Genomic DNA, 72,089 nt, shown 5'->3' on the forward strand with positions numbered 1-72,089 from the left:
TGAGCTGACACGATAAGCCGCCATGACTAAAGGTATTCAAAAGTTGCCAGTGACAAAAAATTGGCTAAGTACTGAGATAAACAAGTTTCACAGGCTGTTGCTATTATTTTGGATCAAGATTGGTAAAAAAAGGAAAAATAAATCTAGACCTAAAAACCAGTACAGAGGAGTTCATCAGTTCCAAGGAGGCCTTTGTACAAGAAAAGGGAATCTACTAGCATCTAAAATGGATGCAAAACAGCTACCACATGAGTTCCATACTTCTTTTAGATCAAAAGAGGATGCGATGGAGATACTACGAAGAATCTGTGATGAACAGCGAAGAACACAGAAGAACATGCAAACCCTAATGCAGATCTAAGGTGCGGAAAAGAAAAACTTACGGATGCAGATCTACTAGGGTGTTCGCTGCCGTTCTCGGGACAAGCTCAGGTTGATGCAGCGGCCAAGGCTAAGGACGACAGTGAGCGCTGCGGCGGTGGCGGAGTTCGAGCGACAGAGGGGTTGCGAGAGAAGGAAGAAGAAGAATGAGGAAGACCAGCCGTGCCTATTTATAAGGAGATAGGCGAACAGGCAGGCGCGGAAAATAAGGAAGGCAAATGAAAGTTATCCAGCTAGATGAACGCCTTGATTTTTGGAAAGACATTAAGATAATGATCCGTTAAGGTGACGACGCAGTGGGATTCCAAAAATTCCGGAGATGACGTCATGGCGGGTTACGAGGTTTTCACAATAGTGGTAGATGGATTTTTTTTTCTAAGTGTTAAAGATTGACATGAACAAAGTTCAAATCAACCTGGGGCCTAATGTTGGGGATATGATTACCAGGTATGACCCGCCCAGGAGGGGCCGGGTGATGGGGTCATGTACCTAGGGTAGGGTCATGGACCTGATCTAAGTACCTTACCCAAGGACACCCTTAGAAGAGGTCGCCTTCCAGTCGACCTACGAAGGACTCACTCGACTGCATTGAAGGACTCGACCACGAAGACTCACTCGACCACCAGGAGGTCAAGAGGCACTCTGCACTGCAACGGCCTGTAATTAAGTAGGCTTTATGATAGTAAAGACACTTTATGTGAGGCATTTCCAGTAACGCCCCAGACTTAACTCACCTTAAACCCTCTCCTACGTGGGCTGGCTGGGGTCCTGGTGCACTCTATATAAGCCACCCCCCTCCACAGGTAGAGGGGTTCGGCACCTTGTAACTCATATACTCATAATCCACTCGACCGCCTCCGGGCTCCGAGACGTAGGGCTATTACTTCTTCCGAGAAGGGCCTGAACTCGTACATCCCTTGTGTTTACAACCTCTCCATAGCTAGGACCTTGCCTCTCCATACCTACCCCCCACTCTACTGTCAGGCTTAGAACCACGACAGTTGGCGCCCACCGTGGGGCCGGTGTTTTAGCGATTTTGTGGAGAAGTTGCGATTCTTCCGAGTACTTTCATCATGGTGTCTGCTGGAGTTTGGTCGAGGGTCGAGAGATCCGTCTCGGCACTCTCACCTTCATCGCCGACGACTCCGCGTGGCTCCAGGAGGCTCCACTCGACGTTGATGCGCTCCCCGTCCGCGGTGCGACGCATTTTCGCGCATGTGTCCGCGGCGTTCTGCTGCGGCAACCGTCGACCCCGTATCGGTCGACTCCTCCATCGTCCACCCTCCCGGTCTCCCGCCAGCGCAAGCGCTCGGGGCGGTCGAGGCTTCAGCGATGGGTGAGACACGCGGTGGCTCGCCAATCGGCCACCACCCAAGTTGCGGCAATCGAGCCCGACGAATCTCTCTACGGCTTGTTCGATCTGTCGACTGGCTCCGTAGAGACTGCATCCGAGTGCGGTAGCAGTGATCCAGCGGCGGAAATCTTGATGGTCAACGGGCCCCGCAGTCCCCCTGGCTTCGCCCGTGATGGTGGAGCAGGTGACGGAGGCGACCCCGCACGAGGCCACGAAGAGTACCAGCCCGAGCGACTCGACTCTCTGCAAAGAGAGGAACTTCGCCGCAGGAACGTGGATGCCTTGCGTACTCCCATCGCAGGAGAAACCCCCGAGGCTCGTGCCTTGGAGGAGGCACGTCTGGCCAATTTGGCCGAACGCACTCGACTGGAGAATCTTCAGCTCCAATCAGCAAAGAGCCTCTGTTGCTCTATATCGCAGCCACAGGACAAGTCGTCAGTATTGTGCTTACGGTCGAGCGGGAAGAAGCGCTCATCCAGTTCCTCCGTGAGAACTGGGACATTTTTGCATGGAAGCCCGCTGACATGCCAGGTGTTCCCAGGGGACTGGCTGAGCATCGCCTAAGAGTCGACTCATCTGCAAAACCAGTCAAAGAACATCTTCGGCGGTCCGCCGTCCAGAAGAGAAAAGCCATTGGTGAAGAAGTGGCTCGACTGTTGGCGGCAGGATTTATCCGAGAGATATACCACTCCGAGTGGCTCGCTAATGTCGTCATGGTTCCTAAGAAGGACAAGTCGCTCCGAATGTGCATTGATTTCAAGCACATCAACCGGGCCTGCCCGAAAGATCATTTTCCTCTCCCTCGCATAGATCAAATTGTTGACTCGACCGCGGGATGCGAGAGGCTGTCTTTTTTAGATGCCTACTCCGGGTACCACCAGATCCGTCTGTACGGACCCGACGAGGTAAAAACAGCTTTCATCACTCCATTCGGGTGCTTCTGCTATATCACCATGCCATTCGGCCTCAAGAATGCCGGAGCCACATTTATGCGAATGATTCAGAAGTGCCTACTCACTCAAATCAGTCGGAATGTGGAAGCATATATGGATGATATTGTTGTCAAGTCACGAAAAGGTTCCAACCTGCTCGCTGATCTCGCCGAAACATTTGCCAACCTCAGAAGATATGATATCAAGCTCAATCCATCAAAGTGCACATTTGGAGTTCCTGGTGGCAAGTTACTTGGTTTCCTCGTTTCCGAACGGGGAATCGACGCTAACCCAGAGAAGATTGGCACTATTCTCCGAATGAAACGCCCTGTGCGAGTGCACGATGTCCAGAAGCTTACTGGATGCTTGGCCGCATTAAGTCGATTCATTTCACGACTCGGTGAAAAGGCATTGCCTCTTTACCGACTGATGAAGAAGACAGACAAGTTCGAGTGGACTCCAGAAGCTGATGCAGCGTTTGCCGAGCTAAAAGCTCTGCTCTCCACCCAGCCGGTGCTTGTTGCTCCAATCAGCAAAGAGCCTCTGTTGCTCTATATCGCAGCCACAGGACAAGTCGTCAGTACTGTGCTTACGGTCGAGCGGGAAGAAGAAGGAAAAGCTCTCAAAGTTCAGCGCCCAGTGTATTATTTGTCTGAAGTCTTGACTCCATCCAAGCAGAGATATCCTCATTATCAGAAGCTTGTGTATGGAATATACATGACCACAAAGAAGGTTGCTCATTATTTTTCTGATCATTCCATCACAGTCGTCAGCGACGCTCCACTATCAGAGATTTTGCACAACAGAGATGCAACTGGTCGAGTGGCCAAATGGGCGATTGAACTTCTTCCCCTTGATATCAAGTTTGAGGCAAAGAAAGCCATTAAGTCCCAGGCAATAGCAGATTTCCTCGCCGAGTGGATTGAACAACAGCAGCCGACTGAAGTTCACTCGGAGCATTGGACCATGTTCTTTGATGGCTCTAAGATGTTGAATGGTTCCGGTGCTGGGGTTGTCCTGGTTTCCCCCAGAGGAGATAAGCTCAGATATGTGCTCCAGATTCACTTTGATTCCTCCAACAATGAGGCAGAATATGAGGCCCTCTTATATGGGTTGCGCATGGCCATTTCACTCGGCGTCCGTCGCCTGATGGTCTATGGCGACTCGGATTTAGTGGTCAACCAGGTGATGAAAGAGTGGGACGTGAGAAGCCCAGCCATGACTGGATACTGCAGTGCAGTGAGGAAGCTGGAAAAGAAGTTCGAGGGGTTGGAGCTCCATCATATACCCCGACTGAAAAATCAAGCAGCTGATGATCTAGCAAAGATAGGTTCCAAGAGAGAAGCCATTCCGAGTGGTGTGTTCTTGGAGCATATACACACTCCGTCAGTCAAAGAAGATCCTTTCACCGAAGAAACTCCACAGCCCAAGAGTGCCACAGATCCGACTGAAGTTGAAGTCCCAGCGGTGGTCGACTTGATCATGGAGGTCTTGGTGGTCATTCCCGACTGGACAGTTCCATATGTCGCGTATATCCTGAGAAAAGAGCTTCCGGAGGATGAGGAAGAGGCTCGACAGATCGTCCGACGATCTAAGGCCTTTACCGTAATCAAAGGACAATTATACAGAGAAAGCGCGACTGGAGTCGGTCAGAAGTGCATAACACCAGAAGAAGGTCGACTCATCCTCAATGATATCCACTCGGGAACCTGTGGTCATCATGCGTCCTCTCGGACCATCGTGGCCAAAGCATACCGAGCCGGATTTTACTGGCCAAAGGCGAATGAGATGGCAAAAGAGATAGTGGATAAGTGCGAGGGATGTCAGTTCTACTCGAATATGTCGCACAAGCCTGCGTCGGCTCTGAAGACCATCCCACTCGTCTGGCCTTTCGCAGTATGGGGACTGGACATGGTAGGTCCTTTAAGAACAGGACGAAGTGGCTTCACGCATGTACTGGTGGCAGTCGACAAGTTCACCAAGTGGATCGAGGCCAAACCAATCAAGAACCTTGACACCGGTACTGCTGTTAGCTTCATCAGGGAACTAATATTCAGATATGGAGTCCCGCACAGCATCATTACGGATAATGGATCGAACTTTGACTCGGAGGAATTCAGAGATTTCTGCAACTCCCAAGGCACACGGGTCAACTACGCTTCAGTCGCCCATCCGCAGTCGAATGGACAAGCAGAGCGAGCTAATGGACTGATTCTTAAGGGATTGAAGCCCCGACTGATGCGTGATCTCAAACACGCGGCTGGAGCTTGGGTCGACGAACTTCCCTCAGTGCTTTGGGGGCTGCGGACCACACCTAATCGGTCGACCGGAAGAACTCCATTCTTCTTGGTCTACGGAGCTGAAGCAGTCTTACCGAGTGATCTTCTCCACAATGCTCCTCGAGTTGAAATCTACAACGAAGCAGAGGCTAAACAAGCGCGGCAGGACGCAGTCGACCTTTTAGAGGAAGAAAGGGAGATGGCTCTGATCCGCTCGACCATCTACCAACAAGATTTGCGTCGTTTCCACGCCAGAAATGTGAGAGGTCGAGCCTTCCAGGAAGGAGATTTAGTTCTCCGAGTGGATCAGCACAAACCACACAAGCTTGCTCCTTCTTGGGAAGGTCCCTTCATCGTCACCAAGGTTCTCCACAACGGGGCGTACCGTCTTTACAACGTCGAGCATAATATCGACGAGCCCCGAGCTTGGAACACGGAACTACTCCGCCCATTTTATACTTAAGTTTTATCACTCGGATGAGTTGCAATAAAGTACTTCTGTAGTTCATGGACCTCAAAATAATAGTGTCATAGTTCCTCCATAATTTCTGTCACTTTTTATTTTTGTCCAATAAAATTCCCCCTCAGTGGGTGACTTAGCCGCGAATCCGTTTCGCCTAAGTTTGTAAAAATCCTACCGAGTGATGAGCTAGACTCCCACTCGGAGGCTTAGTCGCGAATCCGTTTTGCCTAAGTTTGTAAAAATCCTACCGAGTGGTGAGCCAGACTCCCACTCGGCGGCTTAGCTGTGAATCCGTTTCGCCTAAGTTATCAAAATCCTACCGAGTGGTAAGCCAGACTTTCACTCGGAGGCTTAGCTGCAGCCCTGTGCTCGCCTAAGTTATAAAAATCCTACCGAGTGAAGAGCAACCCTCTCACTCGGGGGCTTAGCTGCAGTCCAAGCACTCGCCTAAGTTATCAAAATCCTACCGAGTGGTAAGCCAGACTTCCACTCGGAGGCTTAGCTGCAGTCCAAGCACTCGCTTAAGTTATCAAAATCCTACCGAGTGGTAAGCCAGACTTTCACTCGGAGGCTTAGCTGCAGCCCTGTGCTCGCCTAAGTTATAAAAATCCTACCGAGTGAAGAGCAACCCTCTCACTCGGGGGCTTAGCTGCAGTCCAAGCACTCGCCTAAGTTATCAAAATCCTACAGAGTGGTAAGCCAGACTTTCACTCGGAGGCTTAGCTGCAGTCCAAGCACTCGCCTAAGTTACAAAAATCCTACCGAGTGAAGAGCAACCCTCTCACTCGGAGGCTTAGCTGCAGTCCACGCACTCGCCTAAGTTACAAAAATCCTACCGAGTGAAGAGCAACCCTCTCACTCGGAGGCTTAGCGGCAGTCCAAGCACTCGCCTAATTTATCAAAATCCTATCGAGTGGTAAGCCAGACTTTCACTCGGAGGCTTAGCTGCAGCCCTGTGCTCGCCTAAGTTATAAAAATCCTACCGAGTGAAGAGCAACCCTCTCACTCGGGGGCTTAGCTGCAGTCCAAGCACTCGCCTAAGTTATCAAAATCCTACCGAGTGGTAAGCCAGACTTTCACTCGGAGGCTTAGCTGCAGTCCAAGCACTCGCCTAAGTTACAAAAATCCTACCGAGTGAAGAGCAACCCTCTCACTCGGAGGCTTAGCTGCAGTCCACGCACTCTCCTAAGTCATAAAAATCCTACCGAGTGAAGAGCAAACCTCTCACTCGGAGGCTTAGCTGCAGCCCAGTGCTAGCCTAAGTTATCAAAATCCTACCGAGTGAAGAGTAAACCTCTCACTCGGGGGCTTAGCTGCAGCCCAGTGCTCGCCTAAGTTATAGACATCCTACCGAGTGGTAAGCCGGGCTTCCACTCGGAGGCTTAGCCACAGCCCAGTGCTCGCCTAAGTGGACTAAAGAATAAGTCGATTGCAGTAAAGGCGCCTTGCTTTGAACCTGCAAAAGACATTTCGAGCCAAAGGCAATCGTATTCAAGCACCAAATTCAAGTTTTTGAATCGATATCTAAAGGAACCGAGAGTGCTCAGGCGTTAAGCCTGTTAAGGTTTATCGGTTACAATTCCACTCGGCATACCGAGGCAAATTTAAAGCGTCGAGCCAGAAGAAGTTTTTTACCCCTCCTGTGGAGGGCTGGAAGGTGCAACGAATTCATCAAGGTCAATTCCGTCGGCGATCCGAGTGGCAGCTGCAAGGAAAGTTTCCATAAAGGACCTGAAGTCGTGTTTCTTGGTGTTGGCCACCCGAAGGGCCGCCAGCTTCTCTTCTCGCGCATCTTTACAGTGGACTCGGGCCAGACACAGAGCAACATCTGCACCACACCGAGCCGAGGACTTCTTCCATTCCTGCACTCGACCAGGGATCGTGTTCAAGCGGGCCATCAGCGACTCAAGGTCATTCTGAAGTGTCTCCTCAGGCCAGAGCGTCGAGTCGATGCGAGATGTGGCGGCCTTCAGCCTTGCGAGATAGTCCACGACAGCTGCAACACGAGACTCCAGTCGGAAAACATCCATGGCAACTTCGTCGTTCACCGGAGAATTGACGGGGTCGAGGTTTGGCTCCAGCCGGCTAGTTTCTTCTTCAAAGTTTTGACAAAATTCTGCAAGGATGATCACTAAGTCAAGGGGATGGTCGAATGGAAAAACCACAATTGGAAATGTTTGCCAAGCATAGAGGTTTACCTTCAAGCATAAGAAACAGCTTCTTGGCAAGACCACTCAGGAAGGCCTCCAGATCAGTTTTCTTCCCAGTCAACTTGCTGACTTGGTCGGTCAGGGCAGCTTTATCAGTTTTTAGTCGACTGACCTCCTTGTTGGCGATCCCAAGAGCAGCTTTCAGATTGGTATTGTCTTGTTCAAGCTTGGTGACTGAAGCTAACTTCTCGTCAGCAAGCTTGATCTTCTCAGCTAGTTCGAGGTCTTTCTTCTGTTGGGCCTCCCTTACCTTACCTGCAAGTTACAGCAAGATCAGATTTTGAAACAAGCAAGGGGAAAAGCAGTCGTCAGGGTCTCACCAAACATACCTTCGGTCTCCTCCTTTGCCTTCGTCAGCTTCTCCTGAACCAGCTTCAAGCTCAGCTCGAGTTGAGTGTGCTTGTTTTCCAGCTCAGAGTAGCGAGCCACAAGATCACAAGAGTTCTGCGAAGAACCAATCGACTAAATGTCAAATATAATTCACTTCCGAGTGAAAAAGGAAAAAACACACGTTTCTAAGACTACAGCCGAATACAAGCATTCGACCGTAGTCTCGGGGACTACACCCAGTGGGTGCACTCAGCGTGCCCCCACTAATCCTGTTGAAGACAAAGTCGACCAGTCGACCTCAAAAAAAAAGAGAGATGTATTCTTTAAGACTGTAATCAACTGCAAGCAGTCGACCACAGTCTCGGGGACTACACCCAGTGGGTGCACTCAGCGTGCCCCCACCGGTTTGTGAAATCCAGTCGACATAGTCGACTGACAGAAAGACTGACATCATAAAGCCTAAGGCCGACTGCCAGCAGTCGACCTTAGCCTTGGGGACTACACCCAGCGGGTGCACTCAGCGTGCCCCCGCTAACACGGAGTTTAATCGACACACCCAGTGGGTGACTACTATAAATTCCGGAAAGGAAAAGTTTTTGGTAGCATATCCAACAGAACAAACAGTGGTCGACTGACCTGAACATTGCTTTGAAGGGCAGAACTGGCGTCATAAGCTGCCTGGCTCGCATCCCGGATGGTCTTCAACTGCTCCATCATGATTCCCGCCTGGCGTATCGCTTCCTTCGCCGCGCCAGCTTGGTCCTCTGGGACGTGGTGCGTCGTGAAGAGGGAGGGCTGCTGAGCACTCGTCAATGGATCTGCGAAGGACACCGTGTGTCGAGTGGTGTTCTCTTCCTCCGCAATCAGAATCTCAGGCGCCGTCACATCCTGGGGCACCTTACTGGCGGACGCTTTCCTACTCCTCCTGCGCTTCAGTGGTTCTTCATCCTCATCATCATCAGGGAGATTGATAACAGTATTGGGTGGAGCTACGGAGAAGAATCAGGATCAGAGATCGCGAGTCAGTCGACTAAGAACGGCGTTAAGAATACAGTACCTGGTTTCGAAGTTGCTGCGTCCTCCATCTCGTGGTCATCAGCCCGGGCTGAGGTTTCAGAAGTAGCAGCACTGCAACTCCAAAGGATCAGTCGACTAACTTCAGCGTCGACCAGAGACAAAGTTCACACAAAATAAGAAGACTTAAGCAGCACGATTACCCTGATATGGTGGGGATGGACACCTTCATCTTCGGCAGGAGCTTGATCGGCTTCGACGAGGCCGCCCTGGGCTGCTTCGGCGCCTTTTCAGTCGGCACCGGAGAGGTGGTCCGAGGGCGCTTGGTCGACTGAACAACGGTCGCAACCCCCTTGCCACGTTCAGTCGAAGGGTCGTGGACAAGCTTCGACCGCCTTTCTGAGCGCGGTGGTACGACCTCCTCCTCCTCTTCTTCCTCGTCCTCAACGTCATCTTCATCACCGTCATCATCATCATCGTCGTCATCATCCTCTGCAACGTCCGAGTCCCATTCCTCCTCTTCCTGGCTCTCGCCCCCACTCGCCTCACCCTCCTCAGTCGGAGCTTGTGCCCCATTGGGCATCGAGTACAGCTCGGTGAGAGCCTAGCAGATATCAAGACAAGGATCAGTCGACCAGTCGGCAGGATAAACAGAAATGAATGCGACAAGAACACAGTGGAGAGCAGAGCAAACGTACCTTGTTTGGATCGCTGTTGTGGTCGAGTGGAGGAATCCTTCTGGCTCCGCGTGGGTTATCCTTGTTTCCGGTAACGGCTACCATCCATCTTTCCAGAGTGACATCGTCGACTGCTTCTGGATGGACTCGAGTCTCGTCTTCAGTCCCACAGTACAACCACATGCAGTGGCTCCGGAACTGAAGGGGCTGGATGCGACGCCTAAGGAAGACCTCCAGGAGGTCCATGCCCGTCACTCCCTCCCGAACCAACTGCACCACGCGCTCCATCAACATCTTCACGTCAGCTTTCTCCTCCGGAATCAACTTCAGAGAGGAGGGCTTGTTCACTCGGTCCATGGTAAACTGAGGGAGTCCACTCGACTGCCCCGGCGTCGACTGGTCCTGGCAGTAGAACCAGGTCGACTGCCAGCCTCTGACTGACTCGGGAAAGGTCATGGGCGGGAAGGTGCTCTTATTCCTCACCTGGATCCCCAGACCCCCACACATTTGGACGACTCGGGTTCTTTCATCGCCTGGGCTCGCCTTCTTCACGGTCTGAGAGCGACACGTGAATATATGCTTGAACAAACCCCAGTGCGGTCGACAGCCCAGGAAACCCTCACACATGGACACGAACGCGGCAAGATAGGCGATAGAATTTGGGGTAAAGTGGTGGAGCTGCGCTCCAAAGAAGTTCAAGAAGCCACGGAAGAAAATACTCGGCGGCAAAGAAAATCCACGATCAACATGGGTGGCCAAGAGCACACACTCACCCTCTTCTGGCTGGGGCTGCCACTCCTTCCCCGGAAGCCTCGCAGCTCCATGAGGGATCAAGCCCTCGTTGGCCATGTCGAGGAGGTCTTTTCTGTGATGGTCGACTGGATCCAGTCTCCTTGGACCCAGCCCTTCGGCAGGCGGGATCTGGACGAAGACCCGCCGCGGCTGGTAGATCTCCCCTTCGCCTTCTCCGACGCCGACGCCTTCTTCGCACGTTCCAGCGCCGCCGTCTTCTCCTTGGCCATGGTTGCCGGCGAGATGCGCGTGGGGAAGTTGTGCGGGGGCGAGAGCGAGCGCGCTGGACGGGGACGAAGGGAGCAGAGAGAGAGAGAGAATGCTGAGGCACAGTACAGAAATCCTCGCCGGGCGCATTTATAAGGTCCCTTCCGAGTGGATGACAGGTGGGCCCGGTCGATCTAATCATATCCAGGAACAGTTATGCAGACGGGATACGTGGCGAAGAAAGCGGCGCGGAGATCGAGGCGTCTATGTCCCGTCCCATCCGAACGCCGCGGTCCGCTCCGCTTCGCGCGCGTCCCCAAATTTCGCATCCCGCGGAATCCGCGAACAGCAGATCAGTCTGTCAGACACGGGGTTTCCCGCGATCCGTCGCTCGGAGATCGTCGAAGCCCGAAAGATCACTCGACGAAAGAAGAGAATGGATCGAGTCGACTGAAGACAAGTTGCTCACTATCGACGAAGAGATTCTTTGGTCCAGAACAACGCACGACCAGAGCGCAAAGGTTAATCGGAAACGACATCAACTCCTTCCTCACTCGAAGCCTCAATCCATTCGGGGGCTAATGATGGGGTCATGTACCTAGGGTAGGGTCATGGACCTGATCTAAGTACCTTACCCAAGGACACCCTTAGAAGAGGTCGCCTTCCAGTCGACCAACGAGGGACTCACTCGACTGACTTGAAGGACTCGACCACGAAGACTCACTCGACCACCAGGAGGTCAAGAGGCACTCTGCACTGCAACGGCCTGTAATTAAGTAGGCTTTATGATAGTAAAGACACTTTATGTGAGGCGTTTCCAATAACGCCCCAGACTTAACTCACCTTAAACCCTCTCCTACGTGGGCTGGCTGGGGTCCTGGCGCACTCTATATAAGCCACCCCCCTCCACAGGTAGAGGGGTTCGGCACCTTGTAACTCATATACTCATAATCCACTCGACCGCCTCCGGGCTCCGAGACGTAGGGCTATTACTTCTTCCGAGAAGGGCCTGAACTCGTACATCCCTTGTGTTTACAACCTCTCCATAGCTAGGACCTTGCCTCTCCATACCTACCCCCCACTCTACTGTCAGGCTTAGAACCACGACACTGGGTCAACCACAATGGCGGGTTATGTAAATGAAGCCCCGAAGAGTATACAAGGTGACGGTTTACAATAAGACTTATAATAGGCCCAAGCCCAGAGACGGCTTAAGGCCCGTAAGTATAAACCGCCATGTATGAATAGACTTGTAATGCAAGGCATGTAAGAGATGTCATCGAGCCGAACACGTTGTATGAGCCGGCCGGGACTCTGCAGGCCGCAGGGCGTCAACCCGTTTATATAAGGGGATGACCTGGCGGCGGCTTAGGGCAAGAAACGACAGATCGAGAGCCAAGCTAGCGTATTTGCTCCTTGGTCATCGAAACCTAGCAATACCACATCAACTGAATTAGGCTTTACCTTTACCACAAGGGGCCGAACCAGTATAAACCTCTCGTGTCCTTTGTCCCGATTTAACCCATTTAAGCTTTCTAGTTGCTATGGCTCCATGACTAAGTCCTTTCACTAGGACATCTGTCGTGACAATTCCACGACATGGTGCCTAATCTTTCGTTGTTTTCTACAAATAATTTGAAGTTCTTTCTTCTAAATTGCATCATTGATAGTACTCAATGATTGCCAATTGTGGTGAGCTAGCTAGTGGCCCCTACGCATAAACATTATAACATCTCAAATGGCTTTTAATAGTTGAATTCGGTCATTTGGTTGAATTCCACATCCAGTCCTTATAGATTTTGAATTTAATTATAGAATGTTCCGGTTCTAATAATTACGTGTTGGATTCGCATGGAATTTGGGATGATCCATTGTAGTATAATTTTTGATGTTTAGAAAATGAAATGTGTTCATCTATAAAAAAAATTAACACCGGCACCACATCTTGAAATTGAAGAAGTCACCACAGGCATCGACGGGAACGTCTTCACCCACTGAACAAACATCGTCGAAAAGTCTGAAATAATTCAGGAAAATGCGAGCACAGTGCCAAGTCTAGGACTTGAATCCTATTGGTTTCACCACAAAGAACCTAGCCACCTGAGATAGGCTCAATTCACCACATTTTTTTATAATACATTACATGTAGCACTGAACTCATTCTGGAGTTAATTTTTTTGTGAAACCCATCAGCCGTAAAATAAAATCCAACTGGCAAATTCTTGGTAAATGACAAATATATAGACTACTTTGCTCTAGGAAAACAAGCAGGAGAACCTAAAAGCCCCAAAATGACCTAGAAATATTACACACGAAAAGCAGCTGGTCCTCACATAGAGAGATGGCGAGTTGTTGGATTAGGACCAGATGGAACTCATGCCGGGCGAACAACCTACTATTCTTTTGGTACGTTTTCCCACAAATAATTTGGAGTCCTTTGCTTTAATCTGCATCAATGGAAGATACTCAATTATTGGCAACTGTGGTCAGCTAGCCAGCGGCAGCGGCCCTACGCATAAATGAGAGCCGACCTACACTGCGTGATTATGGGCGTTTTCTTTGCAAAAGACACGAGCGAAATCCAATGACCCTACCCAAGTTAGCACTGGCTCCCTTCTTCAATCATTAAGCTTTGCCATTTTGGTGCCTCCTGTACGGCTTCATTTCCTCTCAAGCAGCATATGTAGAATCTCTCTTAATATAGTAGGAGTATTTGTTTTCGGCCATGGTGTAGTTGGAAGCAGACACTCAAATAAACACATGGCACAAGCAAACAAATGGTAAAAGATAGTCAAAAAATCCTTCCATCTCCATTAATGTGTTTTCTACGTAGTGTTTAAAATTGATCGAACGATGCATCGCGTTTTCTCCCCACACACAAAAAAAGGTTGAACAATGCTTTCAGCTAACTTGATTCCCAAAAGCCACCGTAGCAAGTACTAATCATAGTTTAGATTACCAAAATATTTATGATGGGCCAGTTTATCTACTACCACAAGAAGCACTATATCGTTCAGTAGACAAAGCGGAAAACTCCATACAGCACAAACTGATGAATACTGATCCGCTAAAAAATACTGATGATGATAATCATGTTGTTCGTCTCATGCATGCATGGATTCGTTGGATTCATCATGATTTTGGTGCAGGAGAAGGCCACAACTTTGTGCTAGCTTAGCTACAGGGGAACAAGCCAAGACATACCTAACCCAACTTGGATTTGAGTTAAACCGGCGCCCGTGTTGTGTTGTGTTGTGCGGCTCGATCACCTTTCGTTTTCTGGTCGCATGAGCCAACCCCACTTTGGCTAGATGGTGTGCCCATAGTGGTAGTGGATTCGGCCATCGTGGTTCTGTTGGTTGTGGCTCTCCATTCGCCTTAATAATTGTATTTCCACCTTCTAAACATATGTGTAGTTAAGTATTTGTTATGATCACATTATACATACATGATTGTTTGGCATTAAGGTAAATTATGATGATCTATTTTTTGACCGACTTTTGGCTAGTTTTCTTGTTTTCCTATAGGTTTGGTGTGTATTTTCCCACGAGTTGTAAAGTAAATTCAGCATAACACGGTTCGACGACAACAAACAAAGACTAAGAGCAACTCTAGCAGACCCCGCATCTCGCCCCGGCCCGTAAAATAACCGCCAAAATGCGGGTCGGGGCGGAAAAACCAGCCCGATTAGACCCCGCATCTCGCCCCGGCTCGCAAAAAAATTTAGGGGCCGCGGCAAAATCCCGACCCCAATCAGGAAAACGCAGATTTCCCCCTCGCGGCTGCGGTGCCCTGCATATAAGCGGAAGCGGTTGGTGGGGGGACATTTCATTCCGCGCTTTCCCCCACCAACCACCTCTTCTCTCCCCCCTTGCAACGCCGCCGGCCGTCGCCCAAGATTCCGGTGAAAGTAGCCGGCAGGAGCACGCCGGAAGGCCTCCACGTGCAGGAGGCCTCCCCTCCCTTCCCCCCTGCGTCGGCGGGCCGCCGGATTTGCGGATCTGCGGCACTTCATCGCGGGCCGCCGGATTTGGCTTTTTCCGGCCGCCGGTTGCTACCCCAAGCGATGGAGTGGTCGGGAAGCCTCTCCCGCAGCCCAGGCAAGGGTGTGACGCCCCAAGACCGGAGCTTCAGATGCCTTCCAGGGTTTCCGGATTTTCGTTGTGCGATTTGTTTGGTTCATTACATCATGTGCATTGCATCATGTCATCATGTCATAAATTTTTTGCATCTCAACTAAATAAATCGTATGGATTTTCGATCCATTTAAATCAAGGAAAGGATGACTTCTCTTTATAATATATCCTCCCGATATTAGTGGAGCTATTATAAAATAATCCATTCTTATGGAATCACCAAAAACACACTTGCAAAATTTCCCCATGCCTTTGTTATCTCGCTTCTTGACCTCGAACCTTGTCCGTAAATTCTTTCGTCATTTTCCGGAGCTCCACCAAAAATCCGAATATTTTTGGACTCTTCATTACCTTGAACTTATTCAAACCATTTGAATTAAATTCAAATGGATTTGAATTTAGATCTTTCAATTTTGGCCTTCTCTATTTTTCGCGGAACAAACACATTTTTTTGCGAGTCCAGGAAGTTTATCCCCATGCCTAATCCTTTCTCCACCCTTCCTTTCCTTTTTTTTCTTTCTTTCTTTCCTTTGTTGTTTTTTTCTCGGCTTTAGAAGAGAGGGAGGGAGAGAGAGCCTGCAGCACAGCCGGCCTCTAAGCCCGCAGCCCAGTTGCACCGAGGCTAAGGCCCTGCGTCGGTGCCAGTTAACCCTAGCCGATCCCCACGCGTACCCCCCTCCTCATCGTATTCCTTCCGCCGCCAGAGGCACGCATCGCACAACCAAGGGCCTCGATCCCATCTCTCCTCTCGCCCGTGACCCATCTCCCTCATCTCCCTCTCCTCTCTCCCACCTCGAGCCAGGGAGGAGCCCCAGCGCCCAATCCTCTCCAAGCCGCCGGTGACGGCAGAGCCTCTCCCAACGCGCCCCTGCATCGATCCCCACCATCGCCAGCGCGCCCTATCGCCCGGTTGCTGGACCTCACCTGGACTTCCTCCACCACCACCGCTGGCCTGCTTCCCCTCCTGCGACCTCGCTTGGCCCGAGAGCCACCAGGAGCCCAAGCCCCGCCGCGTTTCGGCCGCCGCCAGCGAGCACCTCCGCCAAAGCCACGTCCGCTCGCCGCCCCTCCCGCGACTCCGTCTCTACCTCGTCACCCGCCGTTGACCAAGGCCGCCAAGCACGTGGGTACTTCTTCCTCTGCTCGAGCCTCCCCTTGAGCTCCTCTGCCTCTGCGCCCACATGTCGTCGGTGTTCCCAACGGCCTCGCCAGGAGCTTCCCCGAGCTTCAGCAGGACTCGCACCGACACTTGCTCTGCCCGGATCCACCCCGGCCTCACCAGACAGATGCACCTACCACCAGCCTCCTGTCTTGTTTCTTTTGGACCAGCAAGAACATCGCCAAGAACCCTACGCGGACGCACCGTGTCGTGGTTTTGTCATGGCAGATGTCCTAGAGAAAGGACTTAGTCGTGGAGCCATCGCGACGGGTTAGCTTGAAGGGGTTAAAGCACACACAAGGACGCAAGAGAGTTTATACTAGTTCGGCCCCTTCGATGAAGGTAAAAGCCTACGTCTAGTTGTGATGGAATTGATGGGGTTTCGATGACTAGGGAGCAAACAAGCTTCGCCTATGTCTCGAGTTGTTGTCTGTTGTCTTTGAACCGCCGCCGGGTCGTCCCCTTATATACACGGGTGACTCTCGTCGGCTTACGGAGTCCCAATACCGGCTCATAGATGTGTCTGGTTTGGTCTCTTCTTATTCCTAACTTACAATACAGGTTAACTACTAACGCCGGTTTACGGCTGCAGGCCTTGAGCCAACCATGGGCCTTGAGCCCTCCTCTGTCTTCTTGGGCTTTAACTTACTTAACTACTGACGAAGTTAACCCGGCCCAGATAGGCCGGTTTACGCCCAATAGTAATATCCCCAACATTAGGCTCCAGATTGATTTGAACGGGTTCATGTCAATCCTTTAATAAAAGCTTCATCTTCAACATCTTCTTATAAATTGGTAAACCGCCATGATGTCATCTTCTCTGATTGCTGTAAACTGGAGTGACGTCACCTATCATAATGAAGCTATCCATTATGCTTCTTTGTTTAATAGATCGGCGGAAATCGAGGCGATAGCTCCGTTTTGTGGCTCCTTGATTGTCGCGCCTGACTCATGTTCTTTCGCCTTATAAATAGGACCGAATGGTCATTTCTTTTCTCCTTCCGTGCCTTCTTCATCTTCCTCACGTCGCCAGCCTCGGAGCTCCGCCGCCGCCGTCGACCTCTGCCTCATCCTTGGCCGCTGCATCAACCTGAGCGCACCAGAACATCACGGCAACCTTCCGCATCTTCCTCAGCTCCGGTAAATCTTCTATCTTTTCCCCCGCAGATCTGACCTAGGGTTTCGCAGTTCTTCAGTGTTTTCATCGTCTACTTCTTGCTCATACGACAGATCTTTAGCAGAATCCGCAAATCTTTACTCTGTGCAATGATAGTTGTTTGATCTTCGCCTTCACTTATGCATCTCAAAACCATAGATCTATATGAACGTTTTGCTCATTGGTTCGGTATTGCTCCTTTGAACCGCTAAGTATTTATCTCTTTTCTGAACTTGCTTCGGATCCAATGCCATAAGGAAATCTTGTAAAACCTGTTTCTGCGTACTTGTCTATCCGCAATGCTTAGATCAGGCGGTTTAACCTTATAGAAAATTTTTCCAAACCGGTATATGCCATTAGTCCCCTTATTGAACCGCCAGATGCTTGTTGCTTCATAAAACTCCGGTTCTGATAGTTATGTCTCCGGTTTAACAGTGTCTATACCAATGTATCTTGGTCAAATGCATTTTTGAACCTGGATCTTCTACCTTGTAGATTCCATCATGGCCAAGCAAGTGTATGAGTGCAATTGGGTTCCTTCTCGTGTCACAGAGGCTGAACTGGACGATTTAGTCCTGATCGGTGCTTTAGGCAGCAAAGATACCATCCATTGGAGGGCTCCTGGCAAAGAATGCCCTCCCACACCACGAGAAGGAGAGGTTGTTGTTTTCGTAGATCACTTAGCCCGGGGCTTTAAGCCGTCCGGTTCTAAATTTTACCGGGATGTTTTAGCCGATTTCCAGCTCCATCCACAAGATACTGGCCCCAACTCTGTTACAAATATGTGTCACTTCCAAGTGCTCTGTGAAGCATTCTTTCAAGAGGAGCCCACAGTGGAATTGTTCAGAGACCTTTTCCATCTAAACCGTCGTACTGAGTTTACTGACGGCTCCAATATAGAGTTGGGTGGCGTGGCGATTCAGAAAAGGAAAGAGGTCACATACCCTCACGCCAAACTGCATAGCCACCCCAAAGAATGGAATCAGACATGGTTCTACTGCAAAGACACCTCCCCTGCTGGTGAGAATCCCTTGCCTGGCTTTCGACCGGAGCGGCTCAGCAACACACACCCTTTTCCACAAAGATTGATTGCACAGGAGAGAAGTAAATATGCTCCTCAACTGTCAAAGCTCAGAGCCTTTATGGCCAACTGTTTAATAGGGGTTGATCTTGCTCGTTGTTGGATATCATGGAGCATACTGCCCCTTAGTCAGCGCTCCGGTTTGATGTGCGAGTATACTGACAGTGTTGATGACCCACTGCGACATTCAAAACTCCAGCTCTCCGATGAAGAAATCACAGAGGCTGTGCATAAGATACTGAATGAACCGGAACACGTTTGCGCTAGAACCGGCCTGCTTCCCTTCTGTGCCACCAACAAACCGCCAGCTGTAAGACTTTGATTTTTCTCTTTGCTGAATCTGTTATTGATATGTCTGGTCATTGTTTTTAATATTAGTGTCTGCATAATCAGGGCAATGATCCGTTTTGGAGCAAAAAACTGCCGCGGGAGAAACCAGAAAAACCAGACAAACCGGAAGAGCAACCCGGCAAAAGACTAAAACTGTGAAGAAGACTGCCCACAGGAAAAGAACCACTGCATCTTCTAATCCGGCCGCTGATGATGATGTGGATAATCCGGACTTTGAGGTAGAGCTTGACTCACTTGGTTTATTTTTCATGCGTCTTATTGATGATGATATTTTTCAGGATGATGCCGAAGCCAGCCACGCGGATGTTGCAGAGGTAATTATTCTCTCTTCCGATTCAGAAACTTTGCCTTCACAAAAAATCCGCCAGGCAAACCGGAAAGTTAAATTTTCTCATCCTCTTGCTTATTTGGATCCTAAATTTCTTATGAAGACCCAACAACACGAAGCTCGTCGCACAACCCGGCACAGCGGCCAGGTAGTTACCTCCGCCGGTTTACCGAATAGTCCGGTTTGGAAACGAAATTCAGAGGTCTCTAATTTGCTTGTCAGTGCTTGTCCTAAAGCGGGCTGCTTTCGTCAACCTCTTAATCCGTCTGACTCCGATTACCAGGTTACTTCCCACTCATCTTCTGGCGAGTCATCGGCTACTCAGCTCCCACCGCTTAAAACGGTGCTTGGGTAAGCTATACTTATTGTGATGTTTGTAGTACATCGCCTTAGAACATATGCTGTATTTGATTTTATTATTCTTCTCGGGGCCAAACCTAGGCCAAGCAAGAAATCCCGCCTAGACAAAGCGGCCGAAGAAGATGTCGTTCTTGAAGCAGACAAGACACCCAATGCTGAAGCGACTATTCCTGAGGATATTCCCAATGATACACCGCAGCAAGATGATGATCTTATTGCTGAAGAGAGACCTACTGATACCTCAGGTCCTATCCATCAGCCCACAGGTTCCATCCGGATTGAAAGCTCCACCGGTCAAGCAAAACCTACTGACAAGCCAACAGCTCCAGTGCAAACCGGCGATACCAAGGATGATGAGGTTGTCATTACTAGCACTGGCCATACTGAGCCAAGCAATCCTGTCGCTTTATCCAAACATTCTGCCAAGGAAGAATTTGCTGCCTTTGGCAAAGGCAAGTGGAACGCTGATCTGACGACTTACGCTGCTCTAAACGCCCAAGATATCCATTCCGGCTATCTGAACCGGCTATATACCAGCCGTGACTACGAAGCCGGTCTGGTTAATATGATGAAAGATAAATATGAGGTAACTTCCATATGCTCCTTCCTGCTTGTATGCTTCCATTCTTGCTGACTCTCCTAGCCCCCAAGGGCCGGTTTGAAATATTCTTTCAAACCGGGACTTAATAATATAAATCTTGATGCTTTGAAATTTGCTGATGTAGCCCCCAAGGGCCGGTTCAACTTAGCGTAGTTAAACCGGTACTTTAAGTAATTGAAACTGCCGCATCAGAATATATATGATCAAATAGCCATTAGCCCCCAAGTGCCAAGTTGAATACTTGTATTGATCTTGGGACTTTGTAAGCAATTGAAAGATGAAGATCGAATATGCAGCCCCCAAGTGCTAAGCGCATAACTTGTTATGTGGTTGGTACTTGAATCCTTCTACCGATTTGTTGAAACATATATCTGTATGCATGCAGGCGGAGCTGAAGATGAAAGAAAACCAAGTCATCGATCTTCAAGAAAACCTGAAAACCCAACAGGCTGAAACCTCCAAAGCAAAAGAGGAATTGGCCAGTGCTTTAAGCGCCATGGAACAACTTAAGGAGAACTTCAAGAAGAAACGGGCGGATTGGGCCACTGAAAAGTCCGCTTTGATCAAACGAGCAGAGGATGCCGAGGATGCACTAAAACCAGTGACGGATGAACTGACCAGCATAAAGCGGCACATTCATGCCATGACCATTGCTATCTTTGGTAAGCCAGCTTGCCTTCTAAATTGGCTCTGCCTTCTTACAGAGTCGCCGGTTTATTAACCCTTTATGGTATTTCAAGGACACGCATTGGTCACTTGGGGTCAGATGTGCGGAAGAAATTGAAAGCCGCCTATACATTGGTTGAACAATTGTATATGGGTGCCCAGCGTATCATCTGTACCGCGTCTCATAACAAACCGGCGCCCACTTTGATTCAAGATACTCTGATGAAACTGTCAGTGCTTCCTGCCCGGGTTGAAGAGCTGAAGAAATCTGCTGCTCGAACCGGTGCAATCAATGCCTTAATCCGGGTAAAAGCCTGGGTGCCGGATTTTGATCCTATTGAAGCGGCTCAGGGCTATCCCAGCTTGAAGGAAGACGGGTCAGAATTTGGTGAAGCGGATCTGCGAGCAATAAACCGGGAGGTACGTCCACTAGCTTGTCAGTTGGCTGAGGAAGCAGACTTGTCTCATTATCAAGCGCAATGTGACAGTCAGAACAAGCGAATAGCTGCACCAATCCATGAATCGGAAAATCTGATCCCTCCAATCCGTAAGCATACTTACGCTCCCGATATTGACCCATCATTGCTGATCCATGATGAAGCTGTTTTTCAAGCATTAATGGGAATCGACTGGACAACTGTGGATTTCCAGCCACTGGGTAGAGAAACGGAAGCTGAAGCGGCACGAGATGACCCACAACCATTAGGCCAGGCTGGTGACCAAGCTTGAACCGGAAGCCGGTTTTAAAACCGCCTCTCCTTTGTGAAAAACAATTATATTATTATGGGCACCATGTTGCCTTGTAATAGGCTAGCTTATACCTTTGATGTTGATATGCCTTCGTGCATAACTTGTTCTTCCTGTGGTAATGAACTTTCCAAAACACTTTCTGAAATGAGAAATTCGTCAAGTGCCACCGCAGTTGTACCATCAGGCGGAATATGATGTATGTATATATGAAATCAAAACATCCAAAACAAAATTTTAAGTATATGATCAAATTTTGGAGATACATAATACCTGCCATCGTTGAGTGTGAAGTTGGCTTGGCCAATCTTGAAGCGGAGTTTTGCAAACCCACACTGTTGGAGGAGATAACAGCTCCTGTATATATATGACGTTGGTTTACCATGTAAACCGTGCTGGGTTATAATAAACACCGTGTTACTCCATAAGAGGATGTTAACAACAAGGATCAAACCGGACAAATAGTCTCCGGATTGACGTGAACTGTGTTCCGTCAATTGATTGGTTAAAAAACTTTGTTGGTTTAAAAAACACAATGAAAAGCAAAAAAACCCTTCAAAGAAAAGTGTGAAGCAAAAGCAACGACAAAACCGTTTGCCAAAAAAGGTTTATTTAAGCTGATCAAATGGCGTTACCATGGCCAAACACGACCAAGCTCTCGTTAGGTGTAACTATGGTTCTAGTCAGCCAGGTCCCCAAATGAAACCATGGCATTTATGCCGACCAAATGGCATGGTCATGGTTCGGGTTCGACCAAGCCCCCAAGTGATTCTGTGGCCTTAGGCCGATCAAGAGGCATGACTGGTTCAGACATGACCAAGTCCCCAAGTGATCTGGTGGCTCTCGCCTATCAAGAGGCATGGTATTGGTTCGGACACGACTAATCCTCCAAGTGATATAACATCATGCTTTTAGCAAAGCGAACTCAAGGGGTAAACCGGAGGCCGCTTTAGAGCAACTCCGTGTAACCTCACATGATGTAAAAGAACAGATACCCCGCTTTAGCTGAGGTTCCGGTTTATTATATTTAATCATAATATATACATTGTCGTAATATGTACATAAGTATAGCCAATGGCTCAGGTATAGTAAGGCCGAAGATGAGCTATATTCCACGGCCTGTTAGTCTCCTCATCTGATGTACGTGAGTCCTTATGCTCTCGAATATCGATCAGATAGTACGACCCGTTGTGCAGATTCTTGCTGACCACGAAAGGCCTCTCCCAAGGTGGGGATAACTTATGCATATCAGTCTGATCTTGGATGAGCCGAAGCACCAAATCTCCTTCCTGAAAGGTTCTGGTTCTGACCCGGCGACTGTGATAACGACGAAGATCCTGCTGGTAAATCGCCGATCGGGCGGCTGCGATGTCACGCTCTTCATCCAACCGGTCCAAAGCATCTTGCCGTGCTGTCTTGTTGTCCGCTTCAATATAAGCCGTGACACGAGGTGAATCATGACAGATATCACTGGGGAGAACCGCCTCCGCTCCATAAACCATGAAGAACGGTGTGTATACTGTTGATCTGTTGGGTGTTGTATTGATGCTCCATAACACAGATGGTAATTCTTCTACCCAACAACCCGACGTTCTCTGCAAAGGAACCATGAGCCGGGGCTTGATGCCTCTCAAGATCTCTTGATTAGCTCTTTCTGCTTGAACATTGGACTGTGGATGTGCCACTGATGAAACGTCGAGCCGGATGTGCTCCCGTTCGCAGAACTCCTTCATAGCACCTTTGGACAAATTGGTACCATTATCTGTGATAATACTGTGCGGAAAGCCAAACCGGAAAATCACCTTTTTGATGAACTGAACCGACGTGGACGCATCACACTTGCGAACAGGTTCTGCCTCCACCCACTTTGTAAACTTGTCAACCGCCACCAGGAGGTGGGTCTTCTTATCTTTGGACCTTTTGAAAGGCCCAACCATATCCAGCCCCCAAGTCGCAAACGGCCAAGTAATTGGAATCATTCTCAATTCTTGAGCCGGTACATGAGCACACCTTGAAAACCTTTGGCAACCATCACATCGTCTGACCAGATCCTCCGCATCAGCATGAGCAGTTAACCAATAAAAACCATGGCGAAACGCTTTAGCCACCAGAGACTTTGAACCGGCGTGGTGACCACAATCTCCTTCGTGGATCTCATGCAAAATTTCATGGCCTTCTTCAGGAGACACGCAGCGTTGAAAAGCTCCTGATATACTGCAATGATGCAACTCGCCGTTGATGATAGCCATGGACTTGGATTGCCGGATTATCTGCCGGGCTAGAATCTCATCCTCTGGCAACTCACCCCGGTTCTTGTACGCCAGTTAAGGAAGCGTCCAATCTGGAATAACATGAAGAGCCGCCACCAATTGAGCCTCCGGATCAGGAATAGCCAAATCCTCTTCACCAGGGATCTTGACCAACGGGTTGTGCCGCACATCCAGAAAAATATTGGGTGGGACCAGTTTGCGCTGAGAGCCCAGCCGGCTTAAAGCGTCTCTCGCTTCATTTTTTCCGCCGATCCACGTGGTCCACCTGATAGCCTTTGAAATAACCTGCGACAGTATCCACCTCACGACGATATGCTGCCATGAGTGGGTCCTTGGAGTCCCAAGTGCCAGACACTTGCTGAGCCACAAGGTCCGAGTCACCGAAGCACTTAACTCGACTTAGATTCATCTCCTTAGCCATCCGGAGACCATGGAGCAAGGCTTCATACTCAGCTGCATTGTTAGTACAAGGGAACATTAAACGGAGAACATAACAAAACTTATCACCTCATGGGGAAGTTAATACGACTCCAGCCCCCGAGCCTTCCAACTGCCTGGATCCGTCAAAATGGATGGTCCAATACGTATGATCCGGCTTTTCTTCAGGTGCTTGCATTTCCGTCCAATCATTGATGAAATCAACAAGTGCTTGAGACTTAACCGCTGTCCGAGGCACATACTTCAAACCGTACGGCCCCAGCTCTATGGCCCACTTTGCAATCCGGCCAGTTGCTTCCCGGTTCTGGATGATATCTCCCAAAGGAGCAGAACTGACCATCGTAATTGAGTGCCCTTGAAAATATTGTTTAAGCTTCCGGCTTGCCATAAAAACTCCATACACCAGCTTCTGCCAATGCGGATACCTTTGCTTGGACTCAATGAGCACCTCGCTGATATAATAGACCGGACGTTGAACCGGATGCTCCTTACCCGCCTCCTTTCGCTCCACCACAATAGCTACGCTGACCGCCGGAACATTAGCAACAACATATAGCAGTAACGGCTCCTTGTCAATGGGAGCGGCGAGCACAGGCGGATTGGCCAATTGCCGCTTTAAGTCCTCAAATGCTTCAAACTGATCCGTCTTTTTCAACATCTGATACAAAGGGATTGCCTTCTCACCCAGGCGACTGATAAACCGGCTTAGTGCAGCAATCCGGCCTGCCAGGCGTTGAACATCGTTGATACACTTCGGTTTATCCAGGGAGGTGAGAGCCGTGATCTTCTCCGGATTAGCCTCAATTCCCCTGTTGGACACTAGAAAACCCAATAGCTTGCCCGCCGGTACACCAAAGACACACTTGTCCGGATTAAGCATCATCTTGTATGTTCTCAGGTTATCAAAGGTTTCCTTCAAATCATCAATCAGAGTCTCCTTCTCCCTGGATTTAACCACGATATCATCCACGTAAGCATGTACATTACGGCCAATCTGCTTGTGAAGACAATTTTGTACACACCGTTGGTAAGTTACCTGGGCACTCTTGAGCCCGAAGGGCATAGACACATAGCAGAAGGCTCCAAAGGGAGTTATAAATGTTGTTTTCTCCTGGTCCTTAACTGCCATTTTGATCTGATGATAGCCAGAATACGCATCCAAAAAACTTAAACGCTCACAACCCGCCGTAGCATCAATAATTTGATCAATACAGGGGAGGGCAAAAGGATCTGTTGGACAAGCTTTATTAAGATCTGTGTAATCCACACACATGCGCCAGGTGCTGTTTTTCTTGAGGACCAGCACCGGATTGGCAAGCCACTCAGGGTGAAAAACTTCAATAATAAAGCCAGCTGCTAAGAGCCTGGCTACCTCTTCTCCAATCGCCTTGCGTCTTTCTTCGTTAAACCGGCGGAGGAACTGTTTCACCGGTTTATATTTAGGATCCACATTAAGTGTGTGCTCAGCGAGTTGCCTCGGTACACCTGGCATGTCGGAGGGCTTCCATGCGAAAATGTCCCGATTCTCACGGATGAACTCGATGAGCGCGCTTTCCTATTTCGGATCCAAGTTGGCACTGATGCTTAACTACTTGGACGAATTGCCAGGTACGAAGTCAACAAGCTTAGTTTCTTCTGCCGATTTGAACTTCAGGGCCGGATCATGCTCCGTAGTTGGCTTCTTCAACGGAGTCATGTCCGCCGGATCAACATTGTCTTTATAGTACTTCAACTCCTCGGTGGCACAAACCGACTCTACATAAGCCGCATCTCCTTCCTCGCATTCCAAAGCGATTTTTCGGCTTCCATGAACCGTTATTGTCCCCTTGTGACCCAGCATCTTGAGCTGCAAATACACATAACATGGCCGAGCCATAAAGTTGGCGTAGGCCGGTCGCCCAAACAGGGCATGATATGGACTTTGGATTTTCACCACTTCGAACGTCAATGTCTCCGACCTGGAATCATGATCATCCCCAAAGGCCACTTCTAGAGCTATCTTACCAACGGGATATGCTGATCTGCCAGGCACTACACCGTGGAATACTGTATTAGACGGTTTGAGATTCTTATCTGTTAGTCCCATACGACGGAAGGTCTCATAGTACAGGACGTTAATGATGCTCCCTCCATCCATGAGCACCTTGGTGAACTTATAACCTCCCACCTGAGGCGCCACCACCAGAGCCAACTGACCCAGATTATCGACCTGGGGTGGGTGATCCTCTCTGCTCCATATGATTGGCTGTTCAGACCAACATAGATAACGGGGTATGGCCGGTTCAACAGAGTTGACTGCCCGCCTCTGAACCTTTCGGTCTCGCTTGTCCAAGCTAGTGGTGAAGACATGGTACTGCCCACTACTCAACTGTTTTGGGTTGCTCTGGTAACCTGACTGTTGCTGTTGTTGGTTGTAACCACCCTGGTTGTTCTGACTATTTTGACCATTATGTCCGCCCAGATTACCATTAAATCCTGAACCGGAACTTCCTCCATCGTAACCTGGCCCGGATCCTGAGCCACCGCCAGATTCGTGATCATACCGGAAATTATTAGAATTCTTGAACTCCTGCATAATAAAGCAATCCTTCCAAAGGTGGTTTGTTGGCGCCTCCTTCGTCCCATGTCTTGGACAGGGCTGGCTTAGCAGATAGTTTAGGTGGTTTGGGTTAGGGTTGGGTGCTCCATTACGATTTTTCGGCCTACCCTTGCGTCGCTGGCCATTGTCCTGTGCGTTGGTATTAGCCACAAAGTCCATGTTACCATCCGCTTTACGCTTGCCTCCTCCGCCGTTGCCTACCCAGTGATGCTGCTGACCTTTGGAGCTGCTGTTCTTCTTCCCTTTCCCTGTCTTGTCATCATCAGATTCGGGATCCTTGGTACTATCAGAATTAGCATATTTCACCAAAGCGGCCATGAGGGTCCCCATGTCGGTGCAATGACGCTTCATCCGTCCCAATTTCAACTTCAGGGGCCCAAACCGGCAGTTGCCTTCTAGGGTTAATACTGCGGTGTCAGCGTTGATGCGGTCTGAGGAGTGCAACACTTGTGAAACCCGGCGCACCCAATGATTCGTTGATTCTCCTTCCTCCTGGACGCATGCAGCTAAGTCCACTATCGACATAGGCTGTTTACAGGTATCCTTGAAATTACTGATAAACCGGGCTCGTAATTGGGCCCATGAACTGATAGAATTAGCTGGCAAGCTTTTTAACCAAGTACGGGTCGTTCCTTCAAGCATCATGGTGAAGTATTTCGCACACGTCGTGTCATCCACATCAAGCATCTCCATGGCCATCTCATAGCTCTCCACCCATGTCTCTGGAGGTTGATCCGCCGTGTAATTTGGTACCTTGCGCGGGCCTTTGAAATCCTTGGGCAGGCGCACATTGCGTAAAGCGGGGATAAGGCAAGGCACCCCCAAAGAACTAGAAGTAACACCAGGTTCGATCAAGATGGTTGGACGAACCGGCGTGACCTGCCGAGCCTGATGCTGTGCGGCTAACTCGGCCTCCCTGCGCACTCGGGCCTGGTTCACCACTTCCTGAGCGTCATCAGCACCACACGTCGGGTTGTTGCCACGGGGTGCTCCACGTCGTTCATTACTCGACACTGCTGGTTCATCCATATGTCTGCTATAGCTCCGGCTTGGACGGGGGGTCGAGTGGATCCGGTCGCGGCTATACGAGTACGCTTCCTGTTGGGCCAAAGTTGTCCTCGGAAGTTCCTTGACCCGTTGCGTCTCTACTGCCTGTGGCGAGTCACCTTCAATTGGAATGGCCTCCAGCCATGCAGCAGCGGCAATAAGATTGTCCATTGGGTTGGAGTAGTGACCCGGAGGTGTTAAAGCATCCTGAGGTATAACGGTGTTTTGACGAGGCGAGTCCATCTGACGAGGCTGAACCGGTGCACCGGTCCTAGGGGCTTCTGCCCGGTTCCCCTCCAGCGGATTGCCGGCTCTTGGTCCTGGAGTGTTGAAAAGGTCTCTGGCCTCGAAAACTGGAGGTAAGCGGGATCGGTGCTTCCTCCTCATGACTTCATGCGACGCGCTCTAGTCCAACATAAGCCTGTAGGCCTGTGCGTCTAAAGCGGCCCGCTCTACAGCCATCCTGGTGTCCTCAGCTGCCAGATCCGCCTTGGCCTGGGTGATCTGTTCCTTTACATTTGCAATCTCCGTGTTGTGAACGTCCTGATCTGGCGGATTAACTTCCGCCATAAGCACAGCCAACGCATCAAATAGTTCTGATAGAACCTGAGCCGGCGGGCGCACAGGGCCTCCTGCCCCGGCAGCCGTCGCCACTGCTGAACCGGAGATCGTTGCCGCAGCTGTCAAAGATTGAAGCGTTGCTTGTGTTCCGGCCATGAATATTCCAACCCGGTTGGGCAGATCAGAGGGATCCGAAATACTGTCGCCATCGGAACAGCTCCCAATCCGGCCATCTTGTAGCTAATAAAGAGATTCGGTTTCTCCGGTCGAAGATTCGTCACCGGAACAAACGACAGTCGCCCCGCGAAATTCTGATCCGTCCTCATAACTTCCTCCATGGATGACTCCCACGAAGGCACGCTTCATGGCCGGTTTAACCCGGGCGGATTGCACACGCTGAGCCATCTCGATGAGGTCGGTGCAGATGTCCGGCTCAGGGCCCGGTCCACCGATCTTGCCAATGAAAACGTGAATGCTACCAAAGGGGACCCGGTACCCGTACTCAATTGAGCCGGCCTCGGGACCCCAGCCTGCGTCGTCGATGTAGAGCTTGCTGCGACGACTCTTAGTCATCCGGCCTACAGCATAGCCCTCGAGTCCTTCAAAGCGTCCCTCCAAGAACCGGAAACCATCATGCGATAGCCCCACGGTGGGCGCCAACTGTCGTGGTTTTGTCACGGCAGATGTCCTAGAGAAAGGACTTAGTCGTGGAGCCATCGCGACGGGTTAGCTTGAAGGGGTTAAAGCGGACACAAGGACGCAAGCGAGTTTATACTAGTTCGGCCCCTTCGATGAAGGTAAAAGCCTACGTCTAGTTGTGATGGAATTGATGGGGTTTCGATGACTAGGGAGCAAACAAGCTTCGCCTATGTCTCGAGTTGTTGTCTGTTGTCTTTGAACCGCCGCCGGGTCGTCCCCTTATATACACGGGTGACTCTCGTCGGCTTACGGAGTCCCAATACCGGCTCATAGATGTGTCCGGTTTGGTCTCTTCTTATTCCTAACTTACAATACAGGTTAACTACTAACACCGGTTTACGGCAGTAGGCCTTGAGCCGACCATGGGCCTTGAGCCCTCCTCTGTCTTCTTGGGCTTTAACTTACTTAACTACTGGCGAAGTTAACCCGGCCCAGATAGGCCGGTTTACGCCCAGTAGTAATATCCCCAACACACCGTCTCCAGGGTTTCGCCAAGTTCCATCACCGATGACCGTTTTGGTTACACCAAGACCCGGACCATCAAGTACCATGACATCCGTCGATCACCAAGTACCCATTCAGATACGCAAGATCCTCGAAGGTCCACCGAGGCCTAGTACGACTACAGGACCGGAACGAAGTACCACGATGACCGTTGATATGTACCACTACACCGCACCGAAACGTCAAGACCGTCCCGGATATTGCCAAGTACCACTTCGGTTTCGGAACGCGACGAGTACCACGACTACCCTCGAGGACATTGGTTCCATCAAGTTTGACTACCACGTGTGTACAACTACCGCCGCCGTGAGTTTCGACAAGACGTCATGTGCCTCTACTTCTACTACCGTCCCGGTGATCATAGATGAACGATAGCACGACTACTTCCACTACGGCATGAGTACAACTACTACCTCTATGAACGTGGCGAGACCGTCTACTTCCGCTAAGAACTTGTTCCGTTCCGAAAAATCTCACCTCGAAGGTATAACCCCGAGACGACGCCCGTGAACGAATGAATGCATGTTGGATGAGATGCACCCTTTGTCTACACCATGTCCGTTTTGTCACTCGTTTCCATGCCACTAACTCGTGGGACACCCGGAATCCGGGAGCACCCCACCATCTCTTGCGTGTTCCACATGTCCGCATCCTTCTCTTTTGCATCGGTATCTCAATCAAGTTACCGATACCAATATATTGTCATGGCACCCTTCAGTTCCGCCATGGTGACCAAATGCTTCATATCATGTTCATGTCAACTTTTAACAAAAATAGCATAAAACTTGCGCATGTCATTCACATCATGATAATAACATTTAAATGTTTAGAATTGTTGTTGCACCAAATTGATAAATGCATGTGGGGTTTACCAGAATTGTTGTTGTTGTTTCTGGCCTCATTTAAGATGCCTAACAATGTTTTCTACTCATGTTTCACCTCTTGCCATGTTTAACAACATTTAAAATTGTTGGGTACCTAAACGAGAGAGAACTAAATAAGTCATGTGGTGTTTTCTTCAATATGCAACTCGTTGCACATTGAGCTTCACTTAATTTGTAGGATTGTTTGTGCATTTTGCCATGCCATGCCTCATTAAACCAGACATGCATCATACTTGATTGTGCATCATGCCATGTTTATGTGATGGTTGTTTACTATCTTTGTTTGCTTCTTTCCGGTGTGCTTCTTCGGGTTAGTTTCGATAACGTCGCGTTTGTGAGGATTCATTCGACTCCGTCCGTTTGTCTTCTTCATGGACTCATTTTTCTTCCTTGCGGGATCTCAGGCAAGATGACCATACCCTCGAAATCACTTCTATCTTTGCTTGCTTAGTTGCTCGTTCTTTTGCTATGCCTATGCTGCGATACCTACCACTTGCTTATCATGCCTCCCATATTGTTAAGCCAAGCCTCTAACCACCTTGTCCTAGCAAGCCGTTGTTTGGCTATGTTACCGCTTGCTCAGCCCCTCTTATAGCGTTGTTAGTTGCAGGTCAAGATTGGAGTTTGTTCCCTGTTTGGAACATGGATATTTTGTTGGGATATCACAATATCTCTTATTTAATTAATGCATCTATATACTTGGTAAAGGATGGAAGGCTCGGCCTTATGCCTGGTGTTTTGTTCCACTCTGGCCGCCCTAGTTTCCGTCATATCGGTGTTATGTTCTCGGATTTTGCGTTCCTTACACGGTTGGGTTATAATGGGAACCCCTTGACAGTTCACCTTGAATAAAACTCCTCCAGCAAGGCCAAACATTGGTTTTACCATTTGCCACCTAGCCTTTTCTTTCCCTTGGGTTCTGCAGACTCAAGGGTCATCTTTATTTTAACCCCCCCGGGCCAGTGCTTCTCTAAGTGTTGGTCCAACTGAGCGATGTCCGGGGCTACCAGGGGCAACTCTGGGCTGGCCTACCAGACATCTTGCTCATCCGGTGTGCCCTGAGAACGAGATATGTGCAGCTCCTATCGGGATTTGTCGGCACATCTGGGTGGCTTTGCTGGTCTTGTTTTACCATTGTCGAAATGTCTTGTAACCGGGATTCCGAGTCTGATCGGATTGTCTTGGGAGAAGGAATATCCTTCCTTGACCATGAGACCTTGTGATGGGCTAAGTTGGGACACCCCTGCAGGGATTTGATCTTTTGAAAGTCGTGCCCGCGGTTATGGACAGATGGGAATTTGTTAATGTCCCGTTGTAGATAACCTGAAACTTAACTTAATTAAAATCCATCAACCGCGTATGTAACCGTGATGGTCTCTTCTCGGCGGAGTCTGGGAAGTGAACACGGTGTTGGAGTTATGCTTGACGTAGGTTGTTCTAGGATCACTTCTTGATCATAGTTTCTCGAGCGTGCTTTTGCCTTCTTTTCTCGCTCTCATTTGCGTATGTTACCCACCATATATGCTAGTCGCTTGCTGCAGCTCCACCTCATACCTTTTACCTTACCCATAATCTTAAATAGTCTTGATCGCGAGGGTGTGAGATTGCTGAGTCCCTGTGACTCACAGGTATTTCCAAAACCAGCTTGCAGGTGCCGATGATACCGTGCAGGTGATGCAACCGAGCTCAAGGAGGAGTGAGGGAGTCCTGGATTAGTGGGTGTTCGGATAGCCGAACTATACCTTCAAGCCGGACTCCTGGACTATGAAGATACAAGATTGAAGACTCCGTCCCGTGTCCAGAAGGGACTTTCCTTGGCGTGGAAGGCAAGCTTGGCGATACGGATGTTCAGATCTCCTACCATTGTAACCGACTCTATGTAACCCTAACCCTATCCAGTGTCTATATAAACCGGAGGGTTTTAGTCTGTAGGACAACATACACATCAACAATCATACCATAGGCTAGCTTCTAGGGTTTAGCCTCTCTGATCTCGTGGTAGATCAACTCTTGTAATACCCATACCATCAATATTAATCAAGCAGGACGTAGGGTTTTACCTCCATCGAGAGGGCCCGAACCTGGGTTAAACTTCGTGTCCCCTGCCTCCTGTTACCATCCGGCCTAGACGCACAGTTCGGGACCCCCTACCCGAGATCCGCCGGTTTTGACACCGACATTGGTGCTTTCATTGAGAGTTCCTCTATGTCGTCGCTGTCAGGCCCGATGGCTCCTACGATCATCAATGGCGATGCGGTCCAGGGTGAGACCTTCCTTCCCGGACAGATCTTCGTCTTTGGCGGCTTTGCACTGCGGGCCGATTCACTTGGCCATCTAGAGCAGATCGAAAGCTACGCCCCTGGCTGTCAGGTCAGATTCGGAAGTTTAAACTACACGGCCGACATCCGCGGGGACTTAATCTTCGACGGATTCGAACCACTGCCGAGCGTGCCGCACTGTCATGATGAGCATGATCTAGCTCTGCCGTCGAACAGTGCCCTGGAGGCCGCACCAGCATTGGCTCCGGCCCCTGGTTCGGAGCCGACCGCGCCGATCGAGGATGGGCGGTTGGACGCCGCCTCGGGGGCTGCGATCCCAATGGCGGTTGAGCCGAACACCAGCCCCGTACTCTGCAAGACTCGTGACTCCATGGAGCCGAATTCTTCTCCGGACTCCGAACCCTCCACGCCCCTGCCGAGCGAATCCGATTGGGCGCCGATCATGGAGTTCACGGCCGCGGACGTCTTTCAGCACTCGCCTTTCGGCGATATCCTGAAATCACTGAAGTCTCTCTCTTTGTCGGGAGAGCCCTGGCCGGACTACGGTCAGCGAGGTTGGGGCACGGATGATGAAGAAATTCAAAACCCACCCACCACCCCCTTTGTAGCCACTGTCGACAACTTAACCAACATGCTTGACTTCGACTCCGAAGACATCGACGGTATGGACGCCGATGAAGGAGATGATGAAGAACCGGCCACCTACTAGGCCCTGGAAAGCCACCTCGTCATATGACATATACATGGTGGACACCCCAAAAGAGGGAGAGGGCGATGAAACAGCGGAAGATGACCCCTCCAAGAAACAACAAAAGCGCCGGCGTCAGCGGCGCCGCTCAAAATCCCGCCAACACAAAAACGGCGATTCCAGCACGGGAGATAATAATACCCCGGAAAGCGCTGAAGAACATCCCCCCGAGCAAGATTTAGCACAGGAGGATGGAGAAACTAGCCCTCATGAGAGAGCGGCCGACAGAGAGGTCGAGGACGATAATTGTATGCCTCTCTCTGAAGATGAGGCAAGCCTCGACGACGATGAATTCGCCGTGCCGGAGGATCTCGTCGAACAAGAGCGTTTTCAACGCAGGCTTATGGCCACGGCAAGAAGCCTCAAGAAAAAACAGCAGCAGCTTAAAGCTGATCAAGATCGGCTAGTCGATAGATGGACTGAAGTCCTCGCGGCCGAAGAGCATAAACCCGAACGCCCCTCCAAGTGCTACCCGAAGCGCAGATTGCTACCCCGATTAGAGGAGGAAGCACTCGACGCGGCCGACAGGCCACCTCGTGGCCGCGACAGAGAGGCCTCATGGCCCTCCACCCAAGCCGCACCCCGTACCAAGGCACGGGAATATGCGCGGGACTTACGAGACATGTTGGAGGACAAGGCAAGGCAAACAAGATCGATCTACGGATCGCGTAGGCACCCCACGGCTCGAGACGATAATCGTCACGCCGGTCACAAATTCGGCAGGGCCGAACACAGTAGACAAAGCTCATTGGAGCTATGTTATGATATCGCCCAGTACAGAGGCGCCGCACACCCATTGTGCTTCACTGACGAAATAATGTATCATCAAATCCCCGAGGGATTCAAACCCGTAAACATCGAATCATATGACGGCTCAACAGATTCCGCGGTATGGATCGAGGATTATCTCCTTCATATCCACATGGCCCGCGGCGATGATTTCCACGCCATCATATACCTCTCACTCAAGCTTAAAGGACCAGCCCAGCAGTGGCTTAACAACCTGCCAACAGGGTCAATCAGCTGTTGGGAGGACCTAGAAGTCGCATTCCTCGACAATTTCCAGGGCACCTATGTGCGACCCCCAGACGCTGACGACCTAAGCCACATAATTCAGCAGCCAGATGAATCGGCCAGGCAATTCCGGACACGGTTCCTAACAAAGAAAAAACAAATACTTGACTGTCCGGACGCAGAGGCCTTAGCAGCCTTCAAGCATAATATCCGTGACGAGTGGCTTGCCCGGCACCTAGGATAGGAGAAGCCGAAATCTATGGCAGCACTCACGGCACTTATGACCTGCTTTTGCGCGGGAGAGGATAGCTGGCTTGCTCGTAGCAACAATATGACCAAGAACCCTGGTAGTTCGGACATCAGGGACGTTAGTGGCAGGTCGCGTCGCAACCAACAAAAGCGCCACATCAACGGCGACAATGCTAAGGATTCGGCAGTTAATGCCGGATTCAGAGGCTCTAAATCCGGTCAGTGAAAAAAATCATTCAAAAGGAATCCTAGGGGACCGTCCAGCTTGGAACGAATACTCGACCGCTTGTGCCAAATACACGGCACCCCCGAAAAGCTAGCCAATCACACCAACAGGGATTGTTGGGTGTTCAAGCAGGCAGGCAGATTAAGCGCTGACAATGAAGACAAGGGGTTGCATAGCAACGACGACGAGGAGCCCCGGCCGCCGAACAACAATGGACAGAAGGGTTTTCCCCCACAAGTGCGTACGGTGAACATGATATACGCCACCCACGTCCCTAAAAGGGAGCGGAAGCGCACGTTAAGGGACGTATATGCGGTAGAGCCAGTCGCCCCAAAGTTCAACCCATGGTCCTCCTGCCCGATCACCTTTGATCGAAGAGACCATCCCACTAGCATCCGTCATGGCGGATTCGCCGCATTGGTTCTCGACCCAATTATTGACGGATTTCATCTCACTAGAGTCCTTATGGACGGTGGCAGTAGCCTGAACCTGCTTTACCAGGATACAGTGCGGAAAATGGGCATAGATCCCTCGAGGATTAAGCCCACCAAAACGACCTTTAAAGGCGTAATACCAGGTGTAGAGGCCAGCTGCACAGGCTCAGTCACACTTGAAGTGGTCTTCGGATCTCCGGATAATTTCTGAAGTGAGGAGTTAATCTTCGACATAGTCCTGTTCCGCAGTGGCTACCATGCACTGCTCGGGCGAACCGCATTTGCCAAGTTCAATGCGATCCCGCACTACGCATACCTTAAGCTCAAGATGCCAGGCCCTCGAGGAGTAATTACGGTCAATGGAAACACTGAACGGTCCCTCCGAACGGAGGAGCACACGGCGGCCCTTGCAGCGGAAGCACAAAGCAGCCTCTCCAGGCAGTTCTCCAGTCCGGCCATTAAACGTCCGGACACAGTCAAGCGCGCCCGGAGTAACCTAGAACAAGACCGCCTGGCACATTCCGAGCAGGCGTAGCAATGCGGCCCCAACCCCAACCCCCGCAAAAAGGCGATGCCAGTACTTCGCGTACATAACTACGCCCTAGAAATACCATGGGCATAGGGGGAGGGGCACCATCACGACACGCCCAAAACACGGCTTAAACCGCACCAGGAGCTGCCGACCTTTTTTATACTTTTCTCTTACTTCCAGGGCTCTACTCTTCGGAAGGCTTGTTCGGCAGTTCAATTGCCGCACAAAAGATGCAAGGACCAAGGAAGCAGACTAGCCATGCCGCATTACGAAATCCCAGGTGGTCTCTATCACGAGCAGTATACCTGTTTCGCATACTATCCCGCAGCTTGCCCCTGAAGCAAACATGTTAAATAGTCCAACTTTTCGTTTATCGCATCACTTGTATCGTTCTGCTTTGATCGCAGCTATTTCAGTGAATAATGCGTAGCTTTTGTCCATTTTTTGCATTACCCTTTTTTAATATATATATATATATATGTTCCTTAAATGACATGTTGCACCCGAACACTTTGGTACGGCCAAAATACGCCAGGGGCTTCAGTACCCCTCAACATGGTGTGAGAAGTCCGAACACTTTAACAAGTGCGGCACCCCGAACTTATAGCATTATATGCATCGGCTCCGAATCATGTCTTGGGTCAATAGTTGGGTTTGCCTGGCTCCTATGTTTTGGTGCCTTACGTTCCGCTATATCGGCTAAGGTAGCACTAGGAGAACCACTGCGATTGTGCCCCAGTTGAGCTGGGCCGAGCACCTCAGTGGAGAAAGCTAAAACTGACTGTCATGATGAAGCGAGAGTTGGTCGCTGTTCGAGAGGTTTTTTCGAGTCCCTAAAGACTTATGCCGCTTCGGGCAAGGAGCCGGCTCTGTCTGGCCAAGGCATGGATAGTGCCCCGAAATCGGTGTTCCGAATACTAGGGGCTTCGCCGAAATTTAAAATTATAGGATTCTATGGCTAAGTGAGAGTGTTCACGCATTATAGTCCGATTGCCTCGTTCGTTGGGCTGAGCGCCTCCCTCGAAGGACCCAAATATGGGAAAAAGAGCGCCCAGGTTTATCCCAGCACTAGCGGCATGGGGGCAGAAGCCGACGACTCGCCATCTCTCAGTATTGATAAACAGCCGCACATAAGGTAATATTTTAAATTCAAGCAGCATTGCTTAGCGCATATGAACAAGTTTCTAGCGCACAGGATAACACGAGCGGGTTTTACTCAAAAAATACATCCTTGGTACATTCATCCGCAAAAAGACGGGCACCCTTCAGAACATCCTTATAATAATTCTCGGGCTTGCGATGCTCTTTCCCCGGAGGTGGCCCGTCCTTCACAAGCTTCTCCGCATCCAGCTTGCCCCAGTGCACCTTAGCACGGACAAGGGCCCTACGGGCACCTTCAATGCAGACGGAGCGCTTGATGTCTTCAAGCCTCGGACAGGCCTCCACCAGCCGTCGCACCAGCCCGAAATAGCTCCCAGGCGGAGCCTCTCCAGGCCACAGCCGAACTAGGAGGCCTTTCATGGCCTGTTCGGCCGCCTTGTGGAGCTCGACCAGTTGCTTCAGCTGGTCGCTCAGGGGCACGGGGTGTCCGGCCTCAGCGTACTGAGACCAGAACACCTTCTCCGTCGAGCTGCCCTCCTCGGCTCGATAGAATGCGGCGGCATCAGATACACTCCGGGGAAGATCTGCGAATGCTCCTGGAGAGCTCCGGATTCGGGTAAGTAACAGGTAACTCACGTTTATGTGTTTGCTTTGCATAAAGAATTCCTTACCCGCTGCAATCTTCTTCACCTCATCCAACTCCTAGAGGGTCTTATGGGACTCGGCCTTGGCAGACTTTGCATTTTCTATAGCTGCCGCGAGCTCGGACGCTCGCGTCTTCGAGTCAAGCTCCAAACTCTCATGTTTCTTCATGAGAACCTGGAGCTCTTCCCGCACCTTGCCAACCTCAGGCTCATACCTCTCCCGCTCGGTGCGCTCCACGGCCGCACTCTTCTCGGCCTCGAGCAGTGCTTGCCTAAGGGTCGCCACCTCAGACGTGGCCCCTGCAATAGCCATGTCAATCTTGTCATTTTTTGCAATTGCACCTTTTTTATATACATATTCAAACAGGGTATTTCTTACCTTCCTTCTCCTCGAGATGCTTCTTGGCACGCCCGAGCTCTTGCTCGGCCTTCTCAAGACTCTGCTTCAGCACATCCACTTCCACAGTCAGTGTGGCGGACGCTAGCAGAGAAGCCTGCATACGCATATTGACTCCTTTTGTTAGACTCCTGCGAATTCTTTGATCCTCTATTCGGCTTTTCTTCAGGGGCTACTGTCTATGCGGTAACATTATTTGAACATTCTTTACTTACCTCAAAGCCTGTTAAAAGGCTTGTACAAGCTTTAGTCAGTCCGCTTTTGGTGGACTGGACCTTCTGGATCACCGCACTCATAATAGTGCGGTGCCCCTCGTCGATGGAGGCACCTTGGAGCGCCTCCAACATATTGTCCGGCGCCTCCGGATGGGCGGAGGTCACCGGCACGGTAGGCTTGTTCCTCTTGGAAGGAGGTCGCCCGCCGGACTCTGGAACCCTTGAAGATTCCGGAGCTGTGTCCGTCCTTAAGCCGGACTTGGAGCCCTGGGGGGTTTCATCCCCTTTACTCCTGGAGTCCGGGAGGTCGCCTTGCGGCGCCCCTAGGACCACCTCCTCCCGGCTTGGAACCTGTTGGGACAACACTTTGGTGTCGTCCGCAGGGTGGGGGGATGAAGCCGTCGGAAGCGAGTTCACCTCCGACGGGTCCAGCGAGCCGCTCGATGATGCGTCAAGCCGGTCTTTGGGTGGGCTGCACAAAGATATTCGACATAAGGAAAAGTTGTGCAAAAAACTAATACTATGAATTACCCCGGTATCCGGACACTTACGATTTCGCCAGGGGCTTGGCCCTGGGCTGCCACTCCTCTTCGTCGTCGTCGACGTCGGTGGAGCAGTCCGGAGGAAGGGTTTTCCCCTTCTTGGACCCTCCGGCCTCCTCGGGGAGGGCGGCCTTCCTTTTCTTCTCTCCTCCCGCTGGAGGGGGAGAGGTCTCTTCTTCCTCCTCCTCGTCTTCACGAGAGGAAGGCGCTTCGGGACCGTCGGATGACGAATCCGACACCTCCTGACGCCGGGCACTCTTTCGAGTCCCCGTGGCCCTTTTCGTGGCCTTCTTCTCCGGCACCACATAGGGCACCAGAACTAGTAGCTTCGCCAAGCGAGCGTCCGTTGGGCCTTCGGGCAGAGGAGCCAGACAGTTGATCTGTCCGGACGTTGCCACCCAATCCTATCAAAGATAAGGGAACTCAGATCCCGCATAGAGTCAAACCATGAAAAACTGATACCCTGTAAAAGGACAAAAACAGCTTACCGCATGAGCGTGATGCTGAGTACTGAATCCGCGATCCTCGGCGGCGGATGCGAGAGCCTCGGTGCCCTTGAAAAGCACCCTCCAGGCATCTTCGTACGTCGTGTCGAAGAGCCTGTTTAGAGTTTGATGCTGCGCCGGGTCGAACTCCCACAGGTTGAAGGCCCGTCGTTGACACGGGAGGATCAGGCGGACGAGCATAACCTGGACTACGTTGACAATCTTGAGCTTCTTGTCCACCAGGGTTTGGATGCATGTTTGGAGTCCGGTCAGCTCTCCTTTTTTACCCCACGACAGGCCGGTCTCCTTCCAGGAGGTGAGCCGCGTAGGGGGTCCGGACCGAAACTCGGGGGCTGCGACCCATTCGGGGTCGCACGGCTCGGTGATGTAAAACCATCCCGATTGCCACGCCTTCAGGGTCTCCACAAAGGAGCCCTCGAGCCACATGACGTTGGCCATCTTGCCAACCATGGCACCACCACACTCCGCCTGGCTGACGCGCACCACCTTCGGCTTGACATTGAAGGTCTTTAGCCATAAGCCGAAATGAGGGCGGATGCGGAGGAAAGCTTCGCACACGACGATAAACGCCGAGATGTTGAGGACGAAGTTCGGGGCTAGATCATGGAAATCCAGGCCGTAGTAGAACATGAGCCCCCGGACAAATGGATGCAGAGGGAAGCCCAGTCCGCGGAGGAAATGGGGGAGAAATACCACCCTCTCATGGGGCCTAGGAGTGGGGATGAGCTGCCCCTTCTCGAGGAGTCGGTGCGCGATGTCGCTGGCTAGATATCTGGCCTTCCTCAACTTTTTGGTGTGTCCCTCCGTGACAGAGGAGACAATCCACTTGCCTCCCACTCCGGACATGACTGGAGAGGGTTGAGGTGGTAGTGCAGACTTGGGCGCTGGAGCTCGAGTGCGCAAGAATGGATAGGCAGAGGAGGAAGAAGGCGTGGGTAAAAAGGTGGATCCTTATCCCCTTATATGGGTGGACGCGATTATGTGTCCCCACCAGCCTGGTAAAACTTGCTTATCTCCAAGCGCCGTAACCAAAGGCGCGGTTGGGTTACCCACGCCCGTATTGATGAGAATCCCGAAATAAGGGGACACAATCTCTGCTTTGACAAGACGTGCCAAGGAAACCACCTCGCATAACGCGCTAAGAGCCGGACACTATCTTTGTGTTCAAGATCTTCTATGAAGTATTTGGAGGAGGAACCCGCCTTCCAATGCCGAAGACAATTTGCGCGCCAGACTCGTCGTCATTGAAGCCTGGTTCAGGGGCTACTGAGGGAGTCCTGGATTATGGGGTGTTCGGATAGCCGAACTATACCTTCAAGCCAGACTCCTGGACTATGAAGATACATGATTGAAGACTCCGTCCCGTGCCGGAAGGGACTTTCCTTGGTGTGGAAGGCAAGCTTGGCGATACGGATGTTCAGATCTCCTACCATTGTAACCGACTCCATGTAACCCTAACCCTATCCGGTGTCTATATAAACCGGAGGGTTTTAGTCCGTAGGACAACATACACATCAACAATCATACCATAGGCTAGCTTCTAGGGTTTAGCCTCTCTGATCTCGTGGTAGATCAACTCTTGTAATACCCATACCATCAATATTAATCAAGTGAGACGTAGGGTTTTACCTCCATCGAGAGGGCCCAAACCTGGGTAAAACTTCGTGTCCCCTGCCACCTGTTTGTTGGGGAACGTAGCAGAAATTCAAAATTTTCCTACGTGTCACCAAGATCTATCTATGGAGAGACTAGCAACGAGGGGAAGGAGAGTGCATCTACATACCCTTGTAGATCGCTAAGCGGAAGCGTTCAAGAGAACGGGGTTGATGGAGTCGTACTCGTCGTGATCCAAATCACCGATGATCCTAGTGCCGAACGGACGGCACCTCCGTGTTCAACACACGTACAGCCTGGTGACGTCTCCCATGCTTTGATCCAGCAAGGAGAGATGGAGAGGTTGAGGAAGACTCCATCCAGCAGCAGCACAACAGCGTGGTGATGGTGGAGGAGCGTGGCAATCCTGCAGGGCTTCGCCAAGCACCGCGGGAGAGGAGGAAGAGAGAGAGGGCTGCACCAACAGGGAGAGAACGAATCGTGTTGTGGGCAGCCCCTAGGCCTCACTATTTATTTGAGGATAGGAGGAGGGTGTGCCCCCTCTAGGGTTCCCACCCCTAGGGGGGCGGCAGCCCTAGATGGGAAAGGGGAGGCGGCCAAGAGGGGAGAGGGGGGGCGCCCCCTAGGGTGGGCCTTAGGCCCATCTGAGCCTAGGGTTTCCCCCTTCTCCTCCTTTGCTGCGCCTTGGGCCTTGTGGGAGGCGCACCAGCCCACTCAGGGGCTGGTCCCTCACCACTCTTGGCCCATGCAAGCCTCCTGGGTTGGTGGCCCCACTTGGTGGACCCCCGGGACCCTCCCGGTGGTCCTGGTATGTTACCGATAAACCCCGAAACTTTTCTGGTGACCAAAACAGGACTTCCCATATATAAATCTTTACCTCCGGACCATTCCGGAACTCCTCGTGACGTCCGGGATCTCATCCGGGACCCCGAACAACATTCGGTAACCACATACAAACTTCCTTTATAACCCTAGCGTCATCGAACCTTAAGTGTGTAGACCCTACGGGTTCGGGAGACATGCAGACATGGCCGAGACGTTCTTCGGTCAATAACCAACAGCGGGATCTGGATACCCATGTTGGCTCCCACATGCTCCACGATGATCTCATCGGATGAACCACGATGTCAAGGACTTAATCAATCCCGTATACAATTCCCTTTGTCTGGCGGTATGATACTTGCCCGAGATTCGATCGTCGGTATCCCGATACCTTGTTCAATCTCGTTACCGGCAAGTCTCTTTACTCGTTCCGTAACACATCATCCCGTGATCAACTCCTTGATCACATTGTGCACATTATGATGATGTCCTACCGAGTGGGCCCAGAGATACCTCTCCGTCACACGGAGTGACAAATCCCAGTCTCGATTCGTGCCAACCCAACAGACACTTTCGGAGATACCTGTAATGTACCTTTATAGCCACCCAGTTACGTTGTGACGTTTGGCACACCCAAAGCACTCCTACGGTATCCGGGAGTTGCACAATCTCATGGTCTAAGGAAATGATACTTGACATTAGAAAAGCTTTAGCATACGAACTACACGATCTAGTGCTATGCTTAGGATTGGGTCTTGTCCATCACATCATTCTCCTAATGATGTGATCCCGTTATCAACGACATCCAATGTCCATGGTCAGGAAACCGTAACCATCTATTGATCAACGAGCTAGTCAACTAGAGGCTTACTAGGGACATGGTGTTGTCTATGTATCCACACATGTATCTGAGTTTCCTATCAATACAATTCTAGCATGGATAATAAACGATTATCATGAACAAGGAAATATAATAATAACCAATTTATTATTGCCTCTAGGGCATATTTCCAACAGTCTCCCACTTGCACTAGAGTCAATAATCTAGTTCACATTGCCATGTGATTAACACTCATAGGTCACATCGCCATGTGACCAACATCCAAAGAGTTTACTAGAGTCAATAATCTAGTTCACATCACTATGTGATTGACACTCAATGAGTTCTGGGTTTGATCATGTTATGCTTGTGAGAGAGGTTTTAGTCAACGGGTCTGAACCTTTCAGATTCGTGTGTGCTTTACAAATCTCTATGTCATCTCCTAGATGCAGCTACCACGTTCTATTTGGAGCTATTCCGAATAACTGTTCTACTATACGAATCCAGTTTACTACTCATAATAATCTGGATTAGTGTCAAAGTTTGCATCGGCGTAACCCTTTACTATGAACTCTTTTACCAACTCCATAATCGAGAAAATTCCTTAGTCCACTAGTTACTAAGGATAACTTTGACCGCTGTCATGTGATCCATTCTTGGATCACTCTTGTACCCCTTGACTGACTCATGGCAAGGCACACTTCAGGTGCGGTACACAGCATAGCATACTGTAGAGCCTACGTCTAAAGCATAGGGGACGACCTTCGTCCTTTCTCTCTATTCTGCCGTGGTCGAGCTTTAAGTCTTAACTTCATACCTTACAACTCAGGCAAGAACTCCTTCTTTGACTGATCCAACTTGAACACCATCAAGATCATGTCAAGGTATGTGCTCATTTGAAAGTACCATTAAGTGTTTTGATCTATCCTTATAGATCTTGATGCTCAATGCTCAAGTAGCTTAATCCAGGCTTTCCATTGAAAAACACTTTCCAAATAACCCTATATGCTTTCCAGAAATTCTACGTCATTTCTGATCAACAATATGTCAACAACATATATCCATCAGAAATTCTATAGTGCTCCCACTCACTTCTTTGGAAATACAAGTTTCTCATAAACTTTGTATACACCCAAAATCTTTGATCATCTCATCAAAGCATACATTCCAACTCCGAGATGCTTACTCCAGTCCTTAGAAGGATTGCTGGAGCTTTGCATACTTATTAGCATCTTTCAGGATTGACAAAACCTTCCGGTTGTATTACATACAACCTTTCCTCAAGAAAAATCGTCGAGGAAACAATGTTTTGACATCCTATCTGCAAGATTTCATAAATAATACAGTAATCGCTAATATAATTCCAACAGACTCTTAGCATCGCTACGAGTGAGAAAGTCTCACCGTAGTCAACTCCTTGAACTTGTCGGGAAACACCTTAACGACAAGTCGAGCTTTCTTAATGGTAATACTTACCATCATTGTCCGTCTTCTTTTTAAAATCCATATGTACTTAACAGCCTTACGACCATCAAGTAGTTCTTCCAAAGTCTACACTTTGTTTTCATATATGGATCCTCTCTCGGATTATATGGCCTCGAGCCATTTATCGGAATCCAGGCCCACCACCGCTTCTCCATAGCTCGTAGGTTCATTGTTGTCTAGCAACATGACTTCCAAGACAGGATTACGTACCACTCTGAAGTAGTACGCATCCTTGTCATCCTATGAGGTTTGATAGTGACTTGATCTGAAGTTTCATGATCACTATCATAAGCTTCCACTTCAATTGGTGTAGGTGCCACAGGAACAACTTCCTGTGCCCTGCCACACACTAGTTGAAGAGACAGTTTAATAACCTCATCAAGTCTCCACCATCCTCCCACTCAATTCTTTTGAGAGAAACTTTTCCTCGAGAAAGGACCCGATTCTAGAAACAATCCCTTATTGCTTTCGGATCTGAGACAGGAGGTATACCCAACTGTTTTGGGTGTCCTATGAAGATGCATTTATCCGCTTTGGGTTCGAGCTTATCAACCTGAAACTTTTTCACATAAGCGTCGCAGCCCCAAACTTTTAAGAAATGATAGCTTAGGTTTCTCTAAACCATAGTTCATACGATGTCATCTCATCGGAATTACGTGGTGCCCTATTTAAAGTGAATGTGGTTGTCTCTAATGCCTAACCCATAAACTATCGTGGTAATTCGATAAGAGACATCATGGTATGCATCATATCTAATAGGGTGCAGTTATGATGTTCGGACACACCATCACACTATGGTGTTCCAGGCTGTATTAGTTGTGAAATGATTTCCACAATGTCTTAATTCTGTGCCAAACTCGTAATTAAGGTATTCATCTCTATGATCATATCATAGATATTTTATCCTCTTGTCACGACGATCTTTCAACTTCACCCTGAAATTACTTGAACCTTTCAATAATTCAGACTCGTGATTCATTAAGTAAATATACGCAACATCTACTCAAATCATCTATGAAGTAAGAACATAACGATATCCACTACACGCCTTAGCACTCATTGGACTACACACATCAAAATGTATTACTTCCAACAAGTCGCTTTCTAGTCCCATTTTACTGAAACCGAGGCTTTCAGTCCTCTTGCCCATGTGGTAGGATTTGCATGTCTCAAGTGATTCCAAAATCAAGTGAGTCCAAACGGTCCATTTGCGTGGAGTTTCTTCATGCATATATACCAATAGGCATGGTTCGCATGTCTCAAGTGATTCAAAATCAAGTGAGTCCAAAGATCCATCAACATGGAGCTTCTTCATGCGTTTTATACCGATATGACTTACGTGGCAGTGCCACAAGTAGGTGGTACTATCATTACTATCTTATATCTTTTGGCATGAACATGTGTATCACTACGATCGAGATTCAATAAACCATTCATTTTAGATGCAAGACCATTGAAGGTATTATTCAAATAAATAGAGTAACCATTATTCTCCTTAAATGAATGACCGTATTGCGATAGGCATAATCCAATCATGTCTATGCTTAACGCAAACACCAAATAACAATTATTTTAGGTCTAACACCAATCTCGATGGTAGAGGGAGTATGCGATGCTTGATCACATCAAGCTTGGAAACACTTCCAACACATATCGTCATCTCACCTTTAGCTAGTCTCTGTTTTATTCCGTAGCTTTTATTTCGAGTTACTAACACTTAGCAACCGAACCGGTATCTAATACCCTGGTGCTACTAGGAGTACTAGTAAAGTACATATTAACACAATGTACATCCAATATACTTCTATCGACCTTGCCAGCCTTCTTATCTACCAAGTATCTAGGGTAATTCTGCTCCAGTGGCTGTTCCCCTTATTACAGAAGCACTTAGTCTCGGGTTTGGGTTCAACCTTGGGTTTCTTCACTAGAGCAGCAGCTGATTTTCCGTTTCATGAAGTATCCCTTCTTGCCCTTTCCCTTCTTGAAACTAGTGGTTTCACCAACCATCAACAATTGATGCTCCTTCTTGATTTCTAATTTTGTGGTGTCAAACATCGCGAATATCTCAAGGATCATCATATATGTCCCTGATGTATTATAGTTCATCACGAAGCTCTAGCAGCTTGGTGGTAATGACTTCGGAGAAACATCACTATCTCATCTGGAAGATCAACTCTCACTTGATTCAAGTGATTGTTGTACTCAGACAATCTGAGCACAAGCTCAACAATTGAGCTTTTCTCCCTTAGTTTGCGGGCTAAGAAAATCGTCGGAGGTCTTATACCTCTTGACGTGGGCACGAGCCTGAAATCCCAATTTCAGCCCTCGAAACATCTCATATGTTTCGTGACATTTCAAAACGTCTTTGGTGCCTCAACTCTAAACCGTTTAACTGAACTATCACGTAGTTATCAAAATGTGTATGTCAGATGTTCGCAACATCCACAGACGACGTTCGAGGTTCAGCACACTGAGCGGTGCATTAAGGACATAAGCCTTCTATGAAGCAATGAGGACAATCCTCAGTTTACGGACCTAGTCCGCATAATAGCTACTATCAACTTTCAACTAAATTTTCTCTAGGAACATATCTAAACAGTAGAACTGAAGCGCGAGCTACGACATAATTTGCGAAGACCTTTTGACTATGTTCAGGATAATTAAGTTCATCTTATGAACTCCCACTCAGATAGACATCCCTCTAGTCATCTAAGTGATTACATGATCCGAGTCAACTAGGCCGTGTCCGATCATCACGTGAGACGGACTAGTCAACGTCGGTGAACATCTTCATGTTGATCGTATCTTCTATACGACTCATGCTCGACCTTTTCGGTCTTCTGTGTTCCGAGGCCATGTCTGTACACATGCTAGGCTCGTCAAGTCAACCTAAGTGTTTCGCGTGTGTAAATCTGTCTTACACCCGTTGTATGTGAATGTTAGAATCTATCACACCCGATCATCACGTGGTGCTTCGAAACAACGAACTGTCGCAACGGTGCACAGTTAGGGGGAACACTTTCTTGAAATTTTAATGAGGGATCATCTTATTTACTACCGTCGTTCTAAGCAAATAAGATGTATAAACATGATAAACATCACATGCAATCAAATAGTGACATGATATGGCCAATATCATATTGCTCCTTTTGATCTCCATCTTTGGGGCTCCATGATCATCATCGTCACCGGCATGACACCATGATCTCCATCATCATGATCTCCATCATCGTGTCTTCATGAAGTTGTCTCGCCAACTATTACTTCTACTACTACAGCTAACGGTTAGCAATAAAGTAAAGTAATTACATGACGTTTATGTTGACACGCAGGTCAATAAAAAATTAGGACAACTCATATGGCTCCTGCCGGTTGTCATACTCATCGACATGCAAGTCGTGATTCCTATTACAAGAACATGATCATCTCATACATCACATATATCATTCATCACATCCTTTTGGCCATATCACATCACATGGCATACCCTGCAAAAACAAGTTAGACGTCCTCTAATTGTTGTTTGCATGTTTTACGTGGCTGCTATGGGTTTCTAGCAAGAACGTTTCTTACCTACGCAAAGACCACAACGTGATATGTCAATTGCTATTTACCCTTCATAAGGACCCTTTTCATCGAATCCGATCCGACTAAAGTGGGAGAGACAGACACCCGCCAGCCACCTTATGCAACTAGTGCATGTTTGTCGGTGGAACCGGTCTCATGTAAGCGTACGTGTAAGGTTGGTCCGGGCCGCTTCATCCCACAATGCCGCCGAATCAAGATTGGACTAGTAACGGTAAGCATATTGAACAAAATCAACGCCCACAACTACTTTGTGTTCTACTCGTGCATAGTAACTACGCATAGACCTAGCTCATGATGCCACTGTTGGGGAACGTAGCAGAAATTCAAAATTTTCCTACGTGTCACCAAGATCTATCTATGGAGAGACTAGCAATAAGGGGAAGGAGAGTGCATCTACATACCCTTGTAGATCGCTAAGCGGAAGCGTTCAAGAGAACGGGGTTGATGGAGTCGTACTCGTCGTGATCCAAATCACCGATGATCCTAGTGCCGAACGGACGGCACCTCCGTGTTCAACACACGTACAGCCCGGTGACGTCTCCCATGCCTTGATCCAGCAAGGAGAGAGGGAGAGGTTGAGGAAGACTCCATCCAGCAGCAACACAACGGCGTGGTGATGGTGGAGGAGCGTGGCAATCCTGCAGGGCTTCGCCAAGCACCGCGGGAGAGGAGGAAGAGAGAGAGGGTTGCACCAACAGGGAGAGATCGAATTGTGTTGTGGGCAGCCCCTAGGCCTCACTATTTATAGGAGGAGGGGAGGAGGGTGCGCCCCCTCTAGGGTTCCCACCCCTAGGGGGGGCAGCCCTAGATGGGAAAGGGGAGGCGGCCAAGAGGGGAGAGGGGGGGCGCCCCCTAGGGTGGGCCTTAGGCCCATCTGAGCCTAGGGTTTCCCCCTTCTCCTCCTTTGCTGCGCCTTGGGCCTTGTGGGAGGCGCACCAGCCCACTCAGGGGCTGGTCCCTCACCACTCTTGGCCCATGCAAGCCTCCGGGGTTGGTGGCCCCACTTGGTGGACCCCCGGGACCCTCCCGGTGGTCCCGGTACGTTACCGATAAACCCCGAAACTTTTCCGGTGACCAAAACAGGACTTCCCATATATAAATCTTTACCTCCGGACCATTCCGGAACTCCTCGTGACGTCCGGGATCTCATCCGGGACTCTGAAAAACATTCGGTAACCACATACAAACTTCCTTTATAACCCTAGCGTCATCGAACCTTAAGTGTGTAGACCCTACGGGTTTGGGAGACATGCAGACATGACCGAGACGTTCTTCGGTCAATAACCAACAGCGGGATCTGGATACCCATGTTGGCTCCCACATGCTCCACGATGATCTCATCGGATGAACCACGATGTCAAGGACTTAATCAATCCCGTATACAATTCCCTTTGTCTAGCGGTACGATACTTGCCCAAGATTCGATCGTCGGTATCCCGATACCTTGTTCAATCTCGTTACCGGCAAGTCTCTTTACTCGTTCCGTAACACATCATCCCATGATCAACTCCTTGATCACATTGTGCACATTATGATGATGTCCTACCGAGTGGGCCCAGAGATACCTCTCCGTCACACGGAGTGACAAATCCCAGTCTCGATTCGTGCCAACCCAACAGACACTTTCGGAGATACCTGTAATGTACCTTTATAGCCACCCAGTTAAGTTGTGACGTTTGGCACACCCAAAGCACTCCTACGGTATCCGGGAGTTGCACAATCTCATGGTCTAAGGAAATGATACTTGACATTAGAAAAGCTTTAGCATACGAACTACACGATCTAGTGCTATGCTTAGGATTGGGTCTTATCCATCACATCATTCTCCTAATGATGTGATCCCGTTATCAACGACATCCAATGTCCATGGTCAGGAAACCGTAACCATCTATTAATCAACGAGCTAGTCAACTAGAGGCTTACTAGGGACATGGTGTTGTCTATGTATCCACACATGTATCTGAGTTTCCTATCAATACAATTCTAGCATGGATAATAAACGATTATCATGAACAAGGAAATATAATAATAACCAATTTATTATTGCCTCTAGGGCATATTTCCAACACTGTTGCCATCCGGCCTAGATGCACAGTTCGGGACCCCCTACCCGAGATCCGCTGGTTTTGACACCGACAAGGAGCTTGATGAAGATCGTGTCCGTTATGTTGCTCTGTTTCAGTTGATGTGGAGCCCAGTCGGGACAATCGGGGATCTGTATAGCATTTGGGGTAGTCTTCTTTTATTTTGGTTCCGTAGTCAGACCTTGTCTGTATCTGGATGATGTAATGCTTTATTCATGTATTGTGTGAAGTGGCCATTATAAGCCAACTATGTATCTCTTTCCCTTATGTATTACATGGGTTGTGTGAAGATTACCTCACTTGCGACATTGCTTACAATGTAGTTATGCCTCTAAGTCGTGCTTTGACACGTGGGAGATATAGCCGCATCGTGAGCGTTACAAGTTGGTAATCAGAGCCTTCCCCGACTTAGGAGCCCCCTGCTTGATCGAATCGTTGGCGTTGTTGAGTCTAGAAAAATGTTTTGAGTCTTTTAGGATTTATATATACCAGAGAGTAGGATTTCTTTTTACTCCTCAGTCCCTTCGTCGCTCTGGTGAGATATCCTGACGTAGAGTTTTGACTCTTCTCTTCTCAAATTTCACTAAAAAAAATTTAGGATCACGCGGGTATCTTGGAATCGTTCCGATGGTTTTGTGATGAGAACATTGTTCCTGGTGCCTCCTGACATTTAGGGGTTGTGGCAGTGTCCCGGGGACTTCAGCTCCGAGGTGTTGTCGTCACAATTTTATCGTTGCAGTTCTGGAATACCTGAGTTTCGCCGACATCGAAAATCTCTTTTATGCAGTTGTTGGTGAGATAACCTCGACGCCACCCAGTACTGGGGCGGGAGTTCAGGAGTATCGCCATAACTCGTATAGCGGATGCTTTTCGAAGGTTGAGGTAAATGATTTCCGAAGATTTCTTGGTTATGTGTTGAAGGATGGATACAACTGGATGTAGGATTTGCTAGATTTGGGTGAGATATTATGCTTCCCCTGTATCCCCAACACCTGATTGCATAACCGGAAAGTTTCGGGAGTTTATAAGTCGGAATTCAAGTAGCTCTTAGGATATCTTTCCGACATATGTATGATATGAAATTGGGGTTCGACGTCTAGTGGTTCGCCTATCCACGGTTGGTTTTACAGTGGTCTCGTTGTGTCTTAAAGAGTCCTTGGCTATGCTGACTCAGGGACGCTTCGTATGTCATGTGCACTGCCTTGTACATGATGGTGTTGTACGATCGAGCCCGTGTAGGCCCCACCACGAAAACTTCAGACGAAATCTCTATCATATGTTTGCTCCGGCTTATTTTGCAAGCCAATCCTTTGTTTTGTTTTGAGTTGTGGTATTCGAGTTGCTTCGAAGTCAAGAGTTGATTACATACCTTTCCTAAGCGGTGGTCTCATATTCCTAGGTGAATACTAATCCTTCTTGATCATCGAGATTGTCTTGCCAATCCTTCTCAATCAGCGTGTTTCTCTTCAAGTGGATCTGATCATTTCAACATCAGCAAGATCAATTATCATTTCTTCTCAACGGTGTTTGTTTCATCCATCCCAAGTTGCCTTTGTTTTCCTGCCCACCCACCCTTTTTCTTCGAGGACTCGGATTTCTAAATGAAATATCCATTTTATTCTTGTGAAGTCTCTCCATACTTTTCCGTCAATGTTCTTATCTGGTGATTCTCATGAAGATTCTAGCGGAGCTTCTAGTTCATCATCCTGCATTCTTTTCCTTCTCTGGTGGGTTCAATTCAAGCTTTGGTATTGAGCATAGTCCTTTCATTTTGGCCAATGCTTTTCTCGTGCCGGTGCACCTCATAACCATTCACTTCTCGCTATTCATTTGTTCCGGAGTGCTCAAGATATCATTTGTTCAAACTCTTTCGAGGATGTTATCTAATTCAAGCCTTTTATTCAACCGGTGCAATCTCTCCTTCAAATCTTTCAATGGTGTACCTTTTGAGTGGGCCCTAACCCACAGGTCTTTCCCAGGATCTTACATGACTCTTCTAATTTTCACGGAGCCCTCAAATTCATCTTAAAGTTCGACGTAAGTATGAGTTGTCGTCAGTCATATGTCTTTCTCCAAGATCTTTCAAATTATTTTCATCGTCGGTCCAACCTTTCTAATATTCATCCCAGAGTATCTCAACAACTCATGTTGGTGTGTCGCATCATCATTCTCAACATTTGAAGACCGAAGAAGTGTTTCCTCTAAATCTTGCTCCATTCTCTTCAATATTCATGGTGCTAGCTTTATGCCATCCTCTCATAATTGTTTTCGATTGTGGGAATTCTTTTCACCCATCCGGAACAATTCAGGAGTATTTTTTAGTTTGATTATCCGGATGCCATCATCTCAGAATTATTCATTCCAGCTTTCAGCTATCATTCTGCAAATCTTACCGGTGCATCGCTCAAGTATTCATTAATTAGCTCAAGATCTCCTCATTATCTTGTTTCTAAATTCTCTCAAGCATCTTCGTTCATTTTCTAATTCTTCCCGGTGCTTCTTTATCTTTTCTTCAATCGTTTTCAATTCTTACGGTGGTTCTTCCAAGATTCTTCTTCCTTCGTTTACCATATCTATGTATTCATTGCTCCCAAATCCTACCGGTGGTTCGTTGAAGACTTTCTCAAGTTGGCACGATGTCTATCTTAATCCTTTCTACGAGAATAAGTAGTATGCCAAATCCACTGTGTGCCATCAATTAAAACTGGTGAAGGATAATCATAATGTAATTCTTATTCTTGTTTCATCAAGTAAATTCAATTTCTGCTTTCCAGAGTGGTTCATCATATAACATTCTCGGTTCGAGATGTTGTATCTTTTCTTTTCCCGGAGTTCCATGCTTTCTCAATTATATCACCATGGAGATTCATCTAAATCATCGCAAGGCTTCACCTTGTGTTTTCAACCTCTCTTTCCTTCCGTTTGATCATCCTTTTGTTACCGGAGTTCTTCATGAAGGTTCTACATAATGGTTCATCAAGGATGTAATTCCTTATCGAAGTGTTCATCTACATACTTTTCAGAGGAGCTCATGCATTCTTCATCTTGCATCTCAAAGTCCAATTCATTCTATCTTATCTTTTGTGGTGGTGTTATGTCATTTTCGATATCTAAAATCCATCAATCTCTTCGCTGGAGTTATCTTGCATCATGTTTCACCTAAAGCCTTTCCTAAGGATTGTTGCTAATTCTGGTGCTTATAAATGATCCAAGATCTTCATTTATCCTCCCGGTGAAACAAGTTCCTTGTATTCTTGTTCATATCAATCCAATCTATCGTTCATTCATCTTCGAGGTAGAAGATGTCGTTTTCTTCTCCGTTCTTTTGTTCCGACGATCCATCTTCTATTATTTCGTTCCGGAGGCATTGTGTTGTTACTCTTTTCAGTCATCATCTCGAATTGTGAAGATCATGATCTTTTCATGCTTATCCTTGTAACCGGAGTGTTGTGCCCTCTGCTCAAGTCCTTTTCATCCTATTAAGTTTTTGCCCCCCATCTCAACCGGAGTGCTACCCGAATCGGTTCTTTCTTCTTCCTCTTTCTTAACGGAGTGCCTTCAACTTTGTTCATCTCCATTGTATTCTTTCTTTCAATTTGTTCAACTTTTCAAGGTTCCTTGGTTTCACTTGTTTGTCAAAGAAGCAACTTAGTTTTACCTCTTATCTTCCTCTTCCTTTTCCCTCCGGTGCCATCCTAGATCTCGGGACGAGATCCTCTCGCAGTGGTGGAGTGTTGTGACGCCCCAAGACCGGAGCTTCAGATGCCTTCCAGGGTTTCCGGGTTTTCGTTGTGCGATTTGTTTGGTTCATTGCATCATGTGCAGTGCGTCATGTCATCATGTCATAAATCTTTTGCATCTCAACTAAATAAATCATATGGATCTTCGATCCATTTAAATCGAGGGAAGGATGACTTCTCTTTATAATATATCCTCCCGATATTAGTGGAGCTATTATAAAATAATCCATTCTTATGGAATCACCAAAAACACACTTGCAAAATTTCCCCATGCCTTTGTTATCTCGCTTCTTGACCTCGAACATTGTCCGTAAATTCTTTCGTCATTTTCCGGGGCTCCACCAAAAATCTGAATATTTTTGGACTCTTCATTACCTTGAACTTATTCAAACCATTTGAATTAAATTCAAATGGATTTGAATTTAGATCTATCAATTTTGGCCTTCTCTATTTTTCGCGGAACAAACACATTTTTTTGCGAGTCCAGGAAATTTATCCCCATGCCTAATCCTTTCTCCACCCTTCCTTTCCTTTTTTTTCTTTCTTTCTTCCCTTTGTTGTTTTTTTTCTGGGCTTTAGAAGAGAGGGAGGGAGAGAGAGCCTGCAGCACAGCCGGCCTCTAAGCCCGCAACCCGGTTGCACCAAGGCTAAGGCCCTGCGCCGGTGCCAGTTAACCCTAGCCGATCCCCATGCGTACCCCCCTCCTCGTTGTTTTCCTTCCGCTGCCAGAGGCACGCATCGCACCACTAGGGGCCTCGATCCCATCTCTCCTCTCGCCCGTGACCCATCTCCCTCGTCTCCCTCTCCTCTCTCCCACCTCGACCCAGGGAGGAGCCCTAGCGCTCAATCCTCTCCAAGCCGCCAGTGACGACAGAGCCTCTCCCGGCGCACCCCTGCATCGATCCCCACCATCGCCAGCGCGCCCTGTCGCCCGGTTGCTGGACCTCACCTGGACTTCCTCCACCACCATCGCTAGCATGCTTCCCCTCCTGCGACCACGCTCGGCCCGAGCGCCACCAGGAGCCCAGGCCCCACCGCGTTTCGGCCGCCGCCAACGAGCACCTCCGCCAAAGCCACGTCCGCTCGCCGCCCCTCCCGCGACTCAGTCTCTACCTCGTCACCTGCCGTTGACCAAGGCCACCAAGCACATGTGTACTTCTTCCTCTGCCCGAGCCTCCCCTTGGGCTCCTCTGCCTCCGCGCCCACATGTCATCGGCATTCCCGACGGCCTCGCCAGGAGCTTCCCTGAGCTCCAGCAAGACTCGCACCGACACTTGCGCTGCCCGGATCCACCTCAGCCTCACCGGACAGATGCACCACCAGCCTCCTGTCTTGTTTCTTTTGGACCAGCAAGAACATCGCCAAGAACCCTACGCGGACGCATCGTCTCCAGGGTTTCGCCAAGTTCCATCACCGATGACCGTTTTGGTTACACCAAGACCCGGACCATCAAGTACCATGACGTCCGTCGATCGCCAAGTACCCCTTCGGATACGCAAGATCCTCGAAGGTCCACCGAGGCCTAGTACGACTACAGGACCGGAACGAAGTACCACGATGATCGTTGACATGTACCACTACACCGCACCGAAACGTCAAGACCGTCCCGGATATTGCCAAGTACCACTTCGGTTTCGGAACGCGACGAGTACCACGACTACCCTCGAGGACATTGGTTCCATCAAGTTCGACTACCACGTGTGTACAACTACCGCCGCCGTGAGTTTCGACAAGACATCGTGTGCCTTTACTTATTCTACCGTCCCGATGATCACAGATGAACGATAGCACGACTACTTCCACTACGGCATGAGTATAACTACTACCTCTATGAACGTGGCGAGACCGTCTACTTCCGCTAAGAACTTGTTCCGTTCCGAAACTCACTTCGAAGGTATAACCCCGAGACGAGGCCCATGAACGAATGAATGCATATTGGATGAGATGCACCCTTTGTCTGCACCGTGTCCGTTTTGTCACTCGTTTCCATGCCACTAACTCGTGGGACACCCGGAATCCGGGAGCACCCCACCATCTCTTGCGTGTTCCACATATCCGCATCCTTCTCTTTTGCATCGGTATCTCAATCGAGTTACCGACACCGATATGTTGCCGTGGCACCCTTCAGTTCCGCCATGGTGACCAAATGCTTCATATCATGTTCATGTCAACTTTTAACAAAAATAGCATAAAACTTGCACATGTCATTCACATCATGATAATAACATTTAAATGTTTAGAATTGTTGTTGCACCAAATTGATAAATGCATGTGGGGATTTACCGGAATTGTTGTTGTTGTTTCCGGCCTCATTTAAGATGCCTAACAATGTTTTCTACTCATGTTTCACCTCTTGCCATGTTTAACAACATTTAAAATTGTTGGGTACCTAAACGACAGAGAACTAAATAAGTTATGTGGTGTTTTCTTCAATATGCAACTCGTTGCACATTGAGCACCACTTAATTTGTAGGATTGTTTGTGCATTTTGCCATGCCATGCCTCATTAAACCGTACATGCATCATACTTGATTGTGCATCATGCCATGTTTATGTGATGGTTGTTTACTATCTTTGTTTGCTTCTTTCCGGTGTGCTTCTTCGGGTTAGTTCCGATAACGTCGCGTTTGTGAGGATTCGTTCGACTCCGTCCGTTTGTCTTCTTCATGGACTCATTCTTCTTCCTTGCGGGATCTCAGGCAAGATGACCATACCCTCGAAATCACTTCTATCTTTGCTTGCTTAGTTTCTCGTTCTTTTGCTATGCCTATGTTGCGATACCTACCACTTGCTTATCATGTGTCCCATATTGTTAAGCCAAGCCTCTAACCACCTTGTCCTAGCAAACCGTTGTTTGGCTATGTTACCGCTTGCTCAGCCCCTCTTATAGCGTTGTTAGTTGCAGGTGAAGATTGGAGTTTGTTCCTTGTTTGGAACATGGATATTTTGTTGGGATATCACAATATCTCTTATTTAATTAATGCATCTATATACTTGGTAAAGGGTGGAAGGCTTGGCCTTATGCCTGGTGTTTTGTTCCACTCTGGCCGCCCTAGTTTCCGTCATATCGGTGTTATGTTCCCGGATTTTGCGTTCCTTGCACGGTTGGTTTATAATGGGAACCCCTTGACAGTTCGCCTTGAATAAAACTCCTCCAGCAAGGCCCAACATTGGTTTTACCATTTGCCACCTAGCCTTTTCTTTCCCTTGGGTTCTGCAGACTCAAGGGTCATCTTTATTTTAACCCCCCCCCCCCGGGCCAGTGCTTCTCTAAGTGTTGGTCCAACTGAGCGATGTCCGGGGCTACCAGGGGCAACTCTAGGCTGGCCTACCCGGCGTCTTGCTCATCCGGTGTGCCCTGAGAACGAGATATGTGCAGCTCCTATCGGGATTTGTCGGCACATCTGGGTGACTTTGCTGGTCTTGTTTTACCACTGTCGAAATGTCTTGTAACCGGGATTCCGAGTCTGATCGGATTGTCTTGGGAGAAGGAATATCCTTCGTTGACCGTGAGAGCTTGTGATGGGCTAAGTTGGGACACCCCTGCAGGGATTTGATCTTTCGAAAGTCGTGCTCGCGGTTATGGGCAGATGGGAATTTGTTAATGTCCCGTTGTAGATAACCTGAAACTTAACTTAATTAAAATGCATCAACCGCGTGTGTAACCGTGATGGTCTCTTCTCGGCGGAGTCCGGGAAGTGAACACGGTGTTGGAGTTATGCTTGACGTAGGTTGTTCTAGGATCACTTCTTGATCATGGTTTCTCGACCATGCTTTTGCCTTCTCTTCTCGCTCTCATTTGCATATGTTAGCCACCATATATGCTAGTCGCTTGCTGCAGCTCCACCTCATACCTTTTACCTTACCCATAAGCTTAAATAGTCTTGATCGCGAGGGTGTGAGATTGCTGAGTCCCCGTGATTCACAGATATTTCCAAAACCAGCTTGCAGGTGCCGATGATACCGTGCAGGTGACACAACCGAGCTCAAGGAGGAGCTCGATGAAGATCGTGTCCGTTATGTTGTTCCGTTTCAGTTGATCAGTAGTGGAGCCCAGTCGGGACGATCGGGGATCTGTGTAGCATTTGGGGTAGTCTTCTTTTATTTTGGTTCCATAGTCGGACCTTGTCTGTATCTGGATGATGTAATGGTTTATTCATATATTGTGTGAAGTGGCGATTGTAAGCCAACTATGTATCTCTTTCCCTTATGTATTACATGGGTTGTGTGAAGATTACCTCACTTGTGACATTGCTTACAATGTGGTTATGCCTCTAAGTCGTGCTTCGACACGTGGGAGATATAGCCGCATCGTGAGCGTTACAAAGGGCGCATTGCCGCATGCAGGTATGAATTCAGCCGCCCGCCGCCGCCGAAAGTTTGCGTGTATGGATTCGTCCGGCCGTCCACCGGGCTCGGCGCTCGCGCAACGTCTTTGTGGCTTGTCGATGTCGCTCATAGAGTGCGACGACTGCACACAGAAAGTGCTGCGGCTCACTTCGGGCACGCCAAAGCACCCCAGATGGGTGTTCTTCAAATGCGAAAACGATGGGGTACGTGCACTTGCGGTACCTCATTTCATAGCTCATTCTTTAGTTCAATTGCGGTAGCTCACTTCGAGCTTTCTCATTCTTTTGTGTAGGACGATGGATGCTCATTTTGGTTTTGGGAAGGCCAATACATTGATTTGTTGATAGAAAGAAACTTAATAGATGTTGGTGCATTGCTTAGTAGAATCAAAGTCAATAATGTGGCTGCATGTGCAACTGGAGAGAAAGCAACGTCTACTTCTTTCGAACCAAAGACGAAGAAAGAGGAATGCAAAATCAAGAATCTACAAATCAACAACGAATGCATGAAGAAGATATTAGTCCAACTAGGGGGAGCAGTTATGGAAATTGGAAATCTTCTGAAATACATACTTGTGGTTCTTGTTTTTTTTTGTTTTGCTATTCTATCAAAGATTTGGTGATGTCTTTTGTATCTAATGTTGTTGTAAAAGCAAAGAAATGCATTATGCTAGATCAATTTAAGTTGCAAATATAGATTTTGCGGGCTGGGAGGAGCTGCGCCAGATCAAACGCCGCAAAGCCAACCGGTAAAAAAGGATATTCCGGGAATATCCTTTTTTACGTGCCCATTATGCAAGGTCTGCAACTTTGGTCGTCCGCATCGGCCCGCAAAGGCATTTTTGCACGAACTGCAAGCACGTTTTGCGGACCGGGAAGATGCGGGGTCTGCTAGAGTTGCTCTAAGAACATCCCCTCACAAAGAAGTGCACAAGGGTAGCCGAGTAGGTAGGCACAATAGCACGAGGTGTCTCTCTGGATATGCTTGCTAGCTCCACGACTATTGTGCACATCCGACTTTGGTCAAACTCTTATACTATTTACATGTTTTTTGCGGAGCAAGGTTTGGTAAAAAAACTTATAAAGATACGCTTTGTGCTTGATCGAAAAAGTAACTCTTATGTATGTATATGCTCGTATTTATTTGAGAATTGGTTAATTATTATCGATCATGGTTTTAGAAGGGGCTACTTTTCCACCCCAAGTCTACAAGGATGGTCCGGTGATAACAATGTTAGCGGTTGAAGCAATTGGGGCACCGCTTAGAGTGACGGTGCCACAAGTGTTGACGGTGGCCGTCAAAGTGAGGTATTGCCAGCGGGTAGGTCGTTGATGAGCACTGGCTGATGGAGGGCGGAATCGATTAGGAGGTAGGGTGGTGAAGGCATATGACAACGATGCCAATGAGAAGGGGTAGACTGTGTTAGAGAAATGGTGAAGATGATAGAGGTAATGGCGTGGCGAGACGAAAAGAAGAGCAGAAAGTTGTAGATTTGCAAAGATAGTGTGGGAGTGAGAGAAAGGTTTGTGAGAGGGTACCAACGCCGGAATGTGTGTGGGGGGAGGTAAATTGTAAGTATTGCACAAATATCTAGAGAGTATACCTATTGTTGAATAATCTGGTACTAGGAACTTAAATTAGTAAAAGGTAACGTTTCATAAATTTATTTTTTTAAAAGAATGAAATTAATGGAAAACAAGAAAACCATAAGATATTTAAAATTCTACTCCTGGATATATCTTTACGCTACATATTTTATAAGTTCAAATAATTGTTTGCATTTTTATATTCTAATTTTAGCATGGTTGTCATGTGTGTGGAAATAACTCCATGCAACCACGAAAACCTCCTTGAGTTGTGATGAAATATAGACGGTTTTGACGTTTAAGTAACCAATAATTGGTGTCCTATACTTGAATCGAAGGTGAATAGTAGACCTTTCCCCTAATATGTAGCCTAGAAAAAACACCTCCATGTCATCATCAAAATTGCTCTGAATTGGTCAAGAGATCAATATTGGCGGTTTTAACCCTTGAGAAACAAATATGGTGTTGTGCTTAGACGTTTGCAACCGAGTTCTTGTTTCGGAACTTTTGTAACAGAGGTATAGCTGCAAAAAATTTTTTTGCAACAGAGCTAATGTATGACATTGTGGAAATCTTTCTTATAACAGGGGAGGATGTTGCAAGAAAAAATAATCGTCGGCCATTCACCACGAGCTCACGTCAAACGATGGCGAGGGAGGACCGACACCGCCTGTTCCCACCGTCGCACCACCGTCGGCGAGCGCCGAACCTTCGACCAGGTCACCTCGCCACCATCCTCCTCTTCAGCGAGGTGGGCGCACTGCACGCGGGCGATGGTCGTGGTGGAAGCGTGCGGCAACGGCTGCTACCCGCACCCGACCGCGGGTGCAACCTCACCGCTATCCTTTTCTCCAGTGAGGTGTGCGGTTGCCTGTGCTGGCACTGAAGCGCCGGGTGATAGCCGTCTCTCGTTCGACACTGCAGGGATCTGGATGTCGCCGCCTCGCCTTCATCTTCAGCCACCAGTTGTTCATGGTAAGATCGCAACAACAAGCTAGTTGCAAATCTAGTGGTGGTGGCCCATAGGGAACGTGGCATGTAGGGAAGGCGGCAGACGCGGGAGTTGTGATCCGTCGCGTGATTAGAAGCGATTCCAATACTCCAAACACTTTCTTTTACAGTCCCATGGTGCTATTTTCGTCACGGAGCAAGAATCAACGTGCGCAGCTAATGTCTTGCTACAACATTCTAAATCATACCACCAAACCTGCAATGACATATTAGCAGACTAATGATGCAACATTCCAAGACAAACTTAAGCATGATACATATGGCAAAATGCAGACTAGTAATAGACTATAGTCTAATTTGGTAACATACACGCGGCAAAATTAATGGCAAATAGGAGACTAGAGACTAATTTATCAAGGTATCTATGACAGAATTAGCAAATGGGAGACTAGAGAATAATTTGGTATAAATATGGCGCCAAAAAGCAGCTGGTCCACATATACAAAGGGGGAGTAATGTGAAATGTACCTAATCGAACACATGGCGGATGAATAGAACTATGGTGCCTAATCTTTCGTTGTTTTCTACAAATAATTTGAAGTTCTTTCTTCTAAATTGCATCATTGATAGTACTCAATGATTGCCAATTGTTGTGAGCTAGCTAGTGGCCCCTACACATAAACATTACGTATAACATCTCAAATGGCTCTTAATAGTTGAATTCGGTCATTTGATTGAATTCCACATCCAATCCTTATAGATTTTGAATTTAATTATAGAATGTTCCGGTTCTAATAATTATGTGTTGGATTCGCATGGAATTCGGGATGATCCATTGTAGTATAATTTTTGATGTTTAGAAAATGAAATGTGTTCATCTATAAAAAAAATTAACACCGGCATCACATCTTGAAATTGAAGAAGTCACCATAGGCATCGACGGGAACGTCTTCACCCACTGAACAAACATCGCCGAAAAGTCTGAAATCATTCAGGAAAATGCGAGCACAGTGCCAAGTCTAGGACTTGAACCCTACTGGTTTCACCACAACGAACCTAACCATCTGAGCTAGGCTCATTCGTCACATTTTTTTATAATACATTGCATGTAGCACTAAGCTCATTCTGGAGTTAATTTTTTTGTGAAACCCATCAGCCATAAAATAAAATCCAACTGGCAAATTCCTGGTAAATGACAAATATATAGACTACTTTGCTCTAGGAAAACAAACAGGAGAACCTAAAAGCCCCAAAATGACCTAAAAATATTACTCACAAAAAGCAGCTGGTCCTCACATAGAGAGAGGCCGAGTTATTGGATTAGGACCAGATGGAACTCATGCCGGGCGAACAACCTACTATTCTTTTGGTACGTTTTTCCACAAATAATTTGGAGTCCTTTGCTTTAATCTGCATCAATGGAAGATACTCAATTATTGGCAACTGTGGTCAGCTAGCCAGCGGCAGCGGCCCTACGCATAAATGAGAGCCGACCTACACTGCATGATTATGGGCGTTTTCTTTGCAAAAGACACGAGCGAAATCCAACGACCCTACCCAAGTTAGCACTGGTTCCCTTCTTCAATCATTAAGCTTTGCCATTTTGGTGCCTCCTGTACGGCTTCATTTCCTCTCAAGCAGCATATGTAGAATCTCTCTTAATATAGTAGGAGTATTTGTTTTGGGCCATGGTGTAGTTGGAAGCAGACACTCAAACAAACACATGGCACAAGCAAACAAATGGTAAAAGATAGTCAAAAACATCCTTCCACAAAAAAAAAGTTGCTCAACACACACACACAAAAAGGTCGAACAATGCTTTCAGCTAATTAACTTGCTTCTCAAAAGCCACCGTGGTACTTACTAATCATACTCTAGATTACTAATATGTGTTGGGGAACGTAGTAATTTCAAAAAATTTCCTACGCACACGCAAGATCATGGTGATGCATAGCAACGAGAGGGGAGAGTGTTGTCTACGTACCCTCGTAGACCGAAGCGGAAGCGTTGACGCAACGTAGAGGAAGTAGTCGTACGTCTTCCCGGTCCAACCGATCCAAGCACCGTTACTCCGGCACCTCCAAGTTCTTGGCACACGTTCAGCTCGATGACGCACCCCGGGCTCCGATCCAGCAAAGCTTCGTGGAGGAGTTCCGTCGGCACGATGGCGTGGTGACGATCTTGATGTTGAACCGTCGCAGGGCTTCGCCTAAGCACCGCTACAATATGACCGAGGTGGAATATGGTGGAGGGGGGCACCGCACACGGCTAAGGAACGATCACGAAGATCAACTTATGTGTCCTAGGGTGCCCCCTTGCCCCCGTATATAAAGGATCCAAGGGGAGGGGGCGGCCGGCCAAGGAGGGCGCGCCAAGGGGGAGTCCTACTCCCACCGGGAGTAGGACTCCCTTCTTTCCTAGTTGGAGAAGGAGAAGTGGGAAAGAGGAAGAAGAGGGAAAGGAAAGGGGGGGCGCCGCCCCCCTCTCCTTGTCCTATTCGGACTAGGGAGGGGAGGGGCGCGTGGCCACCTCTTGCCTCCTTTCCTCTTCTCCCTTAGGGCCCATGTAGGCCCAATAACCCCCGGGGGGTTCCGGTAACCCCTCGGTACTCCGGTAAAATCCCGATTTTACCCGGAATGATTCTGATATCCAAATATAGGCTTCCAATATATCGATCTTTATGTCTCGACCATTTCGAGACTCCTTGTCATGTCCATGATCACATCCGGGACTCCGAACAACCTTCGGTACATCAAAATACATAAACTCATAATGAAACTGTCATCGTAACGTTAAGCGTGCGGACCCTACGGTTCGAGAACAATGTAGACATGACCGAGACACGTCTCCGGTCAATAACCAATAGCGGAACCTGGATGTTCATATTGGTTCCTACATATTCTACGAAGATCTTTATCGGTCAGACCGCATAACAACATACATTGCTCCCTTTGTCATCGGTATGTTACTTGCCCGAGATTCGATCGTCGGTATCTCAATACCTAGTTCAATCTCGTTACCGGCAAGTCTCTTTACTCGTTCTGTAATACATCATCTCACAACTAACTCATTAGTTGCAATGCTTGCAAGGTTTATGTGATGTGCATTACCGAGAGGGCCCAGAGATACCTCTCCGACAATCGGAGTGACAAATCCTAATCTCGAAATACGCTAACCCAACATGTACCTTTGGAGACACCTGTAGAGCACCTTTATAATCACCCAGTTACGGTGTGATGTTTGGTAGCACACAAAGTGTTCCTCCGGCAAACGGGAGTTGCATAATCTCATAGTCATAGGAACATGTATAAGTCATGAAGAAAGCAATAGCAACATACTAAACGATCGGGTGCTAAGCTAATGGAATGGGTCATGTCAATCAGATCATTCACCTAATGATGTGATCCCGTTAATCAAATAACAACTCTTTGTCCATGGTTAGGAAACATAACCATCTTTGATTAACGAGCTAGTCAAGTAGAGGCATACTAGTGACACTCTGTTTGTCTATGTATTCACACATGTATTATGTTTCCAGTTAATACAATTCTAGCATGAATAATAAACATTTATCATGATATAAGGAAATAAATAATAACTTTATTATTGCCTCTAGGGCATATTTCCTTGAGTCTCCCACTTGCACTAGAGTCAATAATCTAGATTACACGGTAATGATTCTAACACCCATGGAGCCTTGGTGTTGATCATGTTTTGCTCGTGGAAGAGGCTTAGTCAACGGGTCTGCTACATTCAGATCCGTATGTATCTTGCAAATCTCTATGTCTCCCACCTGGACTAGATCCCGGATGGAATTGAAGCGTCTCTTGATGTGCTTGGTTCTCTTGTGAAATCTGGATTCCTTTGCCAAGGCAATTGCACCAGTATTGTCACAAAAGATTTTCATTGGACCCGATGCACTAGGTATGACACCTAGATCGGATATGAACTCCTTCATCCAGACTCTTTCATTTGCTGCTTCCGAAGCAGCTATGTATTCTGCTTCACACATAGATCCCGCGATGACGCTTTGTTTAGAACTGCACCAACTGACAGCTCCACAGTTTAATGTAAACATGTATCCGGTTTGCGATTTAGAATCGTCCGGATCAGTGTCAAAGCTTGCATCAACGTAACCATTTATGATGAGCTCTTTGTCACCTCCATAAACGAGAAACATATCCTTAGTCCTTTTCAGGTATTTCAGGATGTTCTTGACCGCTGTCCAGTGATCTACTCCTGGATTACTTTGGTACCTCCCTGCTAGACTTATAGCAAGGCACACATCAGGTCTGATACACAATATTGCATACATGATAGATCCTATGGCTGAAGCATAGGGAACATCTTTCATTTTCTCTCTATCTTCTGCAGTGGTCGGGCATTGAGTCTTACTCAACTTCACACCTTGTAACACAGGCAAGAACCCTTTCTTTGCTTGATCCATTTTGAACTTCTTCAAAACTTTGTCAAGGTATGTGCTTTGTGAAAGTCCAATTAAGCGTCTTGATCTATCTCTATAGATCTTAATGCCTAATATGTAAGCAGCTTCACCGAGGTCTTTCATTGAAAAACTCTTATTCAAGTATCCCTTTATGCTATCCAGAAATTCTATATCATTTCCAATTAGTAATATGTCATCCACATATAATTTCAGAAATGCTACAGAGCTCCCACTCACTTTCTTGTAAATACAACTTCTCCAAAAGTCTGTATAAAACCAAATGCTTTGATCACACTATCAAAGCGTTTATTCCAACTCCAAGAGGCTTGCACCAGTCCATAAATGGATCGCTGGAGCTTGCACACTTTGTTAGCTCCTTTTAGGTCGACAAAACCTTCTGGTTGCATCATATACAACTCTTCTTCCAGAAATCCATTCAGGAATGCAGTTTTGACATCCATTTACCAAATAATCATAAAATGCGGCAATTGCTAACATGATTCGGACAGACTTAAGCATCGCTACGGGTGAGAAGGTCTCATCGTAGTCAATCCCTTGAACTTGTCGAAAACCTTTTGCAACAAGTCAAGCTTTGTAGACAGTAACATTACCGTCAGCGTCAGTCTTCTTCTTGAAGATCCATTTATTCTCAATTGCTTGCCGATCATCGGGCAAGTCAACCAAAGTCCACACTTTGTTCTCATACATGGATCCCATCTCAGATTTCATGGCTTCAAGCCATTTCGCGGAATCTGGGCTCATCATCGCTTCTTCATAGTTCGTAGGTTCATCATGATCTAGTAGCATGACTTTCAGAACAGGATTACCGTACCACTCTGGTGCGGATCTTACTCTGTTTGATCTACGAGGTTCAATAGCAACTTGATCTGAAGTTCTATGATCATCATCATTAACTTCCTCACTAATTGGTTTAGGTGTCACAGAAACCGGTTTCTGTGATGTACTACTTTCCAATAAGGGAGCAGGTACAGTTACCTCATCAAGTTCTACTTTCCTCCCACTCACTTCTTTCGAGAGAAACTCCTTCTCTAGAAAGGATCCATTTTTAGTAACGAATGTCTTGCCTTCGGATCTGTGATAGAAGGTGTACCCAATAGTCTCCTTTGGGTATCCTATGAAGACACATTTCTCCGATTTGGGTTCGAGCTTATCAGGTTGAAGCTTTTTCACATAAGCATCACAGCCCCAAACTTTAAAAAACGACAACTTTGGTTTCTTGCCAAACCATAGTACATAAGGCGTCGTCTCAACGGATTTTGATGGTGCCCTATTTAACATGAATGCGGCCGTCTCTAAAGCATAACCCCAAAATGATAGCGGTAAATCTGTAAGAGACATCATAGATCGCACCATATCAAGTAAAGTACGATTACGACGTTCGGACACACCATTACGCTGTGGTGTTCCGGGTGGCGTGAGTTGCGAAACTATTCCACATTGTTTCAAATGTACACCAAACTCGTAACTCAAATATTTTCTCCACGATCAGATCGTAGGAATTTTATTTTCTTGTTACGATGATTTTCAACTTCACTCTGAAATTCTTTGAACTTTTCAAACGTTTCAGACTTGTGTTTCATTAAGTAGATATACCCATATCTACTTAAGTCATCTGTGAAGGTGAGAAAATAACGATATCCGCCACGAGCCTCAACATTCATCGGACCACATACATATGTATGTATGATTTCCAACAAATATGTTGCTCTCTCCATAGTACTGGAGAACGGCGTTTTAGTCATCTTGCCCATGAGGCACGGTTCACAAGTACCAAGTGATTTATAATCAAGTGGTTCCAAAAGTCCATCAGTATGGAGTTTCTTCATGCGCTTTACACCGATATGACCTAAACGGCAGTGTCACAAATAAGTTGCACTATCATTATCAACTCTGCATCTTTTGGCTTCAACATTATGAATATGTGTATCACTACTATCGAGATTCATCAAGAATAGAACACTCTTCAAGGGTGCATGACCATAAAAGATATTACTCATATAAATAGAACAACCATTATTCTCTGATTTAAATGAATAACCGTCTCGCATCAAACAAGATCCAGATATAATGTTCATGCTCAACACTGGCACCAAATAACAATTATTTAGGTCTAATACTAATCTCGAAGGTAGATGTAGAGGTAGCGTGCCGACCGCGATCACATCGACTTTGGAACCATTTCCCACGTGCATCGTCACCTCGTCCTTTGCCAGTGTTCGCTTAATCCGTAGTCCCTGTTTCGAGTTGCAAATATTAGCAACAGAACTAGTATCAAATACCCAGGTGCTACTGCGAGCTCTAGTAAGGTACACATCAATAACATGTATATCACATATACCTTTGTTCACCTTGCCATCCTTCTTATCCGCCAAATACTTGAGGCAGTTCCGCTTCCAGTGACCAGTCTGCTTGCAGTAGAAGCACTCAGTTTCAGGCTTAGGTCCAGACTTGGGTTTCTTCTCCTGAGCAGCAACTTGCTTGCTGTTCTTCTTAAAGTTCCCCTTCTTCTTTCCTTTGCCCTTTTTCTTGAAACTAGTGGTCTTGTTGACCATCAACACTTGATGCACCTTCTTGATTTCTACCTCCGCAGCCTTTAGCATTGTGAAGAGCTCGGGAATTGTCTTATCCATCCCTTGCATATTATAGTTCATCACGAAGCTCTTGTAGCTAGGTGGTAGTGATTGGAGAATTATGTCAATGACGCAATCATCTGGAAGATTAACTCCCATTTGAATCAAGTGATTATTATACCCAGACATTTTGAGTATATGCTCACTGACAGAACTGTTCTCCTCCATCTTGCAGCTATAGAACTTATTGGAGACTTCATATCTCTCAATCTGGGCATTTGCTTGAAATATTAACTTCAACTCCTGGAACATCTCATATGCTCCATGACGTTCAAAACGTCGTTGAAGTCCCGATTCTAAGCCGTAAAGAATGGCACACTGAACTATCGAGTAGTCATCAGCTTTGCTCTGCCAGACGTTCATAACATCTGGTGTTGCTCCAGCAGCAGGCCTGGCACCCAGCGGTGCTTCCAGGACGTAATTCTTCTGTGCAGCAATGAGGATAATCCTCAAGTTACGGACCCAGTCCGTGTAATTGCTACCATCATCTTCCAACTTTGCTTTCTCAAGGAACGCATTAAAATTCAATGGAACAACAGCACGGGTCATCTATCTACAATCAAACATAAACAAGCAAGATACTATCAGGTACTAAGTTCATGATAAATTTAGGTTCAATTAATCATATTACTTAAGAACTCCCACTTAGATAGACATCCCTCTAATCATCTAAGTGATTACGTGATCCAAATCAACTAAACCATAACCGATCATCATGTGAAATGGAGTAGTTTTTAATGGTGAACATCGCTATGTTGATCATATCTACTATATGATTCATGCTCGACCTTTCGGTCTCAGTGTTCCGAGGCCATATCTGCATATGCTAGGCTCATCAAGTTTAACCTGAGTATTCTGCGTGTGCAAAACCGGCTTGCACCCGTTGTAGATGGACGTAGAGCTTATCACACCCGATCATCACGTGGTGTCTGGGCACGACGAACTTTGGCAACGGTGCATACTTAGGGAGAACACTTTTTATCTTGAAATTTAGTGAGAGATCATCTTATAATGCTACCGTCAAACAAAGCAAGATAAGATGCATAAAAGACAAACATCACATGCAATCAATATAAGTGATATGATATGGCCATTATCATCTTGTACTTGTGATCTCCATCTCTGAAGCACCGTCATGATCACCATCGTCACCGGCGCGACACCTTGATCTCCATCGTAGCATCGTTGTCGTCTCGCCAATCTTATGCTTCTACGACTATCGCTACCGCTTAGTGATAAAGTAAAGCATTACAGGGCAATTGCATTGCATACAATAAAGCGACAACCATATGGCTCCTGCCAGTTGCCGATAACTTGGTTACAAAACATGATCATCTCATACAATAAAATTTAGCATCATGCCTTGACCATATCACATCACAACATGCCCTGCAAAAACAAGTTAGACGTCCTCTACTTTGTTGTTGCAAGTTTTACGTGGCTTCTACGGGCTTAAGCAAGAACCAATCTTACCTACGCATCAAAACCACAATGATAGTTTGTCAAGTTGGTGCTGTTTTAACCTTCGCAAGGACCAGGCGTAGCCACACTCGGTTCAACTAAAGTTGGAGAAACTGACACCCGCCAGCCACCTGTGTGCAAAGCACGGCGGTAGAACCAGTCTCGCGTAAGCGTACGCTTAATGTCGGTCCGGGCCGCTTCATCCAACAATACCGCCGAACCAAAGTATGACATGCTGGTAAGCAGTATGACTTATATCGCCCACAACTCACTTGTGTTCTACTCGTGCATATAACATCAAAACATAAAACCTAGGCTCGGATGCCACTGTTGGGGAACGTAGTAATTTTAAAAAAATTCCTACGCACACGCAAGATCATGGTGATGCATAGCAACGAGAGGGGAGAGTGTTGTCTACGTACCCTCGTAGACCGAAGCGGAAGCGTTGACGCAACGTAGAGGAAGTAGTCGTACGTCTTCCCGGTCCAACCGATCCAAGCACCGTTACTCCGGCACCTCCGAGTTCTTGGCACACGTTCAGCTCGATGACGCACCCCGGGCTCCGATCCAGCAAAGCTTCGGGGAGGAGTTCCGTCAGCACGACGGCGTGGTGACGATCTTGATGTTCAACCGTCGCAGGGCTTTGCCTAAGCACCGCTACAATATGACCGAGGTGGAATATGGTGGAGGGGGCACCGCACACGGCTAAGGAACGATCACGAAGATCAACTTATGTGTCCTAGGGTGCCCCCTTGCCCCCGTATATAAAGGAGCCAAGGGGAGGGGGCGGCCGGCCAAGGAGGGCGCGCCAAGGGGGAGTCCTACTCCCACCGGGAGTAGGACTCCCTTCTTTCCTAGTTGGAGAAGGAGAAGTCGGAAAGAGGAAGAAGAGGGAAAGGAAAGGGGGGGCGCCGCCCCCCTCTCCTTGTCCTATTCGGACTAGGGAGGGGAGGGGCGCGCAGCCACCTCTTGCCTCCTTTCCTCTTCTCCCTTAGGGCCCATGTAGGCCCAATAACCCCCGGGGGGGTTCCGGTAACCCCTCGGTACTCCGGTAAAATCCCGATTTTACCCGAAATGATTCCGATATCCAAATATAGGCTTCCAATATATCGATCTTTATGTCTTGACCATTTCGAGACTCCTCGTCATGTCCATGATCACATCCGAGACTCCGAACAACCTTCGTTACATCAAAATACATAAACTCATAATGAAATTGTCATCGTAACGTTAAGCGTGCGGATCCTACGGTTCGAGAACAATGTAGACATGACCGAGACACGTCTCCGGTCAATAACCAATAGCGGAACCTGGATGTTCATATTGGTTCCTACATATTCTACGAAGATCTTTATCGGTCAGACCGCATAACAACATACGTTGTTCCCTTTGTCATCGGTATGTTACTTGCCCGAGATTCGATCGTCGGTATCTCAATACCTAGTTCAATCTCGTTACCGGCAAGTCTCTTTACTCGTTCTGTAATACATCATCTCACAACTAACTCATTAGTTGCAATACTTGCAAGGCTTATGTGATGTGCATTACCGAGAGGGCCCAGAGATACCTCTCCGACAATCGGAGTGACAAATCCTAATCTTGAAATACGCCAACCCAACATGTACCTTTGGAGACACCTGTAGAGCACCTTTATAATCACCCAGTTACGTTGTGATGTTTGATAGCACACAAAGTGTTCCTCCGGCAAATGGGAGTTGCATAATCTCATAGTCATAGGAACATGTATAAGTCATGAAGAAAGCAATAGCAACATACTAAACGATCGGGTGCTAAGCTAATGGAATGGGTCATGTCAATCAGATCATTCACCTAATGATGTGATCCCCTTAATCAAATAACAACTCTTTGTCCATGGTTAGGAAACATAACCATCTTTGATTAACGAGCTAGTCAAGTAGAGGCATACTAGTGACACTCTGTTTGTCTATGTATTCACACATGTATTATGTTTCCGGTTAATACAATTCTAGCATGAATAATAAACATTTATCATGATATAAGGAAATAAATAATAACTTTATTATTGCCTCTAGGGCATATTTCCTTCATTATGATGATCTATTTTTTGACCAGCTTTTGGCTATTTTTCTTGTTTTCCTATATCATTGGTGTCTATTTTTCCAGAAGTTGTAAAATAAACTCAGCATAACATGGTTCGACAACAACAAACAGAGCCTAAAAACACCCCCTCACAAAGATGTGCACAAGGGTAGCCAAGTAGGTAGGCACAATAACACGATGAGTCTCTGTGGATCTGCTCCCTAGCTCCATGGCTATTGTGCACATCCGATTTTGGTCAAAACTCTTACTTGAAATGCTTTTTGCTTGATCGAGAGAGTAACTCTTATCTATTTATTTTGAGAATTGCTTAATTATCATGGTTTAAGAAGGGGGTACTTTTCCACTCCAAGTCTACAAGGATGGTCCAGTGATAACAACGGTAGCGGTTGAAGTAGTCAGAGCACCGATTAGAGTGATGGTGCCACAAGTTGCTGGCGGTGGCCGTCAAAATGAGGTATTGCTGGCGGGTAGGTTGTTTATGAGCACTGGCTGATGGAGGGCGGAATCGATTAGGAGGTAGGGTCGTGAAGGCATATGACAACGACGTCAATGAGAAGGAGTAGACTGTGTCAGAGAAATGGCGAGGATGATAGAGGTGATGGTGTGGCGAGATGAAAAGAAGACCAAAAAGTTGTGGATTTGCAAAGATAGCGTGGGAGTGGGAGAAATGTTTGTGAGAGGTTACCAATGCCGGAATGTGTGTGTTGGGGGAGGGGGGGGGTGTTAAATTGTAAGAATTGCAAAAATATCTAGAGAATATAACTATTGTTGAATAATCTCATATTAGGAACCTATAAATTAGTAAAAGGCAATGTTTCTTAAATTTATTTTTCAAAAAAATGAAATTAATGGAAAACAAGAAAACCATTAAATATTGAAAATTCTACTACAAAGTATGATTTTTTGAAAATTTACCGGGTTCCTTGGTTTCTCCTGGATATATCTTTACACTACATATTTTATAGGTTCAAATAATCTTTCCCAAATTTTATTTCCCCTATTTCTAAATTTTAGCATGGTTGTCATGTGTGTGAAAATACCTCCATGCAATCACGAAAACCTCCTTGAGTGGGGATGAAATATAAAAGATTCTTTTTGCGAGATTTTTTTCTTTTTCAATCTACTCATCAGCTGTCAAGGTAGTATAAAGAACACCAACAATAAAAAATGCATCCAGGTATGTACACTACCTAGCAACAACCGCAAGCATTGGAGCCAGCCGAAGGCGCGCCGCCATCTTGGCCCCTCCCTCATTGGAGCGGGGCAAACCTTGTTGTAGTAGATCGTCGGAAAGTCGT

Source organism: Triticum aestivum, chromosome 1A (assembly GCF_018294505.1).
Source record: "Triticum aestivum cultivar Chinese Spring chromosome 1A, IWGSC CS RefSeq v2.1, whole genome shotgun sequence".
Lineage (NCBI taxonomy): Eukaryota > Viridiplantae > Streptophyta > Magnoliopsida > Poales > Poaceae > Triticum > Triticum aestivum.